General features: G+C 36.7%; 2 protein-coding genes across 6 annotated transcripts; one reads left to right on the top strand and one right to left on the bottom strand.

The window, feature by feature from the left end:
- Positions 1-15093: 15093 nt before the first annotated feature.
- Positions 15094-36380, bottom strand: LOC149814629 (universal stress protein A-like protein). Of its 5 annotated transcripts, none has more exons than XR_016427870.1 (5): positions 36125-36367; positions 34296-34417; positions 34084-34202; positions 15837-16060; positions 15094-15696 (listed from the first exon to the last, which is right to left on the bottom strand). XR_016427870.1 is itself a non-coding variant. In XM_089988704.1 (5 exons), exons 1-4 carry the CDS (start codon positions 36306-36308, stop codon positions 15952-15954), a joined length of 534 nt encoding a protein of 177 aa, XP_089844830.1. In that variant the 5' UTR covers positions 36309-36367; the 3' UTR covers positions 15094-15696; positions 15922-15951. The 5 variants fall into 5 exon arrangements, 3 of the variants coding, with proteins under 3 accessions (XP_089844830.1, XP_089844829.1, XP_089844831.1); XM_089988704.1 differs by having other exon boundaries at positions 15922-16060; XR_016427871.1 differs by lacking the exons at positions 15094-15696; positions 15837-16060 and adding exons at positions 22557-24163; positions 24252-24437.
- Positions 36381-37419: 1039 nt separating this feature from the next.
- Positions 37420-61797, top strand: LOC149814628 (protein kinase family protein / C-type lectin domain-containing protein). The gene is made up of 4 exons (XM_089990320.1): positions 37420-37697; positions 40416-40841; positions 41025-41595; positions 61002-61797. Exons 1-4 carry the CDS (start codon positions 37547-37549, stop codon positions 61546-61548), a joined length of 1695 nt encoding a protein of 564 aa, XP_089846446.1. The 5' UTR covers positions 37420-37546; the 3' UTR covers positions 61549-61797.
- Positions 61798-72089: the final 10292 nt, after the last annotated feature.

The raw sequence follows: 72089 nt of genomic DNA, 5'->3' as shown, positions 1-72089 counted from the left end.
GTCGTTAGATTTTAATACGTATATGCATATCAACTCAGAACCTCAACACATATGTGCATTATTTAATCACTATTAAATTTATTTGACAACCTTAGAACAAATCTATGCATGATTGAATCACTATAATTTTTTTTTGACAATGTTGGAATACATATATTCATGATTGAATCACTATAAAATTTTATTGATAGCATTAGAACACATGTATGCATGATTGAATCACTATAAAAAAAAATGACACTAATGGAATACATATATGCATGATTGAATCACTATGAAATTTTATTGATAGCATTAGAACACATGTATGAATGATTGAATCACTATAAATTTCTTTTGACAGCCTTAGAACACATATATGCATGATTGAATCACTACGAATTTTTTTGACAGCCTGCATGATTGAATCACAATAAAATTTTTATGACAGCCTTAGAACACATATATACATGATTGAATCACTATGATTTTTTTTTGACAAACTTAGAACACATATATGCATGATTGAATCACTATAATTTTTTTTTATAACCTTAAAACACATATATGCATGATTGAATCACTATGATTTTTTTTTACAACCTTACACCATATATATGTATGATTGAATCACTATAAATTTAATTTGACAACCTTAGAACACATATATGCATGATTGAATCACTATGATTTTTTTTTACAACTTTAGACCGCATATATGTATGATTGAATCACTATAAATTTTATTTGATAACTTTAGAACGCATATATGCATGATTGAATCACTATAAAATTTTTTGACACCTTTAGAACACATATATGCATGATTGAATTACTATCAAATTTTTATGACAGCCTTAGAACACATATATGCATGATTGAATCACTATGATTTTTTTTTACAACCTTAAAACACATATATGCATGATCGAATCACTATGAACTTTTATTGACAGCCTTAGAACACATATATGCATGATTGAATCACTATGAAATTTATTTGACAGCCTTAAAAAATATATATGCATGCTTGAATCACTATGACATTTTTTTGACAACCTTAGAACACATATCTGCATGATTGAATCACTATAAAAAATTTTTGTGAGCCTTAGAACAAATATATAAATGATTGAATCAGTATGAATTTTTTTTGACAGCCTTAGAACACATATATGCATGATTACAACAACAACAACAACAACAACAACAACAACTACGCCTTCATCCCAAAACAATTGGGGTCAGCGATATGAACCAAAAAAGAAAATCATTTTGGGTCTTCCACATGAATCCTTTTCCTCCAATCATTTCTATCCAACGCCATGTCCTCGGTGAGGTTCAAAGCATTCATATCCTTTCCTATCATCTCCATCCAAGTCTTCCTAGGCCTACCCCGACCTCTTTTAACTAATATATTTTCCCATTTCTCCAACCTTTTAACTGGAGCATCATTAGGCCTTCGCCGAATATGTCCAAACCACCGTAAACGATTCTTTCGCATCTTATTTTCAATGGGTGCAACACCTACCTTCTTACGTATCTCTTTGTTCCGAATCTTATCTTTTATTGCATTTCCACACATCCATCTAAGCATTCGCATCTCAGCTACACTCATTTTTTGAATATGATGTCTCTTGGCAGCCCAACATTCCGTACCATATAGTAAAGCGGGTCTAATAGTCGTCCTATAAAACTTTCCCTTCAACCGCAATGGCATTCTACGATCGCACAGCACTCCAGTAGCACTTTTCCATTTCATCCACCCAACCTTTATCCTATGATTTACATCTCCATCAATTTCTCCATACTTTTGAATGATGGATCCCAAATATTTGAAATAATCATTCACCGGTATATCTTGCTCACCAAGCTTCACTACACTCCCATCACTACTTCGTTGCTTACTAAACTGACATTCCATATATTCAGTCTTACTCTTACTCAACTTAAAACCTCTTGCTTCCAATGTCTGTCTCCATAATTCTAACTTAGCATTAACCTAGAATTATGGAGACAGACATTAGAATTACATATATGCATGATTGAATCACTATAAATTTTTTTGACAATCTTAGAACACATATGTATGATTGAATCACTATGAATTTTTTTTTACTGCCTTATAACACATATATGCATGATTGAATCACTATGAAATTTTTTTGACAACCTTAGAACACATATAAGCATGATTTCATCACTATAAAATTTTGTTGACAACCTTTGAATTCTGTTAATGTCCTTCGCTTTATTTGTAATTTATGTGTCATTCAGCCATATTACTTTGATTGCCTTAGATTAGGTGCATTGCATATAATTTATTTCATTATATTTTGTTTATGAATACTAACATTTCGGTTCTCTTGTAGGATGCTGGAGATGATCGGCGTAGAGGAGCTGATGGAATCATGGATGAAGGGAAAGATTGAGACAATGAAGAGGATGATGCTCCGAATCTTGGCGAGGAGTAGCTTTATGTGTTGAATTTGTTTCACGTACTTGTTTTAAACGGAACTCTTTATATATGTTCACTTGTAACTAATTAGAACTTGGTGAATTATACTGGGTTATTAAATTTGTTTCACTTGTAACTTGTGTTAAATTTGTTTCACCTACTTTATATATATATATATATATATATATATATATATATATATATATATATATGTGTACTTTGTTTTTTATACACAGGTTATATAAATTGTATAACGAGAAAACTTTTCTTGATATTTATATTTCAAACAAAATCATATTGTTTTTTTTAATTTTATGATGAATTAGCGACGAATATTATCCGTTGCTAATATTCAGCGATGGATTTTTCAAAGAAATTCAGCCACAAAATGATGATGGTATTTGGCAATGAATAACATCTATTGCAAATTTAGCAACGGATTACAGACGGATATTTATCTGTCTCAAAAACTGAATCAGTCGATGTTTTGTGATGGAATATAATCAAGCGTTAATCTGTCGCTAAATTGATGACAAAAATTAGAGATAGACACATATTCATCGTTAAATTTTTGTGACAGATCATGGCATTCGCTAATCCATCGCAAATTAGAAATGGAATTAGCGACAGATCAGTTTTGTCGCTAATTAGCGATCAAGGAATTGCGACAGATGCTATCCATTGCTAAGTCATCGCTTATTCGTCATTAAACAGTTCAGCGATGGATTTGCGATGGATTAGCGTCAGATAGCGTCCGTTGCTAATTCATAGATTTCTTATAGTGAAAGGCGTAAGTCCATCTCTGTTCATGTCCTCCATCCCCGATCCAAACGAAGTGAGACGGGGTGCCCCCCCGGTCCACTGCCATCCCTACCAATTGGTAGCCCCATTCACCAGCTATGAGCGGTAAAGGATGCAATAAAAAAGATAAAATAGTTAAGGGTATAAACAACCTTTGGGCATCCCACTTCCACCTTAAATTATTCAACTATAAATTATATATAAAAAAGGCCTAGCAACAGGAAAGGCCAACGAGGTGCGGATCTAGTGGTCAGGTTCAACATATTTTACAAAATACTCGGGTCATACAAAACATGAAAAATTGTCGTCTATATAATATAGCGAGAAAATCTAGTGATATGATTCAAAGTACTTTACAAGATACTCTCATCATATAAAATACAGAAAATCGCCGTGCATATGACAATTTTTTGTGTTTTATATTTTACACAATTTCTTTGTATTTTGTGTTTTACACTTTGTGATTTTGTTTTTATTTTTTTTAAAGGCAAGTTGGGGTATGGCGGACCCCTACCAGAACAACACCTGCCCCATATGGTAGAGGGATTGGATCCTGGGCCTTCAGCTTGACACAAGACCCCGCTTACCACATGGAATACCACCTCAGTGGTTACACATAGTGATTTTGTATTTTGCGTAGACTGAGCACTTTGCAAAGTATGCAAGTGTGAACTGAAGGGGGCTCAGCTTGTCTTGTAGGAGTAGCTAGTGCATGTCACCTTATGTTGGGACGTTTCAGGTTCAAACCCCAATGGTATAGTTGTATAACTGGTAGGGGTCTACCTAAAGCTTGCCTTTCAAAAAAAATAAAAAGTACTCAAGCTTGATTACCTAAACATGCTCGGACACTCACGTGCGTGATACCTGAAGAGTTTAAAGTTCATAGTAGCGTATGAATACAAAGGTTGCACGTTGTTTGTTGGGAAATCGAAGTTGGGTGTAATTAGGGTTGTCAATGGGTCGGGTTTGGGTGGAACAAGACTTGGATCAGATATTCAGGTTTGGCATCGAGTCCAGACCCAGGTTGAATCAGGTCTATTATAAGAGAAACCATACTCGGACCTGATAAGAACTACATGAACCAGACCCAAACCATACCTGGTAAAATAATAGTTTTTTATCATTTTTACAATGAAAATTTATGGGTCTTAATTGGAACTCGGGTCCGGCCTAGGTCTGGTATAAAATTTCACAAACTATACCTAGGTCCATGTATTAATCGAACCTTCGGGTCTAGACCCAAGTCTTAATTGGGTCTTCATATTTGTAACCATACCGCTTACATGATGCTTAGTTTTTTCAGAGAACAACTTAGACAAGTGGTTTGACCAAGGTGCCAAATTTTTTAGGCAACAAAAATATAAACCATAAAAAAATTAATTGGCCAAATTTATAATATTTTGAGTCATGAGTTGACCATGTTTGTCATATTTTTTAGTATCGGACAAAAAACTGAATGGTGACAAAAGCGAGTGCCATCTACATTTTTGTTGTTGTTCTTTATTTTTGCAAAAATAGTGTGATAAATTTAAGAAACAAAATATTTTAGATAATTCTCTCTCTCTCAAAATATATTCTTATAATTCTATAGCATGTTAAGATTTTCTTGAAAAAATCTCATTTTTTCTTAAAATATTTTGAGATATTCTTGACCTTTCCTTCTTTTGATACCGAACTTTATAAAATGAGTGAAGAACTTTAATTAGGGGAATGATAAACTGATTCAAGAAAAATAAAAATAATGTAATCAATGGCTTTCTCGCACCTATTTTGCCACTTTATGTATTATCTCTGAAGCCATGGCTGATTTTGCTTCTAATTATTGTCACAATATTGTATTATCTTCTTATAAGCATCGCATGATTCACAAATTTGTAAGCTTAAACCACACAACCATTTGCCTGGGATTCACAACATTGTCAAAAAGTCTTGGCAAAATCACAATGGATTGCATCTAGATTTGTGAAAGAGAAAGAGTTGTTATAAAAGTCCCATAAAGATATAGATGGTACTAGCTTTTGGGCACAATGTCGAGATTGGCTGCAAATTAGAAAATATGATAAATCTGATCAATTATTTTTTTTTACGGTTTGCCTTTTTATTGCTTGAAAATTAGGTGTCTTGGTCAAAAACCACTTGTCTCAGTTTCCGTTTGAAAAAATCAGGGATAACATAAATTGTCACCTGAAAAAAAAAATTAAACGCATGATTTGGATCTAGGCGTTTGAATTTTCAGTTGACAAAATGGCAAACCTATCAAGAAAAAGGTAAATTCGCTACATTTATCATATTTTCTAGTTCCCAACCAGTTATAGCATTGTGCGAAAAGTTAGTGTCATCTATGTGCCTTATAATAGCTTGATGGATATATGGTAGAAGAGAGTGTGTAACACCCCAAAATATTGAATTTGTAAAGTTTAGAAAATTTTTGAAATTTTAATAATCAATCCTTTGTTAGAGTTAAAAATGATAGTTCAATAAAAAAAAAATATTTAAAAAGAACAAGTTGGTGAACCTTGGGCAGATTACAAGCAAAATTTTTAACCAACAAATTGGGTTTCTAAATGTCTCGGATTTGGGTATGCATTTTCATACATCTATTCAAAACCATGAAGATTGAAAACAAGATTTTAGATAGCAATTGTGTTATACAAAAGTTCTTATACAATATTACAAAACGTGTTCAGGAGCGAACAACAAAGAGAGTGGATTCATGATATCATCGTGTCCTCAACATCCGTCTATTCATCACCTGTATCTCATAAAATAGGTCAAACTCATGAAAGCTTATTAGGTGTAACAACATCAGACAAGAGAACAAGACTAACATATGAATTATCATATTTCATGAGTGAACGTTGTAATCTTGCTTTGATAATTATCGATCTGTGGGTATTCACAGGACAAAACATAAAAACAATTGAGACTGTTTGGGGGTTTAATATTTTATACAAATTTATAACCCGAGTGACTAACTGGGTCAACTTAAATGAGGACGATTTCAAAGAGTGAAAGAGAATTCTCCACAAGCGGGAATAAATGGAGGATGCATTTGAACTTCTACATGAGTTTATAGGATTTACCACTTAAGATAATATTTGGTATCCCTATCCCCTAACTCTGATGATCGGAGAAGTTTAGCCATTATCACTTGATGAGCGTAATTGTTAACACAGTTTGCACCGCTTATCCTCTCTTTTAACAGAACTAATGAATAAATGGGTGTATCAAGTCTTCCTTTATCCAACAATTCATTCAAGGTCTTTTAAATCAAATCGAGTATCTTGTACGTGAAGGCAATCATGTATATTTACGTGATTTTCTCATAATATGGCGCATTATCACAAACAAAGTTAGTTATAAGACTCAAAATCATTCATTGATATAGGAGCATGTCATGCATGTTTGATAGTACTTCAACGATAAGAAAAATATTAGTTTCTTAGAAAGAAGACCAATCACAACTCTAAAAATTTATGATTTCTGGCACCTTAGGTCGATGACATATCTAGGTCATTTTCGGATGCAAAATGGAAGGACCTAACATAAGTACGAATGAAGTCTACGCAGTCGAAGTCTTTGCATTTTATTGGTTTGAAGAGAAAACTCAATTTCAAATGAATGAGTCATGACAATCTCAAATTATTTTAAAGTTTGAACCAGGTTAGAATGATGTTTTGAAGAATACTTAATGCTTGGAAATTGTCCCATCAAAATGGACGTAACAACTTTGATGCATGCGAGCGTGAGAGCATTATTTTGTTTGTAGGATAAGCGGCGCATGTGTACACCGAATATCACGAACATGTGAACATAAAACACTTGTTTTATTTTATGAAATATATGGGGTATGCGAACTAGAAATCTCAAATGCAAACTCTTTTGAAATTGAATTAAAGAAGGGGTTCACAAATTTGCGACTTTAAATAAATACTCATATAATTTAAAGTAAGCAGTACATAAAAATTTATATTTTAAATAAATATGCACATAATCAAAATAGGGCAACAGTATGCAAAGCTATGTACTCTAAATAATTATATATCTATATATAATACATATATATTAAAGCAACGTCTACCAAAAAGCTATGTAAATAAAGCGAAAGTACACAAAACCACATACTTGAAATAAATCATAATTTAAATAGGTCACGAATATGCAAAATTATGTCTTTAAGTTAAATGTGTAATTTAAATAAGACAAGAATATACAAAATTGTGTCTTTGAGTTAAATGCATGTATATATATATATGTTATATTTATATTTGATATAAATATAAATACATATATATTAGAAATATTTAACTGCTGTCATCGTATGCAATTTTTCCCTACCTCAAAAATGGTTTAAATCTTGGACGATTCTGAGCTTAGGTTTTCATCTTGTTCGTGCTTCGATATGAATGTCAAAGGTACAAAGTCTCGTCCATTACATCGATGTGGTTTGCTAAAAGGTTTTTGTCGCACTGCATAAAGAACGAGGTTAAATTCTCATATTTTTTCAAAGGAGACGACGATTGCATCACAAGGGTCAAACCGAAACCTAGTTTGAGCCGACCAAACCAAATCGAACCCAACGTGGTTACTTTGAGCGACCTAGTTAAGGGAATGACCGAGTTGGCTCGATCGTGATCGCAAGCCGATACATGGCTTGGCTAAGGCATAACCAAGTCGGGTTTGCAAGATCTAACTGGGCTATGGTTGCACTAGGGTCTACCCAAACCATGGCTCAATTAGGGGAGTATGACTGTGCTGGGCTCGGTATATCGAGTCGAGCTCAGTATCCTAAGAAGGGATCGAGTCAAGTTAGGCCTTAGTTGAACTAATTTCGGTTAAGCCAAGCAAGAGGCATCCCGAGGTTGCTACTTGACCGAGACGAGCTCGAGCCAAGGGTGAACCGAGTTGGCCACGGTGCTAATCGATTTCAACTCGATTGCGCCTGACCAGGTAAGCCAAGGGCGATGTCCCCCCCCCCCCGGCGTGGTTGGGCAAGTCAGCTTGGCTAACAGACCAAGCTAGGCTCGGTCTCCAGCAAACTGGGTCGAGCCGGGGCTCAAAGAGCCCACCACGACTAGTCTTAGTTGGGTCAACAGGCTCAACTGGGCCAAGCCTGAACCAGCCCACCCAAGCTGGGGCCAAACTAGGCTGGCGAGCTCGACCCAACCCTCCTAAGGCCCTGGCCGGGTTAGGTTGGTGGGACTCGACCGCATCGATCCCATACCTGCCCACCTAAACCCCAAAGGGTTGAGGCCAGCCCCCCTTCCTCCAGACACGGTTCGGGTCAGAGGAGGCGGCAGAACAGAGCCACCACCTTGAGTGGCTCTGGTTCCCTGACGAACACAGATGGGAGGGGAGCAGAGGGGGTGTCTCGGCGGTGCAAGCGTCGTTGTGGCTCCTCTGCTACGGCAAAGTTCCCTGCCCACCACAGGCAGCGTGGCAAGGGCAGGGAAGAGGGGGAAGAAGGTGACGCCAATTCAAGCAGTGTCGTCGTGCCTCTGAGTGAAGATGAGGCATGCACAGGTGGCGCCTGCCCTCTGATGACTTTCGAAGGAGAGAAGAAGGGGGGAAGGGCCTTGTCGTAATGCAAGAGCAAGGCAGGGGACTCGACTCCTTCTCAGGTCAGTAGCCGTTGACAGCAACCAAGGGTGCTGCTATCGTGGCTGCCGAAAAAGTGGCAGAGGTCGACGGCGGTGCAGTAGCGCCAGCGTGAACCAGGGAAGAAGAAGTAGGTGGAGGTTTTACCTTATGCAACTTGGGCCTAGTCGAGACACTGGAGAGAGAGAAGTAGCAGGGAGAGGAGGAGTTGGCCACCTCAAGCAGGAGCAGTCATTGACGGTGGTGGCTCGCCAAAAGGTGAGCAGAGAGTTAAAAAAAAAACCCGTAGGGGTTTATTTAGAGAACTAAAGGGGCGGGGCGGGGGTTGTAGTCGGTTTGGGGATGTCAACATCCATTGGGTTGAGTCCGGTTTGGGTCGGGTCCAGTCAATCCTTTATTATATATATATATATATAAGAGTTATGTTTGGATTTGGATCTTACAAAGATCCAAATAAAAAACAACCTTAAAACGAGAATTTTAAAAAATGGTTTGTAGTTGGATTGGATCTAAATTGGGTTATGATTCCAACTCATGTATTGGTGCTTGTGTTTTTTAATGTTTGGGTCTGAATGGACTCAAACCTCAAATACTTTGCATGAGACCCATATTTGTCTCATTTGGATCTTGGATCCAAACACATATATTAATGTATTAGTTTTGATATATATATATATATATATATATATATATATATATATATATATATATATATATATATATATATATATATATATATAGTGCATTTTGAGAATCAATCCCTATTTTCGGATCCAATTCTAGACTCCAAATGTTTATCAATATGGATCTCTTTTGGATTCAAGTTGATTTGAGGTTGGATTCAGACTTATGTCTTAATGGTTTCTAGTGATTCGGATCTCCCTAGAGTTTCATTTTTCTGAAATACTCTGAACCCGAATCGGGTCCACTAAATGGATCTGAGTCCTTGTTATACGACTCTATAAGCTCAGATTCATACTAGATCCAAACATTAATAAACTAAGAGATTCAGTGAATCTCACAAGTGTCAAATGTATCATTGGAATAAGGTTTCATGGATGTTGATATGTGTGGATCCTCTATCGAGATCTAGATCCATAATGAGTTTGATTAAGTTCTATACTTTTTTAATATCCAAAAGTCCATCAATTTATTCATGGTTGATGAATTTTTCCATAAAATACTGAAAATAAACTCACAAAATTTGTGGACTTTACAAAGAGAGAGAGAGAGAGAGCAAAAAAAAACATCTTTTGTACGTGAAAGAAAGAGGGTAAGCTACCAACAAGAGCTCCCTGTGGTTGGTAGGAGCTGTCAATGCAGGTCTCCTCATGGTGGGATGTAGCAGGTTCAAAACCCAGGTACGTTGAATAATAACTGATGGGGGTCAGCCTAACCCCAGCTTGCCTTTCCAAAAAAAAATATGGTAAGATACTAAATTTTCACTCTTAACTAAACTTGGGTTTAGGATAACCCAATTGTGCTTTGCGTAATAAAGAAGAAAATTTAAGTGTGTTTTTAGATATTTCTTAAAAGCTTAGGTGCATTATTGACTAATGTTAAACAGCTACATGCGCGTTTGAAAAATTTGTTTTGTTTATTTTCATGTTGATTGCACGAGATAAATGGTATGTGTGTGCGGGTAGGTAAAGTTCTTTTCATATGCACAACGTGATGAGCGCCGAATTAGGTTATGTGTAAATATTGGATTTTAGTATAGTCGGATCTGGATTCGGTTTTGTCTGATCCAATGCAAATAAAATGGATTTTATTTGTCTTTAAGAAAGTTGTAATAGATCCTATCGATGCCAATCATGATTCAGAGCTGGATCCAAACAAAGTCTAATCAAGAAAGTTTTAATAAAATCTGAATATTCATCCATATCTTAATTTGCGATTTTTGTCCAATAAAAGATTGCAAGATTTGGTTTGGAAATCCAACAAAATAAACCCAATCCATTTATGCCAACATACATAACATATGCTAATATCAGAAGTAGCGGTGCAAACGAGTCAGATACAGGCTCGATCCCAGATCCAATTCCAAATCAGAATTTTCAGCATCAAGTTTGGTTTGAATCCAAATCTGGACTAGATCCAAAGGTTCGACCTTTTATGTCGATATTGGACCCATCATAAATATTAATTCCCACACTTTTTTTTCTCCAATATGAGTCTAAAAAATCGGTCTATCTTAGTATCCAATTGAATCAAAATTTATGTTGTTGGACCTATTAGGTTCAACTAGGTCAATGTTTTAACAAATTTTATGTTCACAACGGGATGAAATCTAATCTTTTCCGATTTCAAATGTAAAATACGGTTCATATTTTGGTTTGGTTTGGATCTAGTACTTCAAAACTCAATGTCAAGTTTAGATGAACCATGACATTTCAACCCATTGTCCTTGGTGTTCCACACCCAAAATGCGGATGAAGAGAAAAAAACAGGTTTAGGAATTGAAAGTAATAAATTACATTTATTAATTAAGAGAGATTTTCTTTAAATGAAAAGCATGAGAGAAATACAACTTTACTTAATTAACTAAAATTGCTTTTTAATGAAAATAGAAAAACCATTCAATTGATAGAACAGGTTGTTCCTACTAAAGCAATCCACATGGCCAAGTTGGTGCCCAAATGGCACAAGGGGAATGGTGGGCCCCTCTATAGCGACAGACATTTCTGCACCATAAATCGACCGTAATTAAGGCGTTTGCTGTCTGCTCTTGATTCAACACACTTGCACCAACGAAGAAGAAGGCAACACAATAAGTTCTATTTGGAGCCACAATTCACAAAACACCAAGGGACCCCCCATTACTGAGAATCGACCTTTTGAGTTTTAGCCTCACACCTTGACTTGGTGGGCTGCACACTGAGTGCTATAGCTATCAGAATTTCAATTTGACTTATATAGGTTTCTGGGCATTGACTTTCCACTAGCTAAAAGCAGCTGAATGTAGAAAGTGAAACCATAATTTTTGGTAATGTTTTGATGAAATTTTGCTTCAACCCAAGCTAAATGAGCTAAGCTCAAGCCAGCTTATCTGTAGAAAAAATACATTGTTTTAGAGCTGGAAGTAATAAGATTATAAAAAACATGAAAAATGGCCATACTATCTTTAAAAAAATGGAGCATTTTTTAAAAATGCCTACTAATTTGCTGAAAGCTAAAATGCCTACTAATTTTTTAAAATTGCAGATTCTCATCTTTTTTTAGGATATTTTTAGCATTCATGCAAGCAAACTAGTTGATGTTCATTCGATGGCTATGGTTATCTTAAGAGATTCTAAAACAAAGAAGATAGAACAAGAAGAAGAGAGATTCGTGGAAGAAGACCTTTCCATTTCTTTGGAAGGAAGGTGAAATCCTTATAAGATGTATGAAACAAAGGAAATCCAGCTGAACGGAAAGAAAAAATTTAAATGGGCCCAGAAGCACAAGGAGATTTTACTCGTTGGTGCCAATTAGGCGGTGTGTGGACTTTTGTCGCTCTCCACAGCGCATTCGGACTAATAGTCTTTATGTTACATCAATTCGAACTTGCACGATCTGATCAATTGAGACCTTATAATGCAAACACATTCTCTGCTCCAATTGTTGTTTCGGTTTCCATACTCCTGATTTATCTACTAGGTCAGTCTGCCAACACAAGAGATTTACATTTAAAATGTGCAAATCTTCTAATATTTACAAGCCTAGTGCAAACCTTTTAAAATTTAAAAGTTCAAGCTTTGTTGATTCACGGCATACATTTGCGGATGCCTAGACCTTCGCGAAGATGATATGTGAACTTCTTTTAACTAAAAACTTATATGAAATCATAAATTTTAGATTTGTTATGGTATTCATATGCACATAAATTTTATACATATACAATCAAATTTTAGTTTTGATATGGTGTTCATAGGCACAAAAATCTCATACTTGATGTGGTGCTTATATGCACAAAAATCTCATATTTGATGTGGTACTATGTTTATGAGCATGAAAATTTAGTTTATGCAGATGTATTATGCTCCATGCTTAAGTGCACAGAAAATAAAATTTGATATATCCATTTTATATCATGCTTATGTGCACAGAAAATAAAATTTGATATATCCATTTTATATCATGCTTATGTGCACCAAAAATCAAACTTGATTAGCTAGCGGACCTATCTAGGTAGGTCCAGACCCTAATACTAATGGGTCGATATTGTTTCTTTTGAATTAAAATGCGAACAAAGGAGATTAACATAAAATTGAATTTAAAAAAATAGAATAAGCTATTGAATATGTAAAAATAACTTGAGAATCATGTCATTGTTTTCTAAAATATCTTCTTCAATGGTTAAAATAAGCAAAACTTGTGCTTACAAAAAAATCTTGTTGTCATTAATGTGTCTGACGCTAAAAATCTCATCGCACAATGGAGCTTAGGCAAGAACAATCATTCCTCGCCTGAAAAACTTGCCAAAAAACAAATTGAGGACCACATAGATTGGGGACTACAAAACCCTCACAAAGAAACCCTATGTTATACAAAAATGGTTTTCAAATACAAAGCACAACTTTTGTACATATGTAAAGTTATTTAATGCACGCACGGAGCTTCGCAATTGCAACACACAAGGGTCGGGAGATTCGTGCAAAGAAAATTAGAATATTTGCGAACTTGACAAGTTCGCATGCTGAATATGTGAATATTCAGTAGGTTCGCAACTGAGGTCAAAAGGTCTACATATACAAAATAGGTTTGTAAGTCGTCTGCGTGAAGATCAAGAGGACATCCACAAATGTATGGCGCGAACATGCCAAAGTCAAACTAGAAAACATGTGAATGCAAGAACATTCATAATTAACCTTAAGGCATTCACATGTTAAATAGATTTGCATTGCATATAAAATTTGTGAATGTAAGACATTTGCTAATATCGCACCATATATTTATGGACATATGTCTTGACTATATGCGATTTTTTAGTTAAAGGAGGTTCGCATATTATATGCACGAAAGTCAGAACGTTCGCAAATGTATAGAGCAAACCTGCCAAACTCGAACTTTTAAATTCTAGAAGGTTCGCATTAAGCTTGTGAATCAAAGAATTCTTATACAAATCTCCTATGTTAATATTCAACTTGGCCATGTTCACAAAATTTTATTATGCTCACAAAATTTTCATGTGAATCTCCTTATTATTGAGATGTTGCGACCTTCGGACAACATACATATCTATTGCACAAACATTAATTGGTTCACTTGTGCAAAGGGTAAAATTATCCTAAAAAAAGTTTTGAATCAGAATTTTGGACCTGAGAAGGATTTCGGCAAATTGGTAGATATTTCAAAAAATGCAACATTTTAGGACAGTATGATCATTTTTTGTAAAAAAAATACATTCTTTTAAAGATGGAAGAGATAAAATTTTATCATTAAATCTATTTCCTAGAAACTGGAAACTTCAGCAATTTGTGCTACACCATATTATATGATGTAAAATATATTTAAAATGCATTTATTACTACTTAATCAGTTTATAAGAGCTAAGACAAGCCAAACACCAATTATTCATGCTCTTTGTAGAACCTACTTCGAACGAGTTACTTACAAGCCAAACACGAGTATTTTCACGAGCAGCTTAGCTTGTTTCCCAACACTACTACAAAATGTGACATAATTAGTTATCTAATTAGAGGTGTCGTGCTACCAAATCTGATTAACTCTTTGGCCTATTCGCGAGGTTCAGTCCAAAGTTCACACCAACAAGCATGAGCAATGTGCAGGGGTGACAAACCCAAATGAAAGAAGGGGACAAATGTGCACAGCAACACGGTAGGAGGGTCTCCAACAGGTTCTTCAGTAGCACAGGAGTTGTTTTTTCAGCAACACAGAGGTACAACTACAGTTTTGGCAAGTGGCTATTTTCAAAATTGTAAATAGGATTGTATCATAATTGGATTTGGGTATGAAACCCACTAATGGGACCATTTCTCTTGTTGGATATGGTGGGGAGTTGCAAATAGTAATCAGAGTTAAATGCCCAATAAGGAGTATGGGAATGGATCGAGACCAGCGAGATTGATCCCATGTCATTGTCCCATCTGCAAAACAAGGGGCTGGCTTCGATTATGAAGATGGGGCCATCAAATGGATACAGTTGGGATGGGTACCGACCATACACATTATATAAGCAGCAAAGAAGCATCATATTGAATCACTGAAAAGTTTCCATCAGCAGCCTCTCGATCCCCACGGAGCCTCCCCTTCAACCCCCAGGAAGCCTCCTCTTTTGCATTGAGAAAGAGGGGGTGTCTACATGGGATCTCGAACTAAGGGTAGGAGGGAACCACCCCATCACAAAGTGGAGACCATGTGGGCAGCCCCTTGGGGTCTTGAGTTAAACCAAACAATAGACGCCTTTCACCTTTTCCTCATCAAAAGTTTGTGATTGCCATTCAAACACCCAATTTCCTTACCAGTCAGCTCCCTCTTTTTGCATCCATGCCTTCCACTACACTTCAAGCACAAAACCTTCAGTTCTGATGCATCAAACAACGAAAAAAAGCCATTGCTTCTTTTTTCTTTTCCCGGTTTTCAGGTGAGACTGCCACAGATTTTCTGGTAACCAGGCAACAATGCCACTCCCAGTATCATTTCAACCACAGGTCCACCGCCAGATGAAGCTTGTCCACATGCTGTTGCGAATGAAACACCCCATGCTAAGGGCTCCTTTGGGCCTGTTTTTGCCATCCTGTCCATGATAATCACACTTGCTTGCCTCCTTGGTTGCCTACATGTTTGCTGCCACTCGCGTGCCAAAGATTCTGCCAAGATAGTACCATGCACGCAAGAGCTGGCACACAGAGAGCAGGCTTAAAGAAAGCATGCCCACAACCAAATCAGACAGTTAATAACAAGCAAACAATGTTGATAATGGGCAATCTAAGTGACAGAAACAGGCCTCAATGGGCAATTCTAAATGACAAACAGTCCTTAACACTGTGCAACAAACCATTTTCTCATCGTAGTATTGAGTATGTACACCAGTTTGTAATGTAATATGCACTTATGCAGTATATGTTCTGAGAGTGGATTACAAAGGGAAACTGCAGAAGCCATGCAAGAAATTAATCGTCGGCTGGATCTTGTGGTGCTTCATCTGCCTTCCTTTTTATCACGATCACTGGGCAGTCTGCATGCTTTGTGCAAAATTCACTTACAGTTCCAACAAATACCCTGTCAGAGAGCACAAGATAAATCTCCCATACATGTATATGGATGCCAGAGTTTTCAAGAAAAGCCACACCCAACTTCTAGACAGTAAAGAACAATTTCAGAGAGTTGGTTCTGGAAAAACCCAAATTTTTAACCTATCGAAACCCCTAACTTGAACAAAGCAACCTTAGAACCATGTTTTCAACATAAAAAAAGCTTGTGATTCATAGTCATGTACAAAAAGTTCTTGGATTACCGTGTCGATATTAATGGTATATTCCTGAAAAGAGGAAATATACTTTTCGCATTCACATTCATGTATCAATGTGATACCATGTGAGCAAGACAAAACTAGATGCACCCAAATGAATGTTTAAAACGAAGTTCAGGAGCATGAAACCAATGCTGGACGTAGGTAGGACCCACTCTGGGCTGGACCTCGCATTGGACAGTCCGATTCAACCCAACTGTTAGAACACATTCCTACACTAGTGCATTAGGCTCAAGAAGGTCTTGCAAATGGATCCCATTTTGGATCATCACTTCTTAAAGAAAAATGGTGAATGCTGCAGAGTACAACAGTTTAACTCACAAAATAGGCACAGAAAGCCGAACATGAACAATAGGTGCTCGGCTCAGATTGTATAGGCTTGTTAGGTAGTAACAAAATATAGTTTAGATATATTTTACATCATATAAAATAGGGTAGAATAAATTATTCAACTATTTGGTTTGGAAGCAATAGCTTTAAAGATGGAATCTTATAGATTAGAGCTCTGAAACAAGCATGTATATCATCCTTTGATTTGTTTATTTTCTGGCAAGCTGGAATTACTGTACCGCCCCTGCCAACTAACTATACTGTACAAAACTCAAAGAGTACTATTAGAGGTAAATCCTGATTTAAGATGATTAGCTATGCATTTACCCTTCTCCAGAAAAGAGAACACTACGAGTTTAATAGTTGCGGCAAAAGTGTTCAAATTTGTATAAAAAACACCATCCCAAGAGCATGTTTTCCTTATCAAGAATAACAACAATCCACAACCTTGCCCTGCAAAGTTACTATGGTTGATACCTTGGCCAATTCACATCAGAAGACATAAATAGGAATGTAGATTGAAGTTAATTCTTTCCCCACATTACTCTGCTAAGGTTGCAACATCATCTAGTAAATCAACAAATACCGCTGTAGATATGGGTACAGCCATTTTTATAGAGTTCCACGTTATTACCAGCATGCAAGGGAATGCCTGAAAAAAAAAAAGAACTAGTATGGGAAGTTCAGCAGCAAAGATGGACTGCCCATGTGACATACTAAGGAATGGATTCTGCAACCTGTCAATGATTAAAAAAAAGTATTATCCATGAACTTTATTTATTTTATGGCTGCATTCTTCTAAATAGGAAAGTAATTTTCCTTTTGTCCTATGTTCTTTATCTTAACTGCAGCATTTTCATGTATGCTTTTGAAGATCAGTGATTATTGGGTTGTACGTAAACCAATCACCACAATGACAAGTACATTGAATGTTTCAGATAGTTTTTTGGTCAGCTAATGTATCATAAAGATTCTTAGAACCTCGAAAACTTACTTCAAAAGTGTGAACAATGTTGTAATTAGCGTATCGGAACCCGTATCGCATGGGCCTGAAATATGGGTGTATTGTACCGTATCGTAAGATATGGAAAAAAACATTTAAATTAAGCAAAAAAAAATAAAAATCACAAGAAATCAGAAAAATCTAAAAATAAAAAAATGTAAAACTTAGAATATAAACAAGAAAGAGTACAAAATTTTAAAACAAGTAATTACATAAAAATAAATATAGTAGACTATTGACATGTCATTCACATGAAATAAAGTTCAATAATTCCTTTGTAACGCCCCAAAAATCCAGGACTTGTAACTTTTTAGAAAGGTTTAGAAAGCTTTGAAATCATACAATAATCAGAGTTTAAATAATACTTCAGCGAAAAATGATATTTTTAAAACCACAAGTCAATGAACCTTAAGCACATTACAGCGTAAACTTTCCTTTTGTCAAATCCCGCACAACCATTGAAATCAAATGGTTTCGAAATGGAGTTCCAATAATTGAGAATTCGTTTGTTGAAACCAAGAAGAAGCTTACTAAAACAGTTTTATTAACTCACGGTTTAATAAAAGAGAAATTTTGAAACACACTTTATACCAAATTTACCAACATGTCCTCAGGAGCGAAACGTCAGGAAAAGAGCTCTATCTTGATCTCATCACGCCATCGTGCCATCGCAGACTGTATTACCTATCCATTACCTGCCCATAAAATGGGTCAGTTTCGCTAAAAACTGGTAGGTGCACAGACATGACAATATTGAACATAATTAAGCAGAATAATTTAATGTCAAGTAGACAGACAATTATATAGCAATTTAATTTCAACAGATTCACAGAGCAACTATCATGAACACAATGCTAAAATTTTTACAAGCATTTTACTAGCACAAGTAGGCTAACTATTACAAGCAAAGCACTGCACAAGAAAGTTAACTAGCAAAATACAATGCTTCATCAACCACACACACAATTCTATAAGTATTGAACCTGTTGTACCCTATAACTTTCATATGGGCATAACTCAACAAATTGTGTGATCAGATTTAAATTATGTTTCGATATTAACTGGTCAGGCGGGTACGCGCAAGGCACGAAACATAGAAACAATCGAGACCAGTCCAGGGGTTTATTATGCGATGTGTTTTAGATAACCCGGATGGCTGACTGAGTCCGCTCCTAAGGGGATGACCAGTGACCAAGAGAGTAAATCCCCAAAGGCATAGGTGGTTTGTGGATGCATCCAATTGTAAGCTACCATTTGTAGCCCATTTCCCCTAACTCCGATGACTGGGGAATCTGAGTCTTTTGCCCGTAACTGCCATTAAAGGACCTGTCCATCGGAGTTTTGTACCATCCGTCCTCTCTCTTGACGAGCCATGTCGAACGAGCACGACGGGGGTTTCTTAACCGCCGCCCCGTTCTACATGCTCTGGTCTTTCGACCCACTCGAGCATCTTGCCTGTGAAGGCGAAACCATCACCATTATGTGTGTTATACGCGCCATTGCACGTTCGAGGTAAACATGGACCTCTCATCCTACTCATCGTAATACACAACGTACATGTTCAAAAGTACAATCACGATGAGAGGGGAATGAATTTCTCATATGAAATCCCCAACACATCTGCTTTGTAAAAGTACACAGTACAATCATTCAATTTCATATTTGTCATGCTCTAGTCCTTTAGACCCTCACGAGCCTCTTGCCTGTTAGGCGATCATCAATATTACATGATTGCAATAAGGTGCCAAAACACGTTTCGAGGTTACCATATACCGCTCAACCGATCATCGTAACACCAACATGACGTACCTGTCCAAAGGTACGACCATACCTATTAAAAGATACAACTACGATAAACGGGGGAAACGGTTTCTCAAAAGAAACCCCAACATTTATCCTTTATAAGAGAAGTGATACAATAATTATTTTGTTTCATAAGATCAAGTCTTTTAATTTATATTAACACAATGGCATGTTGTACGATACGAGATTTGCCTCGAATCACTCTTTTGAAGTGACGATACACATTGCATGCAGGAGATCGTTGCGAGTCTAGCTTCCGTTCTCCAAAGACACGGCAATTTGAGAGACTTACTTGATATATATTGAAACTCCCAAAACCTTCGAGCTTGCTTTGCAAGGTTGCACCCTTGATAAGTTGTGACCATTTTCAGGGTTTCTGAATCATATTAAAATATCACATTATAGTTGTAAAACATTTTATTCGAAAGTATTGTCTTGAAAAAACTTAGTCGCACTTTCGCAACCTGCAAGACTTCCAATTTTCGCCTTTGCAAAACGGTGCATCTGAAAACTGGATTCGCATAAGGAATCCATTTAAAAGGAACTGTTGTGCACAAGCGCAACTCGCATCCTTCAAAAATTAGCAAGGACAGGATATATAGAAGGCTGCATCGACCTGTATACCATAACTGCGAGCATGAGAACATTATAGTGTGATAGCAAAGTACTAAGTAATACTCGACATGCAAAATCGCACATTGAGCGAAAGAAGTATAAGCAAACCGCACGAGGTATAAATTTGTACATCGATTGAATACCTAAACCAGCAAGTAACTATGCAAACAGGGCATGAGGTACGAAACCATACATCAGTCACACATCTAAGCAAGCAAGTAAATGTGCAAATGAGGAACACGGTACAAATCTATATCTCAACTAATAAGCGTGCAAGCAAGTAAATACGCAAGACAGATAAGTACAGGAAGGAAATAAAGTATGACTTAGGCATATCTAGCATGACTGTTTTAGTTATTTCAACTTAATTCAGTTCATATACTGCCCTTTTTGCGCAACTTTCCCCTACCTTGGGATGTCGTGCAGCTGCGTACGCCTACGTGTGAGGATAATACGAGGGTTGAGCCGCGGAGCACGATCGGGAGCTGTTGCGTAAATATGCAAGTGTTAAATATTCAATTTTGCTAATATAATTAATGGTGCGACGAGGACATGTGTAGGTTTAGGCGACAGGGACGAGCCACTGTCGAAAACAGCAAGGCGGCAGGGGCCCTCGGCTCCTTCCGACAGAACAATAAAATAGCAGGGGCTTCAGCCCCTGCCTGCCAAAAAGCGAATGGCAGGGGCCTTGGCCCCTGCCTGACAAGGAAGCGAAGGGCAGGGGCCTCTGCCCCTGCCAAACAAGGTCACGCATGGCAGGGGCATCGGCCCCTACCTGCCAAAACAGCCGACAGGGGCCTCGGCCCCTGCCTCACGAAGGTAACAAGTGGCAGGGACACTGGTCCCTGCGTGCCAGCTAAGAACGGCAGGGGCATCGGCCCCTACCTCGCAGAACAGAGAACGGCAGGGGCCTCGGCCCCCTTGCCTGAAGAACGGGGAATGGCAGGGGCCTCGGCCCCTCCCTGAAGAACCAACAAATGGCAGGGGCCTCGACCCCTGCCTGACAAATTCACGGAGGCGCAGGGGGTGACAAGCCCCCTGTGTGCCGAGAATCAAGGGGCAGCAGGGGGATATCCCCTGCCCTCCCAAAAGCCAAGAGGCGGCAGGGGGCGAGCCCCTGCCAGCCCAGCAAAACACAGGGGCATCGCCCCTGCCAGCCGAGATGGGAAGGCGGCAGGGGTATTACCCCTGCGTGCCAAAACTCTAGGGGCAGCAGGGGCGAGCCCCTGCCTGCCGGGAAACAGGAAACGGCAGGGGCATTGCCCCTGCCTACCGGAGATTGAGAGGCGGCAGGGGGCTAACCCCTGCCAGAGAGAGAGAGCTCGGAACAGGGGTGACAGGGGGCAACCGACCTCCCGTCGGTTTCCCTATCACTCACAGGGGTGAGGGAGGAGGAGGAGACGGCATACCTGGGAGGAGACCGACGGCGGCGGCGGTCGGTGGCGTGCGCAGGGAAGGAGGAGAGGCGGCGGTCGGGGTTGCCGACGAGGCTTTCGCCTGCAGGGAACGAGAAGGGGGGCGGGGCATCGATCCTCCCCTCCCGCAACGCTCTTAAAGAGCTCGGGGAGGGGCGACAAAAGGGGAAACCCCGATGGGTTTCCCTTATCGGGTTGAAGGCGCGGTGGGGGGCGGCGCACAGGAGAAAGGGTTTTCTCAAAACCCTTTCTCTTGTGTCGGGTTATTAAAACCCTAAAGAAAAGGGGCCCGGGTCGGGTCCGAACCCGACCCGACCCGGGTCCAAAACAAGTTTTTTTTTGCGAGTTTTACACCTTAGATAAAGCCAATAGCATGGACGATACTTGATACTTGATAAAACATAGAAACATAATTTGCTACATAACTACAAAAGTTAAAAGGCTAAAAGTTTACTAAATAAACTCATGAAGTCAATAACATTGAAGTTCACTACAACTACATAGTTGACTACATGACTAAAAAAGTGAAAAGACTCAAAAGTACTACATATGTCACTACAACAAGCCTCATCAATCGTCTTCATTGTCAAACATTCCTCATTTATAATCAGAAATGACATCTGTTGGGGGCAACTGGGGCTTGTTGCTCTTCATCTAAATCAGATTCGGCATTGTGTTATACCAGTGCATGAAGGCCCTGCGCACGTGCCAATTCGTGTTATCTCCTATATATTTCACCAAAAATTGTCAGATATTATAGCACATGCATCATCTGAAACTCGCACACATGATCACACTAGAGCACCGAGTTCTCGAACAATGTGTTGTTACATGCGATGCACACCTCCATTAATCAATCCACGATAGAATTTGTATCTCAAAACATTACGCCATTCAAAATTGTTGACAATCTCACAAAACTGCCCCACCGGGTCATCACATCCAACCATTACTAACTCTAATTATCAAAATAAAATATCATTGCATACCAAAGTCAAAAAGTTTACAACTTAACATAATACAGTGATAGGACCAAGAAAGATCATACACAAGGTTACAAACTAAAAATCAAAATAGATTATATATATATATATATATATATATATATATCAGCTCAATGATTTTCTTTGTTTGTTGCAACGTTCACTAGCTTGAGATGTTGATGGTTCATCTTCATTTTCTGAAAAAAAAAAACTTCTGACATTTTTTCTCTAATGAATGTTGTATGTACTCGTGCCTTTTGTTTATCATTTTCTATGAGACTCGTAAGAAGCTTGACACAAACATCAAAGGGAATACGATGACATACCATACAATGGAGTTGTGATGCCCTACGATATGACATTTAAATCTATACAATTCACCATGTATTACAAAACCACAAAAGTTACATTTTACTATCCCTTTCAAAGGTGTCCCTAAATCCACCGATCTGCAATATTTCCATGCTAGATCATTTGAGCCACAACCTCCACCGTCCATCGACCTTTAGGGCATGATTTTGATATTTAAGAATATAAAAATAGGTGATTTAAGATGAAAAAAGAAAAAAAACTAAGATCAATAACAAATTTAGGACTAAAAAATGGCTAAAGGCAAAAATAAATAAATTAATTAAAACAACATCAAAAGAAATGAGCTTACCCTTGGTTTTGATACTTGAAGCCCTCCTCCAACTTTAATCCCACATAAATCAAACTCCTAGAGCTCGATTTTGAAGGTTAGAGGTAAAAAAAAGGTGTGTAGGATAAAAATGGGCGCGTTTAGAGTAAATCACACCATTGAGCAAGTTTTAAGGGTTAGAAGCCAAAAAACAAGTGTAGGATGGAAATGGGTAATATTTGAGGCAAATCACACTTCTAGGGCTCATATCTAGTAAAAGCCCTAATTTTAGGGTGGATTTGATCTCAAGATAGAGTGGGTAGGATTAAAAAAGAGGTTTGGGGAGGGAAAACATGAAAAAACGAGGTCAAAATGACCCTTAGAGGCTAAAAAAAGGCCTTCATAAGTGGTCGTTCACCACTTTTCCAGCACTGAAAAAGTAAAATAAAAGGGGTCGACTTGTACGATGTAGGGTGTATCATATGATACGATATGTCCATGTATCATACGAGCATATTGTAAAATACAATATACCCATGTATCATACGAGTCACATTGTATCGATATGATAATTGTACCGAATACGATACGAGCCTTATAAAAAAGGGGACAAGAACTAGCGACTGAATGAACAAGTGAAACAGAGTTCACAACAAAAGAGTTATGACATGCCATGCCAGGCAGGCGAGATCAAATAGATGATAAGTACTAAAACAACTGGGAACCCCTATCTCCAATTGATGGAAGAGGTTAAGGATTTGGTGGAAGAGGGGTTTTTGCAAAAGGCAAGAGACAACATAGCTCGAGTAGAGTCAACAGTTCCTGAACTACCATCCAGAAGAATTTCTATAAGGATGGTCATAGACTTGTCATGGGTTGGCTTTAAAATACACTGCAGAATAATGTAGGCTAATGGCAAATACAAAATGTTTTCTGCTGCCCTATACCTGACGCCAAAGCAGCCCACTGAGACAGAGATGTCTTCACTCGTATAAGGGAGACAAAAAGCATACCGAAGGAAGTCCTCCATGTCTTGGCGAGCGCAGGTATCTTGCCCAGGTTCAAACGCGAACAAGGTTTGCTCCCTGTACAATGTGTGGCTTTTGGTTTAAAGGCTGGAAAATGCATTTAGGAAAACACATTTTAAATACTCTTTTTCATGTCAGTTCTTACCTTCTTCCACTTATTTATTATTTGCTTCCTCTAATGCTTCTTAAACTCCTCATACTTCACCTGTTAAGGCATTTATCAAACACTAGCTGCTCACTTCCTGCTTCGTGCAATGCTTCTTGAATCCACTTCTTTCTTTGGAAACTATGCTTTCAGAAGTTTGCTTCGATTGTATTTACTAGAAAATATCTGAATCAAAATTCCACAATAAATTAACAAAAAGATCAAAAAATTCATTGACCCTAGAAGGTAACTAAATTAGAAATAAACTAAATTAACACTCTCTTGCTTCCTCCTCCATCTCTTGTTTACGGAACACAAGTGGGTTTGTGTCCTCCAGATTGAAAGGTCTGAACTCTGAAGACAAGCTTTCTCCTAAGAAAAAATGCTTTGCTTCCTCCTCACTAGTAACATTATCAACTGGAATGAACACAAGAGAGAGCACATCTAGCTGGAGCAGAAAGAGACTGAATTGCATGAATCTGACAAATGTACTGCCAAGCTGTTATCTGAGAAAGTTCTTGATTGTCTTGGGTGAGCAACCTAACAACTTAAACCAAGATGAGAAAAACGACTTGGTTTGATTTTTAGGACATGGAACTGAGTGGGTCCAAATACATGTCGTTATGTATCGGATATTGACAAACTCAGATCATTGGAATTTCAAGCCAGATATGATTTTAGCATTTTGTTCAAAACAGATAAATTTCTGAAGCTGTACTATGAGTATCTCTTCCACACCAGCTCACACACAACTGTATTTGTTAATTAAGAAATCACCTTCACTCTCCAGATCACAGAATCCCTTGGAAATGAGTTCAAATACGGAATATCAGACAAACTACCTATACCTATTGTTGATGCCACTTAGAATGTTCAAGATAAAATCATCAGTCATGTTTTTTTCACTGCTAGCCTCCCTTTCAAAAACCATAGAGGTTAAAGCCTCAATTTATATAAACTTTTTACAAGTGGATGGAATTACTTTTAGAATATATACATGCGAATAGAATTACTTGAGAACATATGTCCAACAATTAACCACCCTCAGCCCCAAGGAATTTGGCGCAGTGGGATGGGGACTAGGCTGCTTGGTGGGCGGTCTAGGTTCAAATCCCATGGGCGTCACCTCTTGCGCAAGCCGAAGCTTGGTGACTCCCTGAGGGCGGGGTAAGCCCACAGAGCTTTATGCTGCCAGTACAGCGACCATAAGTACAGCAGGCAAGGAGAATCGACTAGGTCCTGGGGGAGGTTTCTCAATATAAAAAAAAAACATCCTCATTTGAACACCACAAAACTCAATCTCCTCACAACTAGCCTGAAGGTTTGATGAACTTAGAAAACTTTTTTTACCTTTGGGTGATTACAATCTCACCTAACAATCAATATCACAATTTCTAGTCTGTTTGAACACTACCTTTAATCTTTAATCCACTTGCCACAACGTTATTATCACCTACATACATATCCTCATGCCAACTCAAGTCAAATAGGAATTATCTGCACAATCTTTACTCCCACATCATGCAAGCCTGCATTGTTTTTTCTTGATGTGCCTCATGGTTGAAACACTTGCCTTAGACTAGAGACTACCTCAAAATAAGGTGCACGTAACTTGACTGGATAGCTGGTCAATGCAGGTCAAAATCCTTGTTTCACCAAATTCAAGAGAAAACAAAGGGAAAAAATGCACAAGCTAGAATACTCTTCTTTTGGCAGATTGTGAAAGTCAGCCTAGCCTAGTTTGGGTGGTGCTTGGCCCCAATAAACTAAATTAACCAAAAATAAAATTTCACAAGAGAAATTGTGTCATGATTATAATCCATGATTTCAATCAATTCATAAGTTCCATTATATTATACAAACAGAACTACAAACCCTCATTCAAATAGACATACATGGAAAATAAAGAATGTACCACACGTTAAGAAAAATTGCATATGCATAGCACCATACCTAATAGTACACACATATGCACAAGATTGCAACAAACATGATAAACAGATGAAGATAATTCGCATTAAAAGAAAATCACATTCATAACTTTAAATTTATCAAATCTATTAACATCATAAAGAATTGCATCTATACCAACTTTCCAACCTATCTATACAAATTATAGGAGAAAAAAATAAGTGGATCATGCTTCTCAACCAATAGCACAGAGAATTACTATAATGCCTTGCCCTAAAGCCATAACTTTTATGGTATGCACAGGGTTAGGCACTAGGCAAGCAAAATGGGACCTCGCCTAAACAGGCAAATCTTTGACTCAAGCAGCATACAATCTGAGACCTAGCAATACCTAAGCCGTGGAAACAATACAGTCTTGCTTGGTGTGACCTGGTGGACTAGGTTTTTCCAGTAAGATAACAACTTTCCTTAAAAATATAGGATGCTTCACTAATTCCTTCAAAATTTTGAATTTTCTGTAGGAAAAATGATTTTCTTTTGGCAGTCCTTAGCTACAGACTGTTGAAAACATTTTATGACAAAGCATTGGTAACATATTGCTGAAAGTATCTTTTTGGATAGGCAAGCTGGGGAATGACCCTGCAGGATTCAACCTGAGACCGATGCTGTAAATATCAGTTTTGGACTGCATCATTTTTCAAATCGATTGAGAGTAGAACCAAATCGAGCTGAATCAGTCACTTTAACTCTTTTTTTAGTTAAAAAATCGTTAAAAACTAAAAAATATAAAAAAAAAATAAGGATCAATTCAACCCTGATTGGCTGAATCGGTCTGATTCAGCCTGATTCGAGGTGAATCAACTGATTCGATGCATATCAGCTGATTCAGGCTGATTCACATTAATACTGACAACATCGCGTGAGACCCCTCAGTTTTGTAACCAACCATCCATTATCTCCATTAATCCCATCTAAAGTAAAACTCTATCATGCAAGATTTCTTTTTTTAAATTTCCCTAGGGAACTTTACTTCATGCAGTATCGTCTGTGAGGATTACACATTTTCGCTAACATAACTCATTTTCACTAGAAACATAGGCTTACTCTAGTGATACATCAACGAGTTTGCAGTCCAAGGACAACACCCTGTGATTCAAGCATCCTTCCAACACATGCTAGATTCTATTGGATTTGTGCTATGGTAGATGCTGCTCCATAGATATGAGAGTATCACAGCTGCCTTCTACTTGCATAGATGGGCTCACACTTTGCTGCCCATCATCATTAAAAATATGCATATCAAGTGCAGTCAGGTCAGAGATCTTCGTACTCGTGACAGAAATGGTAGAACAACTAAAAATGGCTGACTTAATACCTTTTGTGAGTGACCAACTAGTGTGATAGTATTTTGGGGCTGACCAATTTCAATTATATCAATATGTAGTTGAAAATAGTAGTTATCATCGTGCTGCAGTGCATTACGATCATCGTTAGCTGTAGCATCATGAGGATCCTGTTCAGCAATACTGCAATCAATCCTAGATGGCCAAAAGGTGTGAAATGTGAGACCTTCAGTGGAGTCACTAGTATCATTGGGCTGAAGCCCACATCTTCATGAAAAGAAGGCATGCATGGATATGAGGACACATTTTGCCTCTAAACCTTAACATTGATAACTCTTATATTCATCATCAAAGCTGATGAACTGACTAATTCTTGCTTTGGGAGCAGGTAATATTGGGGCGGACTAGAAACATTTGGGTTGTAAAAGATGATAGTTACAATCTTTACCATGCAACAAAGTTAAAGAGATATCTCCATGCAAAAAGATCAAAGCCATAAGATTAATGAGATCCACTGTAGTGTGAAAGCTTCACTTCATAGATTTATCCTCAATTTTGCACCACCAATTATAGTGATTGTTGCCTTTATTATGTGCCAATGCTTCCTTTCCACAATGCCATTTTATTCAGATGTCTTAGGAGAAGACAACTCATGCAAGTATTTGGTAAAACGAGCTACGTATATGTTCATCACCATCATCACTTCATAGGTCAGAATCTTACAAGAATGAACATTTGAAAGCTAGAACGGACTTACCCTTGGATTTCAGAAAGAAGATTTAAATAAAAAAGGGTACAATAAAAAATGAAGTTCACATAAAATTGTCATTAAGACAGAGACATGATTGATACAGTGCCCCATACATCATAAGGAACAAGTTCAAATGTGAATGAAGCTCTTTTTATTAGAATAAAAATATATCAGAATCCATGACTCTTAGAAAGCCTACAACTGGAACAAATAAAAGAAGGATCACAAGTTTTGTTTTCAAAAGAAACAAGGTCTTTACTGAAGTATTTAAATAACTTGAGTTGCAATGACTAAGCGAATGCCACAACTTAGTCTCTTTATTAGATTTTTCCACATCTAACAAGAGTAGTAGACAAGAAGACAATGAATTGGAACACAACCAAGCTTCATTCAAAATAGAAAGGTCTCCACAACTTCACATAAATATAATATAGAGAAGATGTGTTTGCAAGAGTTGGTCTAATCCATAAGTTGGGACATTAAAATCAATTTTTTTAATACTAGAAATAGGAAGTGTATAGACAATTGAAGAGAACATCTTGTACGAATTACAATTATCCCTACATGTGTGACGAATAGATGTTTTTTATCATAAGTGATCACTTCACTTAGAATCATAGTCACAAACATCAGTCTCGGCTATACTCAGCAAGGCAATTTCTCGTGATAGTACAAGTTTGGTTGATATGTCTCGGAAAATTCTTGGAAAATACTTTATGCTAAAAAAAAATTAAAACATAAAAATAACAAAGATAAGCAATAAAATACACCTATAATAAAATAAATAAGTAAAAAAAAGAAAGAAGAAAAATATATAGAAACAAAATAAAAACGAAAAACTGATAATTTTGTGATATTATTGCAAATTTTTGATGTTTTAAAAATATCATGATATTTTGAACTTTGAAATGTTTTTTTTATGAATTTATAGTGATATTTTCAAAATATCACCTATATTTATGACTCTGCTTAGAATATAATATACCACAACATGAAGAGGCTTACCTGGATCACTTGTAACATGATGTACAACTCTACAATCTAAACATCATGGGCCTTGCAGTGGGGGATTCTGTTGAATAGGTGTTACATATTTATTTTGCTGCCCATAGATCCTTTGTCAAATTATGTTGTACATTCAGTTGACTAAAGAATGTATCAAGTATGCCAAAGTCCAAGGTAATGTTTAACAAATCGCCGAGTCAACTCAATGAGTTGGTTGGCTCAGCCAGAGTTACCGGAGGTGACTAGCCTAGTGGGGAAGCGTGCTTCCCCGAAGCGCGTTTCTGAAGCGTGAAATGTCGCACTCCCGAAACGCACTGGGAAGCGCCGATTTTTTTTTTGGAAGCTCACTTCCTCCGCGCTTCCCCCTTTTTTCATTTTTTTTTTGTATTTTTATTTTGTTTCGCTTCCCCCTCGCTTCCTAGGTCGCTTCCAAGACGATTCTTGATTCACTTTTAAATCGTTCCACGCTTCCCGCTTCCTAAAATTTTGAAAGTGCCACGCTTCTCGCTTCTCGTATCACTTCCCCCTCCCGCTTCCTCAACTGGTAACCATGGGCTCAGCCCTCTACGTAAGTCAAAGTATTGGATGACCAGGTTTTCCACAAGAACCGAGTCAAACAAGTTTTCATATGACTTCGCTATGACTCGCTTGGGTCAACTTATGACTCAGTTGAGTCATATGTATATGTAAATTATTTATGTATTTATTTATATATTGCATGAGTTTACAATGTATATATTTTGCATTATGTATATATACTCATGTAACTGTATATCATATATATTTATATATGTAACTACCTATATATCTGTTTGATTAATACATTTAAAAGTTAATATGACCTGGGTGAGTAAATGAGTTTACTCACCGAGTCACAAGTAGGGATGGCAGTGGACTGGGGGGGGGGGGACGGGGCCCGCCTCGTTTGGACCAGGGATGGAGGACATGAAACGGGGAATGGATCAGGGATGGAGGTTAAAATCAAAACCCGTGCAGGGACGGACTTACTCTTGCCCGGCCCCATCCCATCCCTGATCCCCCATTAAGAAAATTACTATTATACCCTTATACATATTATAAAATCATATATATATATATATATATATACATATTCCTAACCCTAACATAAAACCCTTTCTCGAATCTCTCCTCTCTCCTTCCTCTCCTTCCACTAACGAGTCGCACAAGCTCATATTCTTCTCTCCCTCCCCTAACGGTGAAAGGCTAAAGGCGACAGTGGCAAAAGGACCGAGGAAACGGGGCCCCACCCTGCCTCACTCCGTTTGGAACGGGGATGGAGGTTAAAATCAAAACCCATGCGGGGATGGAGGGCAAAAGTTTGAGACGGGGCGGGGGTGGACCTTGTCCCCTGCATCCGCCCCGTTCCACTGCCATCCCTATTACTATCTAGAAATGGTTCTTCTCATTCACTGTTGTGTTGGCTGTTGTATGTCAAATTACTTCTTGGCCATCTCCCCGATCCTCCCATAATAGAAACACATTGAATTAACATATCTGATCCTATGTTGTCAAACCAACTGCTTGCACGCTAGTGATAATATGTGGAAACGACATAGTTGATAAACATTAATGGCAAGATCCAACCCAAACCACATATTTAAGCAGATTTCATTCATTAACCTCACAGTCAGATTAAGATTTAGTTTCAGTTATTTCTTATTCACGTCCGCATCCTAATCCAACTCCAACAAGGGCACATATGATTAGTCAGATCTCATAATACCCACATCTGAACTGAACCCAACCTGTTTGCATTCCTACTCCATGGGATCATAGTGACAAAAGTTAAAAACGGCAAAATCTCGGCAGGCAAAAAACTTGGGAGATTTTAAAATTTTTCATAAATCTTGCATTTTTTTCGGCAAAATCTCGAGAATAAAAAATAAATTTAAAAATATAAAAAAATTTATTTTTTGTAAGAAAATATATATAAAACACATTTAAAAATAAAAATCTCGGGGGTTTTCACGATAAATATCTTTTAAAAATATAAATATCGCTATATTTGTCACATTTTGAAAATCTCGCAAGAAATTGACGTTTTAAACTTTCAGGCAATTTTCTCACGATATATCGGCGATATTTTTATAAATATCGCGATATTTGTCACAGAGCATGGGATATACTGAACGCAATCATGTAAAAAATGTCCAAATAAAGTAAACTGTGGTCTACAGAAAGTATCTCAATCATGGTCTTATGGATTTAATATGCTCGTCTCATAGGAAGATATATCAATTTAAAATAAACTATTGTCTAAAACAAGCATCTCAAACAGTCACATGGATTTTTTATGCTGTTGGTGCTCGTGGATGTACCTCAAGAAAAGTGAGGGTGGGCAATGAGATACCAGAGCTTGCACATTTAGTAAGTGATACAAGCTCAAGCTTAAAGCTAGCTCATTAAGAGCTTCTCAAAGTTTAAATAAATCAAATACTATTATAAAAAAATAAACTAACAATTATGTGCATTTAAGAATATTGAATAGAACTTATGATATACATTTTGGCTCATTAGAAATCAAACTAAGATTTATACATTTTCTTTAGAATGTTTTAACATGAAAACCAGTGTTATCTATGGCAGTATTTCTGTGGGCTTGCAAGAGGAAGTCATAAATTTAATTCCTGTTTTTCTTCCATGTTTTATTCTAGTACATAGGTTATATATTAAACTTCTTTCTGTAGGGGTTTTCAGTGGCAGATTATTTAGCTTTTCACTTTATTTTCCTTCTTATTTTATGTTTTAACCTCACTTTAATTCTATTCGTTTTGACCCACAGCTACAAGTTTTTAAATAGGCACAAGCTGAACATCATCACTATCATTACCTCAAGACACCAAAAAAGACATCTAACCATTTGACATGGCTAATCATTAGTTCTTTGTTTTACTTCTTCATTTTATCCTTGATATATAATGGTTGGTGACCAACTTACCTTGCTGGGTCATGAATATTAATCTCTGACAGTTTTATAAGTTATGGTGTTTGTTGCTTATGCATAAATATATACCTGCCACATTTCACAAGACATGTAATGAAAAGCTTATCTTTGTGAGTGTCAATATGTTACTAACTCCAAGCTATGTAGTCAAAAGCGCTAGGCGGTGCCTAGTCGGTAGACCCCTAAAAAGATTAGTCGAGGACTAGGCGGGGCTAGTCAATACCCCAATTAAAATATAAAAAAATATACAAAATATACATAAAAATATGTTTAATTCTTTTACTAACAAGATGTTTTCATTATACAAGTACAAAATTACGCATGCTTTCACAAAATATATTAATATACATAACCAGAATATATATATATATATATATATTCAGCATAATCAACAAAATATGCTTTTAGCCTTTCACAAAAGCACAATAACACATACATATATAAATAACATGTATACATCAGAAACAAAGTAATACACGCATATATAAAAAAACACAATCAATTAAAACTAATTGTGCATGCTTTCAATGTTTTACAGAAAATATCTCAAAAGCAAAGTAAGACACACATATAATATATATATATATAACAGAATATATAAGAATAATGACTAAAATGCCCTCATGCTTAGGCGGGGGCAGATTAGTTGCCGACTAGGCTCCTTAGTCGGTACCTAGTCGGTAAAATTGGTATCTTTTAAGGTGCCCACCTAGGAATTGCAAAGCCTAGGCGTTTTACTTACGCCTAGACCGACTAGTCGGTGCCTAGTAGGGGCTTTTAACTACATAGACTCCAAGTCAGATCCCTCTTAATTGCAGCAACAGAAAAGAAATCATAAAATCTTCTAAACAAAAATAATGAAAATGTGAAGAAATCATAAAATCGAGTAAAATATTGGTTCCATATGTGCAGCTCGGAAAAGTGAATTGGTATCTGTATTTATCATTGCTAAATAATCCTCCATGTGTGATTGGCAATGTAAATGACCCAAAATGAAGTGTGGAGTCATTCACAAATTTTTATGAATTAGGGATTTATGAATTCTCGGAAAAAGGGGAGTTCTGTCCACCCGTTCTCCCTCCTTTCTGTTTTTTATTCATAGTTTACAGGACAACTGGGCCTTCGCTTAAACACGATATTTCCGCCTCTGAGAGGGGAAGGAAATGTTCAATACACACAGTTCATGCAGCCACTGCTAGGGTCATCAACCATCCAAGAAACATGCACAATCAAGAAGAGCATAATCATCCTAGATGACCGCCAATTGGCTAACATTTACCTCAACCAAGCAATATACATGCAACTTAAAGTCTTAAACCCTTAGTCAGCTAGGACCATCCACATGACTACTTTCCACTAAGATCATTTTAGAGGATTCGCTAAAAGAATGCATGATATGGCAGGGAAAATAGAGTTCAAAGACTCTGTGTTGCAATCTAAAGTTAGACACTTACCATACAATAGATCTGGGTTTCCAAATAAAAGCCTCCAGGAAGTGGTAAGGTTCCATGAGAAGAAATTTATATTCTTTTTACTAATTAGGGTCAACATATTTCATGTCACGTAAAATACTAGCCAAATTACAAAATAAGCCCAAGCATGCAATGCAAATATCTTAGACTGAGCTATATTGGGGTTGAATCTCACCAGGGATACTCTGCCAGCTAGTCAATTCAAAGCACGACAAATTTAAAAACAAAGAGAGAAAAGAAACAAGCCAACTTATAAAGAACAATAAGCCCCACAATTTGCCTATTTCTAACATGATAGCCTAATTATTGCAACTATATATATATATATATATATGAGAGATACTTTTATCAGAAACTGTGCATGGAACTTGTTGGTTGAAATTACCTTTGGAATGGACCTAGTCCACGACTCCCAACAACGAGAATATCTGGTTGAACACGCTTTACTTCACTGCAAATAACCTCCTTTGGATCACCTTTCTTTATCCATGCTTCACAAGGAACCTTCAAGTAATGAAGGTCATATAAAAAGTTATCATTAGTACTTAATAGAAACAAAGAAAATAAATTCATAGGTCAAAAAAGGTGGTTTCCTACACCAAGTTCATGGCAGCGTGAAACAAAGTACTCCAATAAGTGAAACCCTTTAATTTTGTTGCTTCGCCTAATATCTCGGAAGTCTTCTGGTGATGAATAGATGCTATCCATGTCATTGAACTCTAGTTATAACAAATAACACATAACCGGTCAGCAAGTATTGAATTTCAACTACAAGGTATCAAACATAAGAAGCTACAAAATAAATTAAGCAAATTACACCAAGCATAGCATCACTATATCAGGTAACAAAAGAGATCATGAAGAATCAAAGAGACGTTCACTTGTAAAAGATGCCAAATCAAAATGGCCATGCTAGCCTGTGTGACATAATCAATGCAGCCACCCTTCTTCAAATTAAAACTGAAGTTTTACTACGTCACAGCGATTTGTCTCAAGTGTAGTGAAATTCAAAACAAGGGACTCAAGCAACTGAATCATAGATGAGGAGGATCCCAAGAATAATATGGATTATGGACTATGGAAGGTCAGTACATGCAGACAAACAGAAAGAGATTAACATAGAGATACAGCCAAGTCTATCAGCATGACTCCAGTACTGAACCATAAAGCATAGTCACAAATGTTGGGAATGGAAAATCTCGTGACACTTTTACAAATTGGATTTTTCTCAGGAAGATCAAACATAAACTACATGTGGACACTTATAGTAAACATATACATCATACAGAAATTGCACAAATGTTTTTGTGTTGAAATCACATTATAAATGTGATATTTTGAAAATATGAGGTTTTTTGAAAATATTGCTTTCTCACCATAATAATGTCCATTGAAAAATATTGTGTTAAAAGTGCGATATTGTCAAAATATTGACAATATTAGTCATTATTCCATAAATTTACAAGTTAATGCGAATGAAACGGCTTCAATGCAGTTCCCTGACCCCATAAAGTTACACATTCAGCAACTGTTTTAGTATATTCAGAAAGCCTTTCTTCTGAAATCAGTAAGACCATACATGCACATCTTTCGGATGTTGCAAAAGGTCGCAACCTTTAGCTTCTAATCCTTATTCTCAAACAAGAAAACAAAAGCCTGTCTAACACACACTGTAAACACTTGATAATTGCCTTTACTTTTAAGATTGTACCAAAGTACAACCTTACATGATTATCTGCAATGATCAAATAGAGGAAAAGCATGCACGTAATATACCAAGGACCTCCAGATCAAGAATGAACATAATGCTTACAGTTTCAGAACATGGAATCAGTTATTATCTATTTTTACATCGCAATTGAAGTTACTCTTTCCAGGAAATCTTTCAAAAGTAGACGATATAGAACGAATCACCAAAAATCATCAAAACATCAAGAAAATGCCAAATTACCAAGGCCAAGAAACCATCAAAATGAAAAATGCAACAGAAACGATACAAACGACATACATAACCACGATTCAAGAACTATAAAACAACACTCTGAATATCACAACGACGACCCGCGATATTTAGCACCACTGAAAGATTTTCAAAGAACAAGGCTAGCGACTTGCTGCTTTGCTAGTGACTTGAGCAAAATTCTTGTTAAACAAACTAGAAAACAACTTTCCTATATAGACCAGAAACACCAAGAACCGCAAAGCAAAGAATATTCCAATTAGAAAGACACCAACAACAATATTTCCATATAAATCAACAAGATTTGTGAATTTCTCCTAAAACAACACTAGCAGAGAGGGAGAGAGAAAGTAAACAAATAAACCAAACAAATAACGTCCAAGAAAAGAGGGAAAATGGAGGAAATGGAAAGGATAGAGAAGGTGGGGAGGGGTCGAATGGATATGATTGATCGTTTGGAGGTTACCATCTTCGTCGAGGACTCGGACGTGGAGGAAGAGGAGCTTGAAGGGTGAAGAAGGGTTGGGTGGGCGGATGAGCTTGTTGACGAGCCAGTCGAAGGCGTTCCTGCTGCTGATGGAAGGGTGGGGGCAACCCTTCACCGTCGACTCGTTCACACCCACCATGATCCTCGTCGGACCCTCCTCCATCGCTTGCTACGACCACCTCTCTCTCTCTCTCTCGCTGGCTTTCCGACGGTTGGCTGCTTTCCCCATTCCAACTATTTAACTTTTCTATCAGGTGGCAGCAGCAGGTCGTGGTTTCGAACCTCGCTTGGCTTCGTGCTAAGGGTGTCAACGAGCCTGGTTTACCCGGACCCGACCCGAAACAAACCCTCAGGTTCACAAAAATAATGTTTTAGAATACCTTATTAACTAATGTGCCAAACACACCATTGCCTTTTAAAAATCTTTTCAAGTTACAGCTTTCAAACAACTTTTTATTCTGCAAAGACATGAACTACTAAATTGTACTTCTACAAAAGTTCATCCAATATATGAGGCTCCAAACACAACCTAAGTACATTTCTAATGACTTTTTATAAATTTAAATGTAAATAATAAGGCCACAACTCAGGCCTACACTAATGTCCAGCTTTATCTTCTAAGACATTGGATCGTGCTCAACTTTCAACTTCTAAGGCCACAATTGTGAGTTGAATTTCGACTGTCCTCATTTTGAGGAAGAAACATTTGAAGATTTTGAATAAAAATCCATCGATGATAAATCAAACTCTCTCTCTCCCTCTCTCATTTGATACCACATTAATTCTCCTAATTGGTAACTACTGCCAAAAATCAAATCTTGAACTATTTTAACTTTTTCCTGTGCAAAAATAGGTTTTCTATTTCAACTTGAATTTTTTGCTGATATTTTGCCCAAAAAAGCAGGAAAATTAAGGATTTTCAATTTCTCAGGATAAAAAAGGATGACAATTTTTACCGTTTTAAACTATGTAGTTCTAATCTTTGGCTTAACAATAAAAGCACCAACGGGGTCTCCGCTTGTCTGGTAGGAGCAGCTAGTCCACGTTACTTTGTGTTGGGACGCTGCAGATTCAAAACCCAATGTTATAGTTTATAACTGGTAAAGGGTCTGCCTAACCTCAGCTTGCCTTAAAAAAAACATAAAAGCACACAGATTTGCTTTTGAACGAGTCAACGGACGACTCAAGCTTAAAAGAATCAGCTTATTTTCACTGGAGCCGGAGTTCCGAGTTCATACTTCGTAGTGAATCATAACAGGCCAAGCTTGGAAGCCGAGCTCGAGCAACGCAGCCTCTCATTCGGCTCGCTTACGAGCGTTTAACGCTCTCAGCCAAATGCATTCCCTTCTCTCCCTCGCTCTGCTCTGTTCCGCTAAGAATCAGAAGCGGAAGTAGAGAATTATGAGCAATATGGAGGAATCGAAGGAGGAGGAAGAATCAACGGAGAGAAGAAGGGTTGCGCTACTGCGACGATCATCATTGTCCCTCCATCTTCGTCTTCATCATCTTCTTCTTTTTTGCTCACTCGCCACTCTCTCCAGTGCCCAGAGCGGTAAGGGATCACACTCCTCATTGTTGACTCTTTTTTGGGTTTTCTGAGTCCTCTTCTTCATTCCTCTATTGTATCGAAGCTCAATGGTGACTCCTTTGGATTCTTTTGACTCCGTCGTTGCTGCATTCCGATAGGGTTCGTAGTCATGGAAGATTTGGGGGGGAAATCAGTGTGATCTCCGTTTAGGTACATCTGACTTTAGGTTCGAATTTCGAGCTTGTTTGGTGCTTGCATATCGTTCTCACTGCTTTAAATGGCAGTAAAAATCGAAGCGTTGGTCGGGAGGAAGATGGCTTTTTTGCTTATGATGTGTCCATTTTCATTCCGGCGCATCGTTGCGGTTATCGGAAGGATCCCTTCTTCAAAATTGGGCAATCAGAGATTCTTTGGTTCGTTTTTTTTTTGTGTTTTGAGCTTTTGCTCGTTCCCAAGGTCTTCATATCTTCCTCCCCTTTTACTGTGGTTTGGAAAAAGGAAAGGGGAATAGGAAAGGGATGATTCGTGAAGTAGTTGGGTGCTTTGTTATTTCGAATTAGTTGGTGCTCTGACCGCTGAAATTAAATCGGGGTGCATTGTGAGGGATGATCATTTTGAAGTTGGGGGTGGAGACACTGTTAACTTTGGCTTGTTTGGGATGTCTCTAGTCGTCTGTCCTTCCTCTTTTTTATACCCATCGAGAGTTTAGGTTAACCGGTTTCTGTTTGAGAAAGGATTCCACTTGATCTCTATCTGACCTTCGGATGATGTGAGATGTTGAAGTAAATCATAAATAAATGCTGGAGCTGTAATAATGTTGCAATTGAGTCATTGCTGGATTTGATGGCCATGAATGCCTAATCCGTTGCTAAAGTAACATATCCTAAGAATTGAAAGATTGCTTTTAACTTGCACCATCATACTTTATCTTTACCTATGTATTTATTTATGCATGCAAGCATGCATGTATTAAAGGTCGTGGTCAAGAGGACTTCATTTTTGTTGTATGCCCTATTAGTGTTAGGTCCATTACAAAAATCACAGTTGCAGGAGTTTTTTATTTAATCTGAACCTACAATTGAGCTTTTTTGATATTTACACGGAGAAACCGCCCCCAGGAACAGTGACCTAGCCGCTCTGGCTTTGCCTGCCGTACCTACGGTCACTGTCCTGGCAGCGTAAAACTCACTTGACATTGTTTTTTCAGTAGAAAACAGAGGTTATGTATTTTTCATGTTCAGATGTGTTTTGGGAGAGATAAAGATTCAATGTCTCATATTGCACTAAAACATGATAATAGAAGTTTCTGTTTTTTTTTTTGTTAAATCAATTTGAAGCAAAGCATCTTTTTTTATCAAATAAGCAGCTGTCAACCAGCTGCGGCAGGAAGTCATGGAGAATTGAGGATAGCCCTTTGACATGGCCCAAGTCCAGCATTGCCCCACCTCCAGCAATAACGATTCTCAATCTAGACAAAGCAGCTCCCACCAAAGAAACTCAAATAATCAATGATCATTATCACATCCAGTTTTTGCTGACATTGCTAGAGTTTCTCACATTAAGAGTTCAATACCATGAAACCTTTCATTCAAAGGCACCCAACCTTCCACCAATTCAGCAGTGTGCACCTCCCACCAATTTCTTAGATGAATGGGCGTGAAGAGACTCCTCATATAGGATTTCCAATCAACTTCCTTGCATCATTCGAATGAGATTTTGGTTTCTCAAATCTGCACCATCCCTTTATCTGAATCTGAACCTATGATCACCTCTGAATGTGCCACAGCACCAGTCAACCCTCCTAGGGATTTTCCCTTTAATCATACAACCTTCGTGGTAACAATAGTTTTCATAATTTTTTATAAACAGGACAAGATATTGTTGCTTGGAATTGCAAACTGTTTAAAATAGATTTTAAATGTTGTATTTAGATGTATACAGATTGCATTGGAAGTTAGATCTCGTTGAGTTTAAGGAGCTTAACTGATCCAAAATTGTCACATGAATATAATATGAGTTTGAACTATGCGGATTCAAAGTTGAGAATAAGTGGTTTCATATTTTCTCCTATTTGGGCTCAAAAAGACTCAATTCAAGCCTTTGCGAGGCTTTGTGGATACTATTTTGATTGATGCAAGAACTAAATGTGTTATGGTTAAGGTTGGGCTAAAAAGCTAAATGATTCATGTATGATTGATATTAGATCCAAAAGTTGGGTTTAGTTAAACCCATGGATTATGATGATATGGAGTTGAACCTAAATGATTAAATGGCTATTCTTGGGCCCTTTACTGAACCAAATTGGGTTCATTTGTGACTATATTACAATTTAACCAAAAATATAAACGTAAACAACAAATTTCACATTAGCAGAAGCTAAATGTGGCGTAGATGTTTCCCTTGTTATTGTGATTTGTGAAACTGTCAGGACTACTTTCGTTCTTTCTTTCTGGTACTCCAGAATGTGTTTAAACTTCCTGAGTCAATGCAACCTTCTTCATTTTAGCTTTTGCGATGTTCTTTTTCATCAAATATTTTGTGTGATAATTATAAAAAAAGAATTGTGGCTGATAATATTGGGGATTGTGGTAAACAAAAAAGGTTTTCATAAACTTTTAATCTGTTGTATTTTCACCCCACTTTTTTCTACTATATTTCTGAAATTCTAATAGTTCTTGTCTGTCATTTGCTTAAATCGATTATATTCAACAATGTATGAAATAGTGACATTTTTCTTGACAGGACTATGCCCTGCAGATTGGGAAGTTGGCCCAAATAGAGATAAGTGCTTTGGATTTGTTGGGAGGTTTTATTCCTGGGATGAGTCAGAGGCTTTCTGTCTGGATGGTCATGGTCATTTGGCTGCACTGGCATCAGTCCAAGAATTAAATCTTGTACAGAAACTTTGCACAGACACAGTCAATGGGTGCTGGGTTGGAGGAAGGCGTTTCAACTCCTCTTCAGGTTTTAGTTGGAAATGGAGCGATAATACATCACACTGGAATGAATCGGTTTTTCCCGGGAAACCATTTTCTGTCAATTGCTCAAGCCAAACATGTCTCACTATGAATCCAAATGAGTCATGTACACTGGTCACAAATGGGCATGTTGCTCTTGTTGGTCAAAGCTGCAAAACAACTCATGAGTTCATATGCATGCGTGACATAGGTACTTTCCTCATCAATAACCCATGCCATCATGCAGTTGCTCATCCTGGCTGTGTGTTCAATTTCATTTATCAGCAATTCTAGATTGTCGGAAGGATCAATCTCATTTCAACTATCTTATTTTGTTTGTTTTCTTATTTGCAAAATTAGGCTAACTTTTTTAATGTTCACTTTAAACTGCTAGATAATACCTGTTACCACAAGAGATGCCACAAGGAATATTTTATAATCCTTGCAGTTGTGAGTGGATTAATCCTTGCCACCATGCTAGCTATAGTGGTTTGGCTCCTAGCTTATAGGAGGAGCAAAAAGCGGAGGAGGTCACGCAAAACATCTAGCCCATCAGCTGCTGCACTAGTTCCTCCATCTTGGAAGGTATTTACGAATGATGAGCTGAGACGTATTACAAAGAATTTCAGTGAAGGGAATAAACTTCTTGGGGATGCAAAAACTGGTGGCACCTTCAGCGGACTTCTGCCTGATGGATCTAGGGTGGCTGTGAAAAGATTGAAGAGGTCTAGTTTTCAAAGGAAAAAGGAGTTCTATTCAGAAATCAGAAGAATTTCAAGGCTTCATCATCCAAATCTGGTGGCTGTGAAAGGATGTTGCTATGACCATGGTGATAGGTATATTGTATATGAGTTCGTGGCAAATGGCCCCTTGGACAGATGGCTATATCATATACCAAGAGGTGGCAGGAGCTTGGATTGGATGACGAGAATGAAAATTGTGGTTACTCTTGCACAAGGAATTGCGTAAGCATCCTATACAGTTTCTTTTAGTATCTTTTTCTTTAAAACTTTCCTTCATTTTTATCTTTCCTTAAACTGCATTTCAGGAGCCTTATGTGGGTCTTGGGCATTTTGTTTCTCTTGCGTTAGTGGGAGTGGTGGATTCAAAATGGCATGGTGTGGTTCAATGTCAATGGATAAGATTTTATTCGATATCCGACAAATCCGACTCCATTTATTAGGATTTGGTAAGCCAAAAACAATATCCAATTGTAATCAGATGCGGATATGGTTTTGATTTTTTGCTACCGAATCCGAAAAATATCTGGATTTGATGGATATCCGAGTCCGATTACATGTAAAAAACCAGATATGGTATGAGCCTTTTACCATCCAAATTTGAATCCGTTTAGCGAACATTGGATTAGTTGAATCTGGTATTGGTCACATCCAACCCAAATCTGACCCATTTACATACCTAGGTATGCCATTAAATCCTTGTGGCCCTGTCTAGAACCACAGAGATCAAAACAAAATTGTTGATGTGATAATTGTCTGAAATTTTAAAACTATAGAGATTTTGTATTTCAAGCCATGTGTTGACTTTTTATTACCTTAAATAGCATGGCAGTGCATACTGCATTTACTTGGATTTATATTATCATCATAAACTAATTTTAGAATAAGCTTGTGGACTTATACTCGAATTAATTGGTAATTTGAGGAAAATATAACCTAAAAAAGAGCATCAGTTAAAGCTATGGAAAAAGTTTGACATAGCTATTCTCTTTTACTTTTTTCCATGCTTGAATTTAAAAAAAAAATATATGCCTATATTCTTTTCCAAAAGAAGACATCACAAGATCAACATGAATAATTTTATTAAAAAAATCCGCATGAATAACCAAAAGCAAACTCATTTTTTTATATAGGGCTTACTGTGATCCTTTCCCTTCTCATCTTCAATACAGTACTAATCTTTCCTTCACTTGCAAGATCCAAAACACTTCTTTATCATCTAATATTGCACATTGAACACTTAATTATTATTTAGTGTAATTTACAAAAATCTGCCTAACATTTCAATAATTAGCCCAAAAACATGCTTGGTCTTAAGATCATTCTAGTGACCTTGGTTTAGCCCAAGAAAGTGACTCAAGAACCTTGATTTCTTTATTTGCTTAAGAAATTACCATAAGATGACATAAGATGGGCTGTTCTACAAAAAATGGTTGAAAATGCCATTTTTGAAATGCATTCAGAGAAAGTAGGCAATTAAATGTGATAACTCAAAGAGTGGGTGGCCTTTCTGCAAATTACTCTATTGTTTATAGTAACTAGGATAAGTAACATCTTTCTGAACATTGCTAATTTATTATTATATAATAATTAGCATGACAACCATCCTAGCATAGTGTTATGTTAGTTAAAACTTTATCAACAATTATATTTAGACATTATACCTATCATTATTGATAATAATATTACTAAAATAGAAAAGGATGAAAAGTATAAAGTTTGATGGCAGACCCTACCTTTCCCATTAGTATGGTCTTAGCCATGATAAGAGAAAGGGCCACTAGTGAAAACCAAAATAAGGCAACCCTGGATCTATTCTCTCCTCCACTAGCTTCTACACAAGTGCTCATCTATCCTATTCCTTCCTTGGTTGCCTTGAAGTCACGGCCAGCTGAGCACCTTATCACCTCTTGTAAGGTTGTGTCTCATGTCTCCTTGACAATTCAGATGGTCAAGATTTAGTGCACCTTGTCTCCCCCAAGGGATGTGCAGGATCCACGGGTTGTGTTTTCCCCTTCAAGGATAGAACATTCCCTGATTCTATGAAGGTGAAAAGAGCTTTAATTCAACCTTTGTTGTTTTTACAGTGAGGACGGAGCCTCAACATATATTATATTTTCTCTTACAAACTAGAGGGGTTTTAACCATGGGTGGTTCCCAACTTTTACAATATTATTCTTAGAAATAGAAGGGTTTTATATTTAACCATGTGCTTTGCTTCTTAATGAATGTTTGCCTCTGATTTTGTACTCTATTAGAAAGAATCTAGAGGAGCTTTTTGCGTTATATTTAGTTCTTTCCAGATTGCACTTTAACCTGTTAGTTTTGTTAAATTTTACCTAAAAGAAAATTAGAAAAGTTTAATTGTGGCCCTTTATTAGATAGTTTGAGAAATAGCGGTAAATTGTCCATGACTTCTGTTATCATCAGCAAAAAAATAGAGAGATTTCTTTGCCATTCTTCTTTTTAATTTGCAAATTTAGGGGAAAAAGCTTGGTATATGCCCTACCAAGAATCATGATTGTTCACACAAGCACATACCTCACTGTCTTAAGTTAGAAATTTGCTGATGATGAAAACTAATTATTCTGTTATAGGTACTAGATAAACCGTCCGTCCTTATGGACGGGTTTACAGAGATCGATAAGGCAATACATTTAATACATGATTTTGGATCACAACTGAAATCAATTAAAGTAAAAACTTGGTACAAAATATAGAATGTGTTATAGTTTTGATCCAATATATTTTGATTATAAACTTGACGATTTACGGTCGTAATCAGTTACAAAAGAAAGTCAAGTCATCAAAAAGAAATAATCCACAGCTGTTTCTTGAGTTGACTTCATATTTAAGTCTATTTCTGCAACAAACAGTTAGAATGAACTGTAGCTTCAGCCATAGCAAGAAGGATCAACAGTCTTGTGGAAAACAACTGAAAGAGATTTCAGCTTCTAACATCTGTTCATGAAAGATTTTCTTGTGCTAAGCAGTTATAGTGACTACAAATATATAGTAATAATCTGCTTCATTTTCCAGATATAGGTCAGGTCATATGATTATCTGCTTTTAAAAATATATATACTGAATAAAAACACAAACAATAGCAATAATCTGCTTTTAATAAAAAGTATGCTGAATAAAAAAAACCACACACAAACAGGTGTACTGGGTATAAGTAAAACACAAATATAATTTCATTTCTAAAGTAAAAAATAAAAAAAACAAAAATTTACTACATAAAGATTCAAAAAACCACATACATAATTGTGCACTATTATTAAGCAATCCAAAGCATACACCAAAGCAAACAACTAACATATCCTTAAATGAAAAGAAACCTCTAAGTAAATAACCACTATTCTGACACAACTTAAAACGCACAAAAATAATATATTTACCTACCTTTATCCTCTTCCTTTCCATCTCGATTCTCGAACCTGATAGCCTCTTTGGCTGCCTCTCCTCAAGGCAGTCAGTGAAAAGAAATAACTGTGCTACCAAGGAAGAAGAATGAATTGGCCATCTGACCACTAGGTTATGTCTTATAGTAATCAGCAGACAAATGTTTGTTTAAACAAAAAAGAATGCGAGAGAAATGTTTTGTTTCAAAAACCTGTTATTATCAACCTCCAGAGTACAGGAATCAAGCATGATTCACATTCTCGAAAATTCAACTCCTAACAACACCTAATTAAACCCATCTTTTTGAAAATTGTATGCACCGTCTCTTACATCCAACTGAGAGCATCACCTTTAATTGCATAAATAATGTAAGGTTACCTAAATTTGCTATGAAATTACTGATTTTATTTCTTTCCCTGCACGTAGTTCATGCTTTTCCAAATGCATTTATTCCCTAATTCAACCTAATTCAAGCATTTTTTTGGGAAAAGCTCATGCACTCCCTCACCCAACCTATATTTGATATCAATTAGAGACCCTACTTATTTTTCACCATATAGTTCATGATTTTTAGAAGAGTCACCTTCTCTCACATTCCAATTGAAAATATCAACTTTAACTCCATAATTAATGTGACTACTTAAAATTGGTATGAAACTACTGACTTTATTTCCTTTTCTGCATGTAGTTCAAGTTTTTCAAAGACCTTTCTCCCCTAAATAAGCTCTTTTTTGGGAAAAGATCTTGCACCATCTCTCCCACCCAACCAAAGAGGCAATTATTTTTCTGCATGTAGCTCACGCTTTTTGCAAAGCTTTCTTCCGTAATGAAGCATAATTAAGCTTTTTTTATGGGGAAGAGATCCACCGTCTTTCTCATCCAATGAAGCATATTACCTTATTATTACATGACAAGGTCATGCACCGTCTTTCTCACCCAATCAAACATATTAGTATATTACCTTATTAATTGCATGTTTTTCTGCATTTAGTTGACACTTTCTTCTCAAAGCAATATTGACAAAGACAAAAAGAGATAGCACAATCAAAACCAATTTCAATAATCAATAATATAAATATACACTTGACTAACGAAAAATAATACCAAACATAAACCACTTAATAAAATATCAGAATCTACAAAAAAATTTGAAACAATTACTTAAAAAATACCTATTGACCTAATAAAATAAACAAAAAAGGACCAACTCGAGAAACAAACCATAAAGAAGATCTGAAGCAATCAATTTGATGTGAAATAAATGCAAGCTACTAAACATCAAGGCCTACCGTTGCATAAAAAGTATAAAAAGAAAATCAAAACAATTATTCGGATAGGAAAAACACCTATTCACCTAAAAAAAATGGATTTCTGCTACTTATCAAGCAAAAGACAAAAGCAAAAAATACACTAAAATAAACATGTCCCAATTACAAGAGAAAAATAAAAAATCCAAAAAAATAGAAAGAGAAAGAAGAGCGATAAAGTGAATCATCATACATAAGGAAAATAAGAAAACCAACAAAAAAAGACAAGCAGAGAAAAAGAGAGAGATTCATCATGCATACTGTTAGATTTAAGGTTTTTGAATTTTCTGCAGAAAGAAAGAGAAGACAACAGCATGCAGGGGCTGAATATGCACGATTCCCAATCTGGGAAATCAAACCTCTTGCTATTCCTTTTATATTGACAACTCTATTAAGTTACATACCAAAAATACCCCGGTTTATATATAATACAAAAGAATACTAATGAGGGGCATTTAAGACAAAAAAAATATAAAACATTGATAATATGGATCCTGGATCCTGACCCAAATCCGACCCATGCTAATAAACCATGGACAATTTGTCTCTCAAATACCAAAATCCAAGGTTGTAAGTAATGTATCGTTACCTGTATTGGTCGGGCCAATAGTAACACAGTATCGTATCATATCGTAAACGTACCATAAATTTTCAATAAAAAATGTCAAAAATCCAAAAAATAAAATAAAAAATCATAAAAAATAGTAAAATTTAAAAAAAAAAACATATCACATCAAATAATGATGAATTGCACAAAATACAGCCATAAAATCACATATGAAACATTTATGTCTTTATGAGTTGCATAAAACATCAACTATCTCACAAGAACAATGCAAAATATTAAATATCTTGCAATTAAGAACACGCCACAAGACTCATACTTTCATACTACATAAAAAAAATATTATGACAATAGTTGCATTCGATTTTCAATCGGTTTTCACTCATTATTTGAGTGACCCATTGCTATGTCGGATCATCTGATGTCATCTTTGTTGGAGGAGTGTGGAGCCTGATTTCTACCTGGTAAGTTGGCGGGGGGTTGTAGGGGGCAGTGCCCCCCGAGGCAATTTTTTTGGAGAGTATCTTTGTAATTTTACTCATAATAAAGATTTTTTTACCTTAACCTATTTTCTTAAGTGAAAAAATGGTGGAAATGCTTTCTTTTTTTATCTTAACCCATTTCTTTGGGTGAAAAAACAGTAGAAATGCACTTTTAATGGCCTTTGGACAGATTGAGAAGTTGGCCCTCAAAAGGTATTTAAGACTCAAAATGAAAAAATTAAATTTTGGCCTTTTTAAAGTGCGCCGAAGGTGTATTGAGGCCTTTGGTAAATAAATCAGCTACTTGTTCTTTAGTGTGTACATATCTTGTCTCTATCTCTTAATCTTCAACTTTCTAACGAATCAAATGTTGATCAATTTCAATATGTTTTATGTTCTCATGCTAAATAGGGTTTATCGAAATGTTGATAGCCCCTTAATTGTCACATAACAATAAGGTTTTGCTTATAATTTCTTCCAAATTATATAACAGGTGTCTGGTCCAAGTCAATTTAACAGTAACAATGGCCATGGAACGATATTTTGCTTACGTTCTGGGCCTTGCTACAACCTTCTGCTTCTGACTACTCCATGAGACAAGATTTCTCCCAATAAAATCGCAGTATCCAGACATACATTTTCTTTCAGCAGGATCACCGGCCCAATCAACATCTGAATATGCCACAACCATCATCATATCTTCATTTGCCATCATTTTTTTTGTAAAACAAACCATCCACTATAGTCCTCTTTAAATATCCCAGGATTCTTTTCACAACCTCTATGTGTGACAGCTTAGGCTGATGCATTAATTGAGAGACCTGATTGACAACAAACACAATGTCCAGACAAGTGGATGTGAGATATTGTAACATACCAACTACACTTCTGAACCTGTTCGGATGGCAGTACAATTCTCCTTCACTAGCACTCAATCTTTGGTGAATAGGAACAGGTGTTACAGCCGGTTTACATTCCCTCATTTCCGTCTTATTAAGAAGATCCATCGTGTATTTATGTTGTATAAAAAAATGAGGGCAGTGGTAAAAAAAAAAAGAAATATGGTAACCCAGATTACCATTGCAAATCTCAACACCGGTTTGTCGATCCTTGAGAATGCAAAAGAACTGTGTTTACAACAACCCAATACTAAAAACCACGACACAAAAGCACGACAAAAATCCAAATAAAAAATATGCACTCATTTCACACATACCATATCGGGTTCAAATAAAGTAAAAACGATAGAAAGAAATAGAACCATAGAAGTTTTTTGACCTCGGTTTGGGGAGAGAGAGAGTTAAACTGTCAACCATATAAAAGCAGATACCTCATCAAGTGGTTGGTAAGATATAGACAGCAAAGGCCTTGTCATGATTAAAACTTTCTTAATAAAGACCAAAAATTTCAAATTAATAACATCCATGTCACTCATCTAGTTCATACGTATCTTTCATATCTTACCGAGAAACTTGAAGACTTTTTAAGAAATTACTTGAATGCCATGTGCATCATGAGAGCAATTGTTCAACGCAACACACTTTCCCAACAAGACAAAAAAAGAATTTAACCCTCAACAACTCTCTTGTGAATGAAAAAAAGTTACAACTGTATTAAAAAAAATTTCATCAATGCCCATTATCTGTCAATAAGTAGTATAGATTGGGTTATTTTGAGACTTAATGTGTCATAATGGCTTTTGACAAGAGAAAACATTGTGATAAATGAAAGTAGGGAAACTCAAGTTGACTTTCTCAAACTTAAGAAGTCAACAACTTGTTCCTAGACAATAATAAGAAGTCTGTACCTCATCAAGGACTAAAAATTAGGAAACCAATGCGTCATTGAAAGAAATCACCATCATTGATCTGGGATGGGTAAGAATGCCATGGACTGAACGCATGATGTGAAATCCTTGACCGATTTCTGATCAAAATCTCCCCTTTTCAAGCTCCAGGGACTCCATTTTCCTTGCCTTTTACAATCTCTCTCGGATTTTTCTTACAAAATTCTAAAGTCCCATCACGATCTCCTCACTCCTTTCATCCAATCATTTCAGTCTCGAGGATTTCGTCCTTCTCAAAGCCATTCAGGGTAAGGTACTAAACCTGAACCTCACTTCGTGAGGACCATTTACATAATCAATTCTTTTATACCCAGTCAGATATCCTAACTGGGGCATTTTATTTTTGAAAGTTGGTGTGTTTTTCTTTGCCCCTAAGCTCGGCTTTCAACCGACTTAGCAGCAAAGATGGGCATCTGTAAACATCCCAAATTTTTCTAGTCCGTTTCGGACATCTCTTTTCTCGGATGTCAAACCTCTGCAGGGCAGTATCGAGTCTCACCCCTAGGTTTATCCCAATCTAGAGATTAGTTTACCCTCGTTTTGTCAATAAAATTATCATTTTACTCCTAAGTCACCCTTAGAACTTTCGTCAGTTAGGTTTAACCAAACTCATCTTAAGTTCAGAAGAAGTTAGAATATTTGTGATTTCTAGCTCTTCTGAGCTCGCGATAAGCGAATCTTGATCATTTCTGACCATTTCAGCTAAAATTAGCTCATTTAAGGCGAAATAAGCTCATTTTAGCTCGAATTTTAACCAAACTGTCCCCGAGTTAGCCAAATCCATTAGATTCTATCCCCAAAAGGGTGGAGAAATGTGAAGAACAATAACATGATTAACATCATTGCAGCAAATTCTTATTGGGCTATGTTCTTGACACAAGATTTTTCTGATATTGAAAAATGAGTGTCAATATTCTAAAGAAACCCCCTACGCTCACATTTTTTCTTCCCATATGTGGTGCATAGTTTTCAAAAAATTGGTGAAAGATCAGTTTTGTTTGGAAAAATATATAAATGCAGTGACATTTGTCAAGTGTATTACAAATCATAATCATGTGTTGGCTTTTAATTGAAAACAAGAGAAAACTAAGGTTGTTGAAGCATGCAAAAACAAGATTTTGCTTTTCATTGCATTGTATTGAGAAGATTGGTTGATATAAAGTAGATCTAATGGCCATGTCATTTTTTATATGAGCAGAATGATGGATACATGGATGAGAAATGTCAAAAAATTGTCAAATATATAAAAGAGCTTATTTTGGGTGATGATTTTTGGAACAATGTTAATTTAATGTTATTATTAACATAACCAGATGTATGCACTGTTAAAATGTAACTCAAAATTTCATTACATGTGTATATATATATTTATATATAGAGAGATACATATACATATATATATATATTTATATATATAGAGATACATATACACATATACCATGTATGTATGTATACATGTGTATATGTATCTCTATATATGTAAATATATATATATATATATCTTTTTTAGTTTAATACCTGAAAGGGTATTTCTGTAATTTTTCCTTTTACGCATATTCTCTTTGGAATTATGCTTGTAATTATTTTCTTAAACTTTTTCTTTTTTTTCTTTTTTTTTCTTTTTTTATCTTTTTTTGAACCACATTGGGGGCCTCCCAATAGAGTCGTTGGGGGCTCCCAACGACTCCTTTGGGAGCCCCCATGTTGGCTCCTCTTGTGTGGATGTGTATATATAAGGGTGCTCCCCCTTTGTAATAATAAGCTTGAGAGTCTCAAGCATTTCCTTTTTTATTAATGCATTAATCGCATGCCTTTGTGCATGTTTGATTATTTTACGCTTGTATGCGTATTTGTTCAAGTGTTGTTTGAGTGTATTTAAGCACATCTTTTATAACGTATTAGTGCTTGGATGTGGATTGTCTCTTCGTGAACATCTTTACATGGTATCAGAGCTTGGTTGAAGATAAAAGATCATGAGATTCTTCGTTTTTCGAGTGCCTCAAAAAGCATGCCTTTGGTGTTTTGAAGATTCAAGTGGTGGATTCTCTTCCTCCAATATTTTAGAAGAGCTTTGCGACAAGTAAGATCTAAAAATCTTACTTTGGTACATATTTTTTCTTCCATCTATTCTATTTAATGGGTGAAAAAAAGTCTCATTTTGCTCTCGGTTTTAAACTAAATGGCTTCAACTATCACGTTTGGGCCAGGAACAAGGAGGCTCATATAAAAGGGAAGGTCTTTGGGGTTATGTGCAAGGCACAATCCCGGAACCGGAACCAAAAATCACCATGATAACGGAAGGTGAAATCAAGATCCTTGAAGGGGACGAAAGAACCAAAGCTCTTGAGGATTATTCTAAGAAGCACGATAAATGGGAAATGAAAAATTTCAATATTCTTTCTTGGATTTTTTCATCGGTTGAAACTAAGATTAATGTCAATATTATTAAGTTCAAGAAAGCTTCAGAAGCTTGGCATTATCTTGAAAAAATGTATACGTCAAGGGATTTATCCCATAAATACTACCTTTAAAAGAAGGCTCTTACTCTTCTCCAAGGTGACATGACCGTTAGAGAATACTTCGTTGATCTTTCTTCCATTTGGGACGAGCTTGCCATGCTCGAACCAAAATAGAGTGGGGAAGCGATTGAACTTCGTCACAAACAACTAGAAGAAGATCGATTCTTCAATTTTTTGAATGGGTTAAGACTCAAATTTGAGCAAATAAGGTCTTCTCTTTTGTCATTTTTCACTCCTTCTCTTGAGGATGTTCTCACCAAATTAAGTGGTGAAGAAACCGGTATGGGTATAAGTAAGCAAGGGTCAAATGTGCTTGCGGTCCCCTCTAACTAGGAAGACAATGATGGGGTCAATGCGGTATCTAAGCTCGGAAATAATGTAAGAACCTATCGTCCTCATTTTATAACTCAAAATCAAGTGGAAAATAGTGGACAAGGAGGAAGGAAGGACTATATCAAGATTATTTGTCATTTTTGTAAAGAACCGGGGCATATTAAACCCATATGCTTTAAGTGGAAGAAACTTCTAGCCATGGCGACCACTGGTATATCGCAAAAGGAGGAGACGTCTTCAAATGAATCTCTTTCACTAAATCAAATAGTGGAAGCTCTCCAACCTGTCCTCAAGGGAGCCACCTCCGGTGCCGCAGTGTCTACCGTCTCCCCTCCAGGTAAAGTTTCTTGGCTTTTGGATTCGGGTGCGTCTTTTCATATGTCCTCAAACATGTATTCTCTTTCCGATTATTCGAAAAATATTTCTCCATCTTTTGTTTCTACTGCGGATGGGACTTCTCTTGAAATTAAAGGCATAGGTAATTTTGAAGCTCAAGATTTTTGTATTCCAAAAATTAGATTTATACCTAAATCAAACTTGAACCTTCTCTCTGTTTCTCAACTCTCGGACCATAGTTACGATATTAAATTTCCTTCTGATAAATGTTTAATACAGGATCGCTGGTCCGGGAAATTGATTGGGGAAGGCTCTAGGAAGGGAGACTTGTACTATTTGGACTCTCTTCAAGTTCCAAGAAATTCTTTTTGTAATATTGCCAGACATAAGGATATAAATATTTGGCACAAAAGACTTGGTCATCCTAACATCACCAAGTTATCTTATTTACATTTTGCTAAAAATCTTTGTAAAAATACATTTTCTTGTAATGATTGTATTCTTGGAAAAATGAAAAGTATGCTCTTTGAACAAAGATCTATGTTTACTTCTAAATCTTTCGAAATCGTTCATTCCGATGTTTGGGGACCAACACCAATTGTTTCGAAAGGAGGATTTTTCTACTATGTGATTTTTGTGGATGACTTTTCTAGGTACTCTTGGATTTATTTTTTTAGACATAAGCATGAAGTTTTTTCATGTTTTAAATCATTTCATGTGATGATTAAGAATCAATTTAACAATAATCTTAAGATATTCAGAAGTGATTCTAGAGGAGAATATCTCTTCAATGAATTCAAGAAGTATCTTGAAGATAGTGGTATTGTTCACCAAAGGTCTTGTTCTAAAACCCTTCAACAAAATGGGTTGGCCGAAAGAAAACATAGGCATATCATTGAAACCACTCGAATACTTATATCCCAAAATATTCCTAAAAACTTTTGGGCCGAGGCGACTCTTGCCTCTGTGTATCTGATAAATCGTTTACCATCTAGGAATTTGGGTAAAATTTTTCCTTTTGAAGTTTTATATAAAATGGAACCTGATTATAACAGTTTACAAGTCTTTGGTTGCAAATGTTTTATTCTTACAGATAAGAATGATAAACTTTCTCCTAAGGCTATTCCCTGCGCCTTTCTTGGATATTTCGAAACTCAAAAAGGGTTTCGATGTTACGATCCTAGAAATGATAAGTTATACGTCTCAAGAAATGTGACATTCTTGGAAAATGAGAGTGGCTTTGAAAAAAATATTTCTCACCACGAAAATGTTGATTATTCTTTCTTTTTTGACTTACTGTCTAGTAATGATGACATGTTTAGTGATGATGAAATATCATCAAACCATGATAATGAAAATGAAGTAGATATTGAAGAATTTAACCCACCTAATATTCAAGGAGATAGAATCTCAAATGACCCAATAACCTATTCTCGCAGAAATCAAGATACTTTCAAAAGTGCTATTAAGCAATATGATGAGTCTATTCCTGCTTATGATCACAGACGATTTGAAAGAAATAGGAGACCTCCAACTCGATTTGACTCTTTTTCACCCAAATATAGGGCTTGTCTTAGTGCCATTCATTCTTACTTTAAATCAAGAAACTTCGAGGAAGCCAAAAAATGTGTAGAATGGCAAGAAGCTATAGAAAATGAACTCAAAGCTCTTAGGAAAACTGAGACATGGGAATTCCAAACTCTACTTGTTGGAAAGAAAAATATAGGTTGTCGTTGGGTATTTAAAGTTAAGACTAAGAGTGATGGATCTCTGGAGAGATATAAGGCTCGCTTAGTCGCAAAAGGGTATGGCCAAGAATATGGCATTGACTATGAAGAAACTTTTGCTCTCGTAGCTCGAATGGTTACAGTCAGATGTCTTATCACTATTGCGTATATTAAAAAATGAATTTTTTTTCAAATGGATGTAAAAAGTGCCTTTTTAAATGGTGATCTTAATGAAGAAGTTTATATGGATGCCTCACCAAGCATGAAAATTCCTAAAGATAAAGTTATTTGCCTTCGGAAAGCTCTCTATGGTTTGAAACAGAATTTGAAAGCCTAGTATGACAGATTTAACAATGTAATGTTAGAAAATAATTTTTCTTCCTGTTATACTGATATTGCATTATTCATTAGAAAATCTGATGTATGGATTGTGATACTATTACTTTATGTTGGCGATATGTTAATCACCGGTGATGATGTTTAAGGAGTCTAGGGTATTAAATCCATCTTGACTTTGAAATTTGAAATGTCAGACTTAGGTTTTCTGATATATTTCCTTGGAATTAAGGTTGCTTATTCTCAACGTGGTTATTTTCTATCTCAATCTAAACTTGCTTGTGAGATTATTGACAGATCAGGAATTTTCGATGACAAAATTTGCGAAACCCCTCAAACAGTGAGCTCAAAAACGAAGATTGATGACGAGATTCCTCTCACCGATCCCACTCCTTACAGGCAACTGGTAGGCTCGTTGATGTATCTTAGCATCACTCTGCTTGATTTGTCACATGCGATCCACATTGCCAGTCAGTTCCAGCATGCTCCCACAACGGTTCACATGAGTGTTGTTCTTCACATCATCAGATATCTTAACAACAACAACAACTACGCCTTCATCCCAAAACAATTGGGGTCGGCGATATGAACCAAAAAAGAAAATCATTCTGGGTCTTCCACACAAATCCTTCTCCTCCAATCATTTCTATCCAATGCCATGTCCTTGGTGAGGTTCAAAGCATTCATATCCTTTCCTATCATCTCCATCAAAGTCTTCTTAGGCCTACCCCGACTTCTTTTAACTAATATATTTTCCCATTTCTCCATCCTTCTAACTGGAGCATCATTAGGCCTTCGCCGAATATGTCCAAACCACCGTAAATGATTCTCTCTCATCTTATTTTCAATGGGTGCAACGGCTACCTTCTTACGTATCTCCTCGTTCTGAATCTTATCTTTTATTGTATTTTCACACATCCATCTAAGCATACGCATCTCAGCTACACTAATTTTTTGAATATGATGTCTCTTAGCAACCCAACATTCCGTACCATATAGTAAAGCGGACCTAATAGTCGTCCTATAAAACTTTCCCTTCAACCGCAATGGCATTCTACGATCGCACAACACTCCAGTTGCACTTTTCCATTTCATTCACCCAACCTTTATCCTATGATTTACATCTCCATCAATTTCTCCATACTTTTGAATGATAGATCCCAAATATTTGAAACAATCATCCACCGGTATTTCTTGCTCACCTAGCTTCACTACACTCTCATCACTACTTCGTTGCTTACTAAACCGACATTCCATGTATTTTGTCTTACTCTTACTCAACTTAAAACCTCTTGCTTCCAATGTCTGTCTCCATAATTCTAACTTAGCATTAACCCCAGCTTTAGACTCATCAATCAAAACAATATCATCAGCAAACAACATACACCACGGCACATTTTCTTGAATTGATCTCGTAAGCTCATCCATCACTATAGCAAATAGGAAAGGGCTTAAAGCAGATCCTTGATGTAACCCAACCGTTATAGAAAAATTGGTTGTCACCCCTCCACAAGTGCGGACATTGGTTACTACTCCTTCATACATATCTTTAATTATACTAATGTACTTGAGAAAAACACCTTTCTTCATCATTGTCCACTAGAGAACATCCCTAGGTACTCTATCGTATGCCTTCTCCAAATGAATAAAAACCATATGCAAATCTTTGTTTCTCTCTCTATATCTCTCAATAAGTTGTCTAAGAAGATGTATAGCTTTCATAGTTGATCTTTCAGGCATAAAACCAAATTGATTCTCCGATATCATGACAACCTTCCTCAACCTAGACTCAATCACCCTGTCCCAAAGTTTCATAGTATGACTCATGAGTTTTATACCACGATAGTTTGTGCAATCTTGTATATCACCCTTATTCTTATATAGAGGCACCAAAGTACTCTTCCTTCACTCATTAGGCATCTTATTTGTTCTCCAAATCTTGTTAAAAAGATTTGTCAACCATTGTAAACCTTTCTCTCCCAAGCATTTCCAAGCCTCGATAGGTATACCATCTGGGCCAACTGCCCTTCTTGAATTCATTTTCTTCAAAGCCTCTGCAATTTCTTTCTTTTGAATCTTGCGCATGAAGTCACGATTCATCTTATGAAAAGGAATGAAGAAGTCTCCAAGATCCTGAGCATGACTTTCATTAAATAGCTTATCAAAATAATTTTTCTCTCTCCTTAATCTCCTCATCTTTTACTAAAACCCTTTGTGTTTCATCTTTGATACATCTAACCATACCCAAATCTCTCGATTTCCTATCTCTCATCTTTACAAGCCTATAAATATCCTTCTCACCCTCTTTGGTATCCAACTTGTCATAAACCTCCTTATATACCTTATCCCTCGCGTTTCGAACTACTTTTTTAGCTTCCTTCTTTGCTATCATATACTTCTCAAAATTCTCATTATCACGACTCTTAGATTTCTATAACACTCTCTTTTAACCTCAATAGCTAATTTGACATCCTCGTTCCACCATGATGTATCCTTACCTAGCGGTGCACCGCCTTTAGACTCACCCAATACCTCCTTAGCCACCTTTCTCATGCCACCCGCTATCTTATTCCACATTGATTCTGAATCCTCCTCGAGACACCAATCAGCTTCCTTAACTACCTGCTCTGCAAACATTTTTTGTTTAGCTCCTTTCAGTGCCCACCACTTAATTCTAGGATCTATCCTATGTCTTAAGGAAACTGTAAATAAGGGAGTATTTTTGTTTTCGTCTGAATTAAAGTTAATTGCTTATACTGACTCAGATTGGGAGGTGACCCTAATAATCGTCACTCCACCACTGGTTTTTGTGTTTTCTTAGGAGAATCATTGATTTCTTGGAGATCTAAAAAGCAACAGAAGATCTCTTTGTCCTCCACCGAAGCAGAATATAGAGCCATGACGTCCACCACCATGGAAATTGTATGGATTCAGCGTCTTTTAGAATGAGAGTTCACATTGGAGAACCAACAAAGTTATGCTGCGACAATAAAAGTGCAATTTATATTGCCAAGAATCACACTTTACATGAGCGAACAAAGCATATAGAAATGGACTGTCACTATGTTCGAGAGGAATATTTGAAGAAGGTCATTGATCTCCCGTACGTGACGTCCGAATATCAATTGGCGGACTTCTTCACTAAGGTTCTTTGTTCGTCTAGGTTTCACTTCCTTCTTGGCAAATTTACGGTCATCACACCGTAAGTTTGAGGGGGTGTTAAAATGTAACTCCAAATTTCATTACATATATATATATACACATATATACCATGTATGTATGTATATGTATCTATATCTATATATATATATATATATATATATATATATATATATATATCTTTTTTAGTTTAATACCCAAAAAGGTATTTCTGTAATTTTCCCTTTTACACATATTCCCTTTGGAATTATGCTTGTAATTATTTTCTTTAACTTTTTCTTTTTTTTTCTTTTTTTATCTTTTTTTGAACCACATTGGGGGCCTCCCAATAGAGTCGTTGGGGGCTCCCAATGACTCCTTTGGGAGCCCCCATGTTGGCTCCTCTTGTGTGGATGTGTATATATAGGGGTGCTCCCCATTTGTAAAAATAAGTTTGAGAGTCTCAAGCATTTTCTTTTTGATTAATGCATTCATCGCATGCCTTTGTGTATGTTTGATTATTTTATGCTTGTATGCGTATTTGTTCAAGTGTTGTTTGAGTGCATTTAAGCACATCTTTTATAACATATTAGTGCTTGGATGTGGATTGTCTCTTCGTGAACATCTTTACATGCACATGGTCTTTGTGGGTATTTTATCAATATTCATTTGCTTGAACCTTTAAATTTTTACTTTTGCTATTAACAAAACCTTTGTACAAATAATAAGGTTTTGTGATTAAGATGTGTTGATCATTGGAGAGGCATATGAAGGGATGGTTGATGCGATGAAAGAAGGATAATGTGACATTGATGATGAAAATGTTTATCCTATAGTGAAGTAGGTTGAATTGGAAAAGTGAGATAAAATGTATGTGCATGAACATTTGTTAATAGACTATCATAACCAAGGTTGCCAAACTCGGAAGCGGAAGCGGAAGCGAGAAACAATGCATTTTAAAATGTATAGGAAGCAGGAAGCGTGGAATAAAAAAAGCAATATAAGAATTGAATGAGAATCAAAATGGAATACAAATAAAAATTAAATAAAAGTAACTATTCTTAAATTTCATGATTTTTAGTGTAAGAATTAAATTTTTAACAAAATCAAAAAATGATGACTGTCAATTTAGAGAAAGCACATGGAAGTGAGTGAAAAGCATGAGAAAAACACACATAAAAAACATGAAAAGTAGAGTGAGAACATAAAAGAAGAATGGATGAAGCATGTGAAAAGCATGGGAGAATCGACTCTCATCAAGTTTCGAAAGAGAGGAGTGTCGCGCTTCCGAAGCGAGTTTCCAGGAGGTGGGCTTCCCACCTATTTAAGAAGCTTCCAGTAACTCTGCTCATAACTCTTATTTATTAAAATTAGCCTCCAAGGCCATGCAGAGAAAGTTTTTAAATGATGGCATGGATGTGTTTTTTCGGTACTTCTTAATGCAATGAAAAAAATGTGCTAGTGGCAAAAATCAAGAGTCTTTGTTACAAACACAGTCTATAGACTCTATGCTACTTATTGATGGATGATGGGCATTAATAAACAAAATGTTAATACAGTTCCTACTTTTTTTTATTGACAAGGGCGTTGTTAAGTGTTAGATATCTTTTTTTTTCTATTATTGGAAAAGCATGTTGTGTTGAAGAATAATTGTCAGATTTTGGTAGAGTCTCAGCCTGTATATGATGAAGAGAGAGAGAGAGAGAGAGAGAGAGAGAGAGAGAGAGAGACTCTGTGGGACATTCATCTATTTCATGTATAAGAGGATGTCCCTATGTATATATTTATAGAGGAAAATATACAAGATATTGAGTTACAATTGGATTGTCGTACAACCCTCAGCTGGGATGTCAACTAGAATCTGAGTCATAATAGGACTGGTATGCCTAAATGACCAGAATACCCTTCACTTATCTATCCTCTTCACCTCTCTATCCTTAACACCCCCTCAAGCTGTGCAAGGGTCAAAACCATGGACAATTTGTTTTTAAGTTTCCAATGATGAAGGAAGGGTAATGGTTTGGTGAAGAGATCAGCCACTTGATGTTCTCCAGAAATAAAATATGGCTGTACTTCCTTATCTTCCACTCGTTCGCGAACAAAATGTTGATCCAACCCAACATGCTTCATCTTCTCATGTTGAACAGGATAGTTGCAACTGCCACTGCACTTAAAAGCAAATAATTGTCTAACCCAATCCATATCTGAATTTATTCCAGTCACTATAACTACTTAGCACAAGAAAATCCTGCATGAACAGATGTTAGAAGTTGAGATCTCTTTTAGTTGTTATCTATGAGACAGTTTATCTTTCTCGCTACGGTTGAAGTTGCAGTTCATTCCAACTGTTTGTTGCAGAAATATGAAGTCAACTCAAGAAACACCTTTGGAACATTTTTTTATGACTTGTCTTTCTTTTGTAACTGATTATGACTGTAAATTATCTAGTTTGTAATAAAAATATATTGGATAAAAACTATTACACATTCTATATTTTGTACCTGGTTTTCTCTTTAATTGATTTCAGTTGTGATCCAAAAATGATGTATTAAATGTATTGCCTTATCTGTCTCTGTAACCCTGTCTGCACGGACGGGCGGTTTATGTAGTTAGTAACTAATTGGAAAATAGGGGCTCTCTTCATATCCTCTAGCCCAGGGGAAGATGCTCTTAATTTAGTGCTATTGATTGTTGGAATAAATATGTTGTATGCAAAAAGACCCTGTTTGCAGTGGTAGCAAACAAAAACTTTTCACCACCTGCATCTCTGTCATTAGTGGTGCATGTATATTCCTTCATCCTTGTGAAAATGAATAGACTAGTTCAATAAGGGCCAGTTGACTTGTTTCTATCAACCGTAACCTTCATCTTCTTTCTTGATTTCATTAATCTTAAAATGATGGGGCATTTGAAAATGTGGAATGTTAATCTAGAGTAATTGCATATTAAGAAAGATTTTTCTGAAGTTGAAATCTTGAAAAGCTTAGGACTGTTTTGGGCATTTGAAAGTTTACTGTCTTTTGTAATATCTTATGGCAAAATATGTTTGTGAATTGTGATTTTGTGAGATAGTTTATTCTTGTTTCTATGGACGTTGTACTATTTTGAGTCCCAAGTGCTGTTAGATACTTGCAGTGCTTTAAAGCATGTGTATGTGTGTATGTGTGGCCACATGGTGACCTGCTTCCTATAAACCAAGGACTTGTGCCCATGCCTCATGGCCAGATGACTTGGTCTGGGTGGGCTAAAGGTCAAAGCAGAATTGGTTTTGCTGATATTGTGGATACACTTAGCAAGTCAAGTCCAAGTCATGCCAAACCCAAGTTTAATGTTGTTAAGCTTGTACTTGTTGAGATGTTTAAGGAATACATTTATGTAGGAAGCCCTGCTCAATAGTGACTGCACACGAGTATTGCAAGAGAGACAAAATGATAGAGGGTCGAACGCTATAATTCCAACCCAACCCCTCCCCTTGCAGGAAAAAAGAATTCATTTTACTGTTCAGTATGTTGATATTACTTACATATGTGAAAAAAAAAAGAACTTTTTTGTGTTCTATACTATTGACAATTTACTATTCTTCTATATATCTTTTAGTTATTATCTGAATTCTGACTTTTGAACTTGTGGAAAACAGTTTTCTGCATGACAAGGTTAAGCCACATGTGGTACACCGGGATATCAGAGCAAGCAATGTTCTGCTTGATGAGGAATTTGGAGCTCATCTGATGGGCGTGGGTTTATCAAAGTTTGTGCCATGGGAGGTGATGCATGAACGGACGGTAATGGCTGGTACCCATGGTTATCTAGCCCCAGAATTTGTTTACAGGAATGAGCTCACTACTAAGAGTGATGTTTATAGTTTCGGGGTGCTGCTTCTGGAGATCATAAGTGGGAGAAGGCCAGCGCAGGCTGTTGATTCTGTTGGATGGCAGAGTATATTTGAATGGGCTACACCGTTGGTTCAATCTCACAGGTACGTAGAGCTGCTGGACCCTGTGATTTCCGACATCCCTGATGTAGGAGTAATCCAGAAAGTGGTGGACCTGGTGTATGCTTGCACACAGCATGTCCCGTCGGTGCGACCAAGAATGTCTTATGTGGTCCATCAGCTGCAGCAGCTAGGCCCAAGGCAGAGGAATCCTGATGAAGAGAGTAGCAGTCCAACCACATGTATTCAATAGTAGTTGATGGATTTCAGGACGTTACTCTGCCCAAACTGTATCAAGTAATTAGGATTCAAGTTTTTATTTTCAGCCCTGGGTAGCTCTTGCTATTTTGTTGTTACTTTTGTTTAGTTGTTCGAATCTCTTATAAAAATGTATTTTGGAATTTGGTTTTATATCTGAAAACTAAGCTTCTTCAATGGCCTGCTACGGGTATGACATTTTTTCACTTCTTAATCTCTTACTATTAATCCCATGAATAACTGATCTTGTGCATACTCAGCATTATTTATTTTAGATTCTGTGTGTTCATTCTATCACTTCTCTCTTCCAGTGTTAGAAATTATCATCGGGTTGCTTGAGGGGGTGTTTAATCCGAAATCATGAAAGCGTTTGTAGGAATCCTGAAGACAGCAGGAATCATTGACTGCTGTAATACCCAGTGAGCAAACCACCTGGGAAAAAATATCATGGTGGATTGGCTTTTCTTTCAATACGGTCTCCTGCAACTGGCAACTCAAGGGAGCTTGGTTGAGTCTGTACCATCCTGATTTTCGGGTGTGCACGTCCTGCTATCATTCCGGTTGCTGTGTTCACGGCTTGCCAGCTTTGACAAATTTTGGTTAAGAGACTTAATGTGTTATTTTGCTGCAGTGTGAGAGGCTTACGACTGTATTGGCTGGTGGGCAATCACCAGCAGTGCAGGTGAAAATGTCCATGAACTTTCAGCAGTAAAGAACTGCAACAGAGTCATTTGAGACCTTATGGAGGAGGAAAACCTCATTAAGATGGTGAATTTGTTAAGAAAGATGCCACAGTCATTTCAAAACTAAGGTTATCATCATCGTGATTAAGAAATTAAAGGGTCTAAATATATCCAAACAAAATCAAAGGGCTTCTTTTGAAAAGCTGAAGCACAGCACGTTTTGCAATTCTTAAACAAGAGGTGAGAAGTGAGGTTTTTGCATTTTTCAATTAACAATCACGAAAACTGTGAATTTTATTCAGTGTTCGGTCGTATATGATGACAGGGAAATAATGAAAAGAGAAGGAAGAAGATTTATGATTTCTTCTTTTAAAAGCTTTGGAGATTTAGAGGTGTCACGGTGATCTCTTTGGTAGCTCTGATTACCGTACTTAGCATACAATGGTGATCTTTTCTTTCTTTTTTAATTTATTTTTTATGATGATTTTTAGAACTATTTAGGATTTTTGAAATAGTTGGGGTCATATTGTCGTTCTTTATAATCATATGCTATGACACAAACACCTCCTTTGTTCCAACTATCCAATTGTTCCCTGAAGCATTCGTGTCAATTCACGTTCGTGGCCCCACCACTATTCATCTTCTTTCTCACTTCCACATGTTGCTTTGGGATAAACTGACTCAAGCCAATTTGTAGGAGAAATCAACTATCATGTTGCAACACGGCTTTATAGGTGCTAAACAGTCAAATATCATAGCCCGATAGTCTCGCAGCTTGAGCAACAACCTCTTGGTTCTCGTCCTCCTCATCTCCATACGGTCTCCACACAACCTGTACATTGGAGATTATGGTTTAAGTATAGACATAATTATTCATGTTAATGAATGCTAAATATTAAAATGATTTATAATAACAAGTGCTAAATATATTACAATGATTGTTACTAATGAGAGATTTGTATTCAAATGATTTACGCTAATGAATGCTACATATTATAACGATTTACAATAACGAATGCTAAATGCTAAAACGCTAACACTTTATACTAACTAAAAAAAATCCTGCAATGATCATTACTTAAGAATGCTAACGATTACAACGATTTACACTAATGAAAGTTAAATGCTCAAGCGATAACGATTTGTACTAAGGAATACAAAATTATGCAACGATCATTACTTAAGAATGCTAACGATTACAACAATTTGCACTAATGAAAGTTAAATGTTAAAGCGATAATGATTTGTACTAAAGAATACAAAATTTTGCAACGATCATTACTTAAGAATGTTAAACATTAGAATGATTTGTACTAACGAAGACAAAATTCTGCAACGATGATTACTTAAGAATGCTAAACATTTCAACGATTTATACTAATAAATGATAAATGTTGAAACGATTGTAAACAATTTTAAACCATTTACTTTATTTAATTACAGACCATCTAAAATGAACTTAGCATTATCTTCCTTGACATTTATTCCAGCCTACCGGGCGATCTTTGGAAAACCACAAATCGCAAGGCTACATTGAGGACGCAAGGCGACAATATGCTTCCACAATCAAGCCTACAAAATCAATATATTAGTAAGACTATAACCTTCAATGATCTTAGTCTACAACTATAAAATATATAATAAACAATTACCTAGACAAATGGCCAAAACCCTGCAATGGTTTTTGTACCCTTACTCGCACGATAAAGTCGATTGTACAAGTGTGCGAGTATAGCAGCACCCCATGCATAGTTATCGACTTTATTTAAGTCTTCCAAGAATTTCAGCCACAAGTAACTTATCCTCGAACTAGATAAATCAAAAAATAAAGTAATTCTAAAAAAATAAAGAAGGAAGCTGCACAACTCTTGGTCAACTCTTTCAGATGCCCATGTAGTGGACCGACCTTCCCATTTATTACAAAAAAAATAAACTTTCATCGATGTTGAATTGCTTCCACCAGAAATATATTGACTCCAGTTCTCCATCGTTATTCATAAAAGGGCCATGCACTTGTCCCTTGCATTGTAGTTTGAATATCGTAATAGGACAGTACTTTCATGGTACTTAAGGTCCGTAATCTGTGTCATATCTTATAAGATCATTGTGATCTCAAAAGAATCAAACTGGAATGTGTTCGTCTTATGATTCTACTTATTTACCACGTGGGTCATTGTGCTCCAACACATTTCAAAATAATGCTGGTCCAAAAGGCTGCCAAAGTGCATATTTCGTAATTGATCCTTCTGATATTCATCCAGTTGTCGATACCATGACAGAACTACAGGCCACTGACACCGCCCTCTAAGCTTTTCACCTAGTGTTTTACTTCTCTTCTGACCTCTCTGTAACACAAAATAGCATATTATTTGTATCAAATCAAAATTAGTCTCATTTATACTTATGCACGTCATTCTACACAGTAATCACTATAAATAATAATCATTGTACACTCGCTATCACAGTAATCACTATACATAGCAATCACTATCACAATAATCGCTATACATAATCATACCTATAACAGTAAATCGTTCACAGTAATCGTTATCACAGTAATCGTTATACATAGTAATCACTATACATAGTAATCGCTATCACAATAATCACTATACATAATAATACCTATCATAATAAATCGTTCACAGTAATCGCTATCACAGAAATCACTATCGCATTAATCGCTATATATAGTAATCACTATCACAGTAATCGCTATACATAATAATACCTATCACAGTAAATCGTGACAGACATGATCGATTTATGTACCTTTGTCACACTTTTCTCCTCTTCATCCTTTCCCTCCATCCTCTGCCTTTCTTTTTCCTTCGCTCCTTTGCCTCCCTCCTCTGCTTTTCAATTTCTTATTTTCTTTTCATTTCCTTCTCTTCCTTCTGTTTTTTTTTTTCTTTCCTTCTCTTTCTCCTTTTTCTCTCATTCTCTTCCTCCTCCTGCTTTTTCCTTTCTCTTTCTCTTTCTCCTTCTGCTTCTTCCTATCTATTTTCTTATCTTCCTCATCCTCCTTCTCCTTCCTTTGCCTTTTCTTCTCTTCCTCGTCCCCCTTCTCCTTCCTGTGCCTTTCAGTCTCTTTCTCGTCCTCCTCATTTATTTGCCTTTCCTTCTCTTCCTCGTCCTCCTTTTTCTTCATTTGTCTTTTCTTCTCTTCCTCATCCTGATGCCTCTTCCTTTGCCTTTCATTCTCTTCATCTTCTTTTTTCTTCAATTTCCTTTTCTTCTTTTCCTCTTCCTCTTTATTCTTTCTTTGCCTTTTCCTCTCCTCTTCCTCCTTCTTCATTTGCATTTTCTTTCTTTGCTTTTCATTCTCCTCTTCCTTCTTCATTTGCCTTTTCTTTTTTTACTTTTCATTATCCTCCTCTTTCTTCCTTTGCTTTTCCTTCTCTTCATCATCCTTCTTCTTCTTCTTCATCTTTAGTTTTTCTTTATGCTTTCTTTGCTCTTCAGCCTCAATATTTGATGGATAATGCTATGCATTATACAATTCCAATGCTTTGTCCTTGTCTTTATCATTCTCAATCTTTATTATATTTTGGTACCTTTTATAACACTCATATAGATGAGATTGACGAATAATTTCTCTAATAGTCATCATATCGAACGGTGGAAGATTTCTTGTCTGACGAGCTTTAAACATTGCTAATCTGCACAACACATAAATTTAACTACATCATTATATGTTACAACCACCTCCCCAAGTATATAATAATACAAATTATCTCATTCGTTAAACAATCACCAACATTACAAATCGTCGCGATATTTGGCTTCATAAGTAAAACATCATTGTAAGATTTAGCAAACTTAAGTACAAATCGAGGTAACTTCATAAATACACATCGCTACTGCTTTAAATGTATAAATCGTTGCTGCTTCAAACTTACAAATCATTGTACAAATCACAACCTTCATATGTACATATCGTTGTAACGTTTGTGCTTCATACATAAACATTGTTGTATGATTTATCAAACTTAAGTACAAATCATGGTAATTTCATTAAATCGTTACTGCTTCAAACGTATAAATTATTGTTGCATCAAACATACAAATCACTACTGCATTAAATGTATAAATCATTGTTGCATTCTAACGTACAAATCGTTGTAGAAATTTAGCCTTCATAAGTACATGTCGTTGAAATGTCTCACCTTCATAAGAACAAATTGTGCTAACTGTTTTTCGACGCCCAAAAGGTAGATAGGTACAAATCAATTTGTTTCAGTATGAAAATAGATGTTATTTAGCATGAATAGTACAACCAGTTATAAGATTTAGCATTCAGATTTACAAATCGAATTGTTTACATAACGAAACTCACTGAAACGATATGAGTTTTGGTAATCTAACAGTGGAGGAGAAACACCCAGAATGTAGACGCAGTCGATGGTGGTAACGATGCTGCCACTACGCAGACGATGACAAAGGATGCTCTGACGACAGCAAACGATGACAAAGGTTGCTTCGACGGTAAAAAATGATAGCAAAGGGTACTCCGACAGCAATAGATGACGACACAGGGAGCTTCGGTAGCAGCATACGATGGCAAAGGGCGCTCCGATGACAGTAGACGACGATAAAGGGTGCGTCGTCAAAGGGAGCTCATGTTACAACAGATGGTGTAAACAGAACGTTTGAACTTTGAAGAGTTAACATCATCCTTGACTTTATTGATGGAGGGCATTTTGTCCTTTTCTCGAACCGTCGTTTCCCTTTTTTGGATGGAGGACATATTTGTTTTTTTCTCAAACTGGCGTTTCATGATGAGAATGGCAGAAAAGGGTACTTAAGTCTTTGCAACCGCACCGGACTCCGATGCTAAGTGATGCCGACACACACGGAGATACGAGCCCCACATGTTTATATATGTGGAGCTCATTCGGACCCCCAAACACGCACTATAGCAAACAGTGCATCTTAAGGGGGGGCATATAAACTGCTTGGGCTACTTTGGGTGTCAAATGCTACAGGTATAACCTCTTGCATTGATGTTTTGCAATAGCCTTGTAAATTGTTGTTTTACTTGATTTGCTCTCTAACAGCCCAAAAACTGGGTTATGCCAGATCAGCCAGACCCCATTTATGAGCCAGCTGGAAACTCTAATTCATTTTCTGTGCAGGTCAGTCTTAGAAATGTTAAGATTGGATACGCTAAATTATCCAGATAACTGGTGGCAAAATGGTGCAATATCCCAACTTATCCCATTTATCCGGATATGTGAATCGTCCCTTCATCAGTTACCAAAAGTGGTGCTTACCTCTTCACAACTTGCCAAATAGCCGTTTGGTTTTTTTTGCCAGCAAAAATTATTACGTTACAATGATTTCTTTTCCATGCACTTAAAAAGTATCCAAAAATGGACCTGCAAAAGCTTATAAATAGAGGTCTGGCTGCCGCTTGTTTGGTAGGAGCAGTTGCAAGTTCCAACCCCAAATGCTATGGTTGCAAAAGCTTATAAATAACTTGTTTTTTCCTATTCATTCTGTTGGACGGTCCGGCCATTTGTGGCACACCCTCTTCTTGACTTCCCATCGCAGCTGACTGAGAATTCCTTTCAAATCGTTAGCCTTATCCTTGAAAATGCATTGATTTCTCTCTAACCATATTAGTCTCCAAGTCGACAAAATCCAAAACTCCCCACACAAATTTCTCTCTCTCTCTCTCTCTCTCTCTCTCTCTCTCTCTCTCTCTTATATGTGAGAATAGCCCGTGGTTCTCTTTAAAACCAGCTGTATATAGGAACTGAACTGTCTCACGACGTTCTAAACCCAACTCATGTACCACTTATCGGTGAACAACCGAATTCTTGGGACCTTCTTGAGAAAATGTCTATCAGGGAATATCTTATCATGATTCCTAATGTAAATGTATATAATAAAGTTTTGTATACGAACACCAAGTGGTGAGTTAAGTGCATGCACGTATTTTTTCAATAGGCAAGCTGAGTGATCGGCATTCGAACCCAAGACCCTGTGGGGCCTAACTATCTAGCTATCTCATTTGGCTATGTAAGTGCTTGCACGTCTTAATAAGTATGTGAAAAGAAAGAGATCTGTTATAACGTGATAATGTATAGTGATATCATGTTTCATCACCACCGCACATCTCACTTGATGGAAGTGTGCATAGGGCCCACTCTCATACATCTCATGGTTCCCATGGATAATGTGGGATGGGATTGAATACCCATGAAACTTTTTTTGTCTAATTCATGTGCACACCAAAGGCTTGAGAGTTTGGGGTTAGTGCATGCCACCATGTGTTGGGACGTTGCAAGTTCAAATCTCTATGGTATAGTTGTATAACTGGTAGGGGTTTGCCTAACCACATCTTTCTCTGTCGAAAAAAAAAAGGGTTTAAAAGTTTGCAGATTCTCTGCCAAGTTTTTACTTGGGTTAATTAAATTTTTTTTTTTTATAACCATAAATTAATGTTAGGATGTTGTTAGGTTAACACTAACTCATGTTTTGAAGCTACTAAAAAAGGGTTTAAAAGTTTGCAGATTCTCTGCCAAGTTTTTACTTGGGTTAATTAATTTTTTTTTTATAACCATAAATTAATGTTAGGATGTTGTTAGGTTAACACTAACTCATGTTTTGAAGCTACTAAAAAAGGGTTTAAAAGTTTGCAGATTCTCTGCCAAGTTTTTACCTGGGTTAATTAAATTTTTGTTTTTATAACCATAAATTAATGTTAAAATGTTGTTAGGTTAACACTAACTCATGTTTTGAAGCTACTATTTTACCATGTAACGGATATGATTACTAAACAAAGTTTGGCTGTGGGGTTGTTAATGGGAATCGAACTCTTAACCTGGTCAACATGAAACAAGATACTAACCAGTACACCAAATGACTAGCTATTGACAAATTTCAGACTTTTTTTTTAATAATCATGATTGAATTTCAGCAAGCCAGTCAATCCAATAATGACCCGACCCACGGACAACACAATGGAGTCGGTGTTGGTACACATTAAGTTTCAAGTTTTCAAACATGAACTTGGTTGTGCTCCTGTGGGTCAGGTCATTGTAGCTTTAAGGCTGCAAATAGGTCAGGGACTCGATCCATCAGGGTATTACCCAAACCTTAGCAAATAACAATTTTTGTGTGAATTTGTAAACTCTTAAACTTTCGGTATGTGTGTGAATTAGACGGAAAAGTTTGGTGGCATTAAAAAATTTCTTTATATACGATATGACCATCCGTGGCACATTGGCTGAAGTTATTTTTTATCCCAAATTCTTCTCTATCTTTTTGTTAATGACCAAATCAGTTGATTTTTGGATACCACGTCTTTGGAGGCCCTCTTAATACTTAACACTAGGATGTCAACTAGTCCGGTTTACTCGGACCCGACCCCGACCATGGGGTCGATGTATGGTGATAAATAATAAGACCCGATTAAGACCTCAGTCCAGACCCAAAGGTCTGATTAATACATAGACCCGGGTATAGTTTGTGAAATTTTATACCTGACCCGAGTCCCGATTAAGACCCACAAATTTTCAATGTAAAAATGATAAAAAAATATAGTTCTTATCGGGTCCAGATATTATTTTTCTTATAGTGGTTCCAATTAGACCGGAGTTCAAAGCCAATACTATATCAAAAAAATGGGTCCAAGTCTGATACCACCTGGATCCAAACCAAACCTGACCTGTTGACACCCCTACTTGACACTCTCATATCATCATGTATGACACCATGCCTTTGGATTAAGATGGCTGACAATTTCACAAAGGAAAAATTACAGACAAGGACCCGTTTCGCCTAGTCTATATTTTGAAAAGACGTGACTACCTAACTTTTCACTGACACTGTCAAATAGAGACCTTTAATTTCATGGTTAAGATTCATATAAGATATAATTGTTGACCTTGGGTTTGAAAAGGTTCATTGCCTATTTATTATGCAAAAGAGGCATCTTAATAAATTTTTAATATATAATTCATGGATATCTTGAGTTACTCTAACTGAGATCTTCATTTAGGGATGTAAACAATTTGGATTTGGGTTGGATGTGGCCAATTCTATATCTGATTAATCGGATGTAGTCTAAACCAATTCGAAATCGGATGGTGAAAAGCTCACAGCAAATCCAGCTTTTTACATATAATTGTCAGGATCCTCGGCCGCACACAAACAAAACCAGAGTGAAAGCGTACCTGAGGCGGCCATCAAAGAACCGGATGATGGTTGGTGGTTGGCGTTGGTGGCTGGAACAAGATGAGCTTCGCTCCTCAGTCGGACTGCAGCCATCCAATGAGCGCAGACTCCTTCATCAGTCGGTGAGCAGGATCCCTCTTTTCCTCTTTAGTCGAAAAACTCAGAAAAGGTAAATCGCTTCCTTAACCCTTTTCTGTGTTTTTCTCTTCATGCTCGCTTATTCAGAGTCGCTTATGGATACCCTCTTTATAGCTGCAGTAGGGGATCAGTTAATGTAATTGTTCCCTACCTGTATGTTTATCAGAAGGAACACCAAAAGGGAAAGTTACCAAAAACGTGGGTAACTGCCACACATTGTGGCTTATCCCAACATTCTCTCACTTGTTCTGATGATAAACCAAGAAACTTTATGAAAATTGCTTGATAAATAGATTAGCCTTTAAAATCTATTCTACAGATTCTTAGTTAAATCTCTAAACCTTATGAGATTAACAAGTATAATGAGAATCAATAAACTGTATGTGAATACTTTATTCATATGCATATGTTAAAATAAAGAGTTAAACAAGCCCATCCTTAATATGTGTTCGGAATACAATCCCAGTGCTAGCCCTTTAGTAAGAGGATCAACAATCATCTCTTTGGTACCAATATTAAAAATATGCATTAGATGATTCTCTGTCATTTCTTTAACAATAAAGTACTTTAATTCTATATGCTTACACGACGTAGTACTTTTATTGTTATTCGAAAAGGACACCGCAACTTCATTATCACAATAGATCTTCAGTGGCTTCTCAATGGAATCAATCACCTTTAATTGTGATATGAAATTGTTCAACCATATGGCCTGCGAAGTAGTCTCGTACAATACTATGAATTCTGCCTTCATGGTGTGAGCAACAGTAGTCGTTTGCTTCCCACTCCTCCAAGAGATCGTGCCTCCAGCAAATAAGAAGACATACCCAGTAGTAGACTTTCTACTATCAAGGCATCCTTCTAAGTCTGCATATGAGTAGCCAGTGACCTCGAGGTAATCAACTTTATGATACATCAACATATAGTCTTTTGTCCGTTGCAAATACCGTAAGACTTTCTTAGCAGCCTTCCAATGGGATATGCCTGGGTTAGACTCGAATCTACCAAGCATCCCTACTATGAAGAAAATATCTGGACATGAACAAGTTTGCGCGTATTGCAAGCTTCCAACAACTGATGCATATGGATAAGCATTGATTTATGCTTTGTCAATTTCGTTTTGTGGACAATCCTTTAGGCTCAATTTGTCACCTTTTGATATGGGTGTTGTACCAGGAGAACAATTCTCCATCCCATATCGCTTTAATACCTTATTTATGTAGAATCTTTGGAAGAGACCTCGAAAACCATTTGCGTTGTCTCAGTGGATCTCTATGCCAAGTACATAAGCAGCCTCACCCATATCTTTCATATCAAAATGTGATGCAAGAAACTGTTTTGTCTCTGTAAGTAACTTCATTGGTTGCCAGCAAAATGTCATCCACATACAACATCAATATAATGACTTACTTTCACTTTCCTTAAGGTATATACATTGATCAATAATGTTTTCTATAAACCTGAAAGTCACAATGACTTTGAAAAAATTAATATACCACTGTCGGGAGGCATGTTTAAGTCCATATAT

This window comes from Nuphar pumila, chromosome 15 (genome assembly GCF_984573655.1).
Source record: "Nuphar pumila chromosome 15, dmNupPumi1.hap1.1, whole genome shotgun sequence".
NCBI lineage: Eukaryota > Viridiplantae > Streptophyta > Magnoliopsida > Nymphaeales > Nymphaeaceae > Nuphar > Nuphar pumila.
Note: the sequence above shows the minus strand (reverse complement) of the source record. Positions and strands in the feature narration are given on the sequence as shown.

What these genes read in the sequence shown, in the direction of transcription:
- LOC149814629 (XM_089988703.1), bottom strand. Translation starts at nt 36,308, where the DNA reads ATGGAGGAGGGTCCGACGAGGATCATGGTGGGTGTGAACGAGTCGACG. An exon ending in CCGAGTCCTCGACGAAGATG is followed by an intron (nt 34,418 to 36,124) that starts GTAACCTCCAAA and finishes TGTTATAACTAG; the next exon opens with AGTTCAATGACATGGATAGC. An exon ending in CACGCTGCCATGAACTTGGT is followed by an intron (nt 34,203 to 34,295) that starts GTAGGAAACCAC and finishes CATTACTTGAAG; the next exon opens with GTTCCTTGTGAAGCATGGAT.
- LOC149814628 (XM_089990320.1), top strand. Translation starts at nt 37,547, where the DNA reads ATGAGCAATATGGAGGAATCGAAGGAGGAGGAAGAATCAACGGAGAGA. An exon ending in TCTCTCCAGTGCCCAGAGCG is followed by an intron (nt 37,698 to 40,415) that starts GTAAGGGATCAC and finishes TTTTCTTGACAG; the next exon opens with GACTATGCCCTGCAGATTGG. An exon ending in CATATGCATGCGTGACATAG is followed by an intron (nt 40,842 to 41,024) that starts GTACTTTCCTCA and finishes TTAAACTGCTAG; the next exon opens with ATAATACCTGTTACCACAAG.